The sequence below is a fragment of the Ascaphus truei genome, chromosome 15 (genome assembly GCF_040206685.1).
Source record: "Ascaphus truei isolate aAscTru1 chromosome 15, aAscTru1.hap1, whole genome shotgun sequence".
Taxonomy (NCBI): domain Eukaryota; kingdom Metazoa; phylum Chordata; class Amphibia; order Anura; family Ascaphidae; genus Ascaphus; species Ascaphus truei.
In genome coordinates, this window is record NC_134497.1 from 17808005 (window position 1) to 17880093 (window position 72089).

General features: G+C 46.9%; 1 protein-coding gene across 1 annotated transcript; it reads left to right on the forward strand.

The window, feature by feature from the left end:
* Positions 1-21970: 21970 nt before the first annotated feature.
* On the forward strand, positions 21971-42103 carry LOC142466627 (uncharacterized). Its single transcript, XM_075571846.1, has 16 exons — positions 21971-22065; positions 22252-22366; positions 22808-22889; positions 23821-23925; positions 25097-25222; positions 25630-25693; positions 26356-26416; positions 29823-29908; positions 31133-31282; positions 32836-32877; positions 34039-34188; positions 34576-34643; positions 35205-35259; positions 36549-36618; positions 40881-40957; positions 41825-42103. Exons 2-16 carry the CDS (start codon positions 22267-22269, stop codon positions 41852-41854), a joined length of 1266 nt encoding a protein of 421 aa, XP_075427961.1. The 5' UTR covers positions 21971-22065; positions 22252-22266; the 3' UTR covers positions 41855-42103.
* Positions 42104-72089: the final 29986 nt, after the last annotated feature.

Sequence of the window (72089 nt, forward strand, 5' to 3'; positions counted from 1 at the left end):
CTACGTGGCGACAAGAATTATGCAACCAGATCAAAGTTAGCTAAGGCGATTTAAGAAAAATCCAGTAGATATTTACTGCAAAAAAGCCTTTCTGATGTATTAGGAATCACTTTGTAGTATCCCTTCTGCAAATCCCCGGGATATCCCAGCGCTGCTATCTTCCCCGGGATATCCCAGCGCTGCTATCTTCCCCGGGATATCCCAGCGCTGCTATCTTCCCCGGGATATCCCAGCGCTGTTATCTTCCCCGGATATTTCAGCGCTGCTATCTTCCCCGGGATATCCCAGCGCTGCTCTCTTCCCCGGGATATCTCAGCGCTGCTATCTTCCCCGGGATATCTCAGAGCTGCTATCTTCCCCGGGATATCCCAGCGCTGCTATCTTCCCCGGGATATCCCAGCGCTGCTCTCTTCCCCGGGATATCCCAGCGCTGCTATCTTCCCCGGGATATCCCAGCGCTGTTATCTTCCCCGCATATTTCAGCGCTGCTATCTTCCCCAGGAAATGCCAGCTCTGCTATCTTCCCCGGGATATCCCAGCGCTGCTCTCTTCCCCGGGATACCTCTTCCCCGGGATATCCCAGCGCTGTTATCTTCCCCGGGATATCCCAGCGCTGCTATCTTCCCCAGGATATCCCAGCGCTCCTCTCTTCCCCGGGAAATCCCAGCGCTGCTATCTTCCCCGGGATATCTCAGCGCTGCTATCTTCCCCGGGATACCTCTTCCCCGGGATATCCCAGCGCTGTTATCTTCCCCGGGATATCCCAGCTCTGCTATCTTCCCCGGGATATCCCAGTGCTGCTCTCTTCCCCGGGATATCCCAGCGCTCCTCTCTTCCCCGGGATATCCCAGCGCTGCTATCTTCCCCGGGATATACCAGCGCTGCTATCTTCCCCGGGATATCTCAGCGCTGCTATCTTCCCCGGGATATCTCAGCGCTGCTATCTTCCCCGGGATATCTCAGCGCTGCTATCTTCCCCGGTATATCTCAGAGCTGCTATCTTCCCCGGGATATCCCAGCGCTGCTACCTTCCCCGGGATATCCCAGCGCTGCTCTCTTCCCCGGGATATACCAGCGCTGATATCTTCCCCGGGATATCTCAGCGCTGCTATCTTCCCCGGGATATCTCAGCGCTGCTATCTTCCCCGGGATATCTCAGAGCTGCTATCTTCCCCGGGATATCCCAGCGCTGCTATCTTCCCCGGGATATCCCAGCGCTGCTCTCTTCCCCGAGATATCCCAGCGCTGCTATCTTCCCCGGGATATCCCAGCGCTGTTATCTTCCCCGCATATTTCAGCGCTGCTATCTTCCCCGGGATATGCCAGCTCTGCTATCTTCCCCGGGATATCCCAGCGCTGCTCTCTTCCCCGGGATATTCCAGAGCTGCTATCTTCCCCGGGATATCCCAGCGCTGCTCTCTTCCCCGGGATATCTCAGCGCTGCTATCTTCCCCGGGATATCCCAGCGCTGCTCTCTTCCCCGGGATATCCCAGTGCTGCTCTCTTCCCCGGGATATCCCAGCGCTGCGATCTTCCCCGGGATATACCAGCGCTGCTATCTTCCCCGGGATATCTCAGCGCTGCTATCTTCCCTGGGATATCCCAGCGCTGCTCTCTTCCCCGGGATATACCAGCGCTGCTATCTTCCCCGGGATATCTCAGCGCTGCTATCTTCCCCGGGATATCTCAGCGCTGCTATCTTCCCCGGGATATCTCAGAGCTGCTATCTTCCCCGGGATATCCCAGCGCTGCTATCTTCCCCGGGATATCCCAGCGCTGCTCTCTTCCCCGGGATATCCCAGCGCTGCTATCTTCCCCGGGATATCTCAGCTCTGCTCTCTTCCCCGGGATATCCCAGCGCTGCTCTCTTCCCCGGGATATTCCAGAGCTGCTATCTTCCCCGGGATATCCCAGCGCTGCTATCTTCCCCGGGATATCTCAGCGCTGCTATCTTCCCCGGGATACCTCTTCCCCAGGATATCCCAGCACTGTTATCTTCCCCGGGATATCCCAGCGCTGCTATCTTCCCCGGGATATCCCAGCGCTGCTATCTTCCCCGGGATATCCCAGTGCTGCTCTCTTCCCCGGGATATCCCAGCGCTCCTCTCTTCCCCGGGATATCCCAGCGCTGCGATCTTCCCCGGGATATACCAGCGCTGCTATCTTCCCCGGGATATCTCAGCGCTGCTATCTTCCCCTGGATATCTCAGCGCTGCTATCTTCCCCGGGATATTCCAGAGCTGCTATCTTCCCCGGGATATCCCAGCGCTGCTCTCTTCCCCGGGATATCTTAGCGCTGCTATCTTCCCCGGGATATCCCAGCGCTGCTCTCTTCCCCGGGATATCTTAGCGCTGCTATCTTCCCCGGGATATCCCAGCGCTGCTATCTTCCCCGGGATATCCCAGCGCTGCTCTCTTCCCCGGGATATTCCAGAGCTGCTATCTTCCCCGGGATATCCCAGCGCTGCTCTCTTCCCCGGGATATCTTAGCGCTGCAATCTTCCCCGGGATATCCCAGCGCTGCTATCTTCCCCGGGATATCCCAGCGCTGCTCTCTTCCCCGGGATATCCCAGCGCTGCTATCTTCCCCGGGATATCCCAGCGCTGCTATCTTCCCCGGGATATCCCAGCGCTGCTGTCTTCCCCGGGATATCCCAGCGCTGCTATCTTCCCCGGGATATCCCAGCGCTGCTATCTTCCCCGGGATATCTCAGCGCTGCTATCTTCCCCGGTATATCTCAGAGCTGCTATCTTCCCCGGGATATCCCAGCGCTGCTACCTTCCCCGGGATATCCCAGCGCTGCTCTCTTCCCCGGGATATACCAGCGCTGATATCTTCCCCGGGATATCTCAGCGCTGCTATCTTCCCCGGGATATCTCAGCGCTGCTATCTTCCCCGGGATATCTCAGAGCTGCTATCTTCCCCGGGATATCCCAGCGCTGCTATCTTCCCCGGGATATCCCAGCGCTGCTCTCTTCCCCGAGATATCCCAGCGCTGCTATCTTCCCCGGGATATCCCAGCGCTGTTATCTTCCCCGCATATTTCAGCGCTGCTATCTTCCCCGGGATATCCCAGCGCTGCTCTCTTCCCCGGGATATTCCAGAGCTGCTATCTTCCCCGGGATATCCCAGCGCTGCTCTCTTCCCCGGGATATCTCAGCGCTGCTATCTTCCCCGGGATACCTCTTCCCCGGGATATCCCAGCGCTGTTATCTTCCCCGGGATATCCCAGCGCTGCTATCTTCCCCAGGATATCCCAGCGCTGCTCTCTTCCCCGGGATTTCCCAGTGCTGCTCTCTTCCCCGGGATATCCCAGCGCTGCGATCTTCCCCGGGATATACCAGCGCTGCTATCTTCCCCGGGATATCTCAGCGCTGCTATCTTCCCCTGGATATCTCAGCGCTGCTATCTTCCCTGGGATATCCCAGCGCTGCTCTCTTCCCCGGGATATACCAGCGCTGCTATCTTCCCCGGGATATCTCAGCGCTGCTATCTTCCCCGGGATATCTCAGCGCTGCTATCTTCCCCGGGATATCTCAGCGCTGCTATCTTCCCCGGGATATCTCAGAGCTGCTATCTTCCCCGGGATATCCCAGCGCTGCTATCTTCCCCGGGATATCCCAGCGCTGCTCTCTTCCCCGGGATATCCCAGCGCTGCTATCTTCCCCGGGATATCTCAGCTCTGCTCTCTTCCCCGGGATATCCCAGCGCTGCTCTCTTCCCCGGGATATTCCAGAGCTGCAATCTTCCCCGGGATATCCCAGCGCTGCTATCTTCCCCGGGATATCTCAGCGCTGCTATCTTCCCCGGGATATCCCAGCACTGTTATCTTCCCCAGGATATCCCAGCGCTGCTATCTTCCCCGGGATATCCCAGCGCTGCTATCTTCCCCGGGATATCCCAGTGCTGCTCTCTTCCCCGGGATATCCCAGCGCTCCTCTCTTCCCCGGGATATCCCAGCGCTGCGATCTTCCCCGGGATATACCAGCGCTGCTATCTTCCCCGGGATATCTCAGCGCTGCTATCTTCCCCTGGATATCTCAGCGCTGCTATCTTCCCCGGGATATCCCAGCGCTGCTCTCTTCCCCGGGATATTCCAGAGCTGCTATCTTCCCCGGGATATCCCAGCGCTGCTCACTTCCCCGGGATATCTTAGCGCTGCTATCTTCCCCGGGATATCCCAGCGCTGCTCTCTTCCCCGGGATATCCCAGCGCTGCTATCTTCCCCGGGATATCCCAGCGCTGCTATCTTCCCCGGGATATCCCAGCGCTGCTGTCTTCCCCGGGATATCCCAGCGCTGCTATCTTCCCCGGGATATCCCAGCACTGCTGTTTTCCCCGGGATATCCCAGCGCTGCTATCTTCCCCGGGATATCCCAGCGCTGCTCTCTTCCCCGGGATATCCCAGCGCTGCTATCTTGCCCGGGATATCCCAGCGCTGCTCTCTTCCCCGGGATATCCCAGCGCTGCTATCTTCCCCGGGATATCCCAGCGCTGCTATCTTCCCCGGGATATCCCAGCGCTGCTTTCTTCCCCGGGATATCCCAGCGCTGCTTTCTTCCCCAGGATATCCCAGCGCTGCTATCTTCCCCGGGATATCCCAGCGCTGCTATCTTCCCCGGGATATCCCAGTGCTGCTCTCTTCCCCGGGATATCCCAGCGCTCCTCTCTTCCCCGGGATATCCCAGCGCTGCGATCTTCCCCGGGATATACCAGCGCTGCTATCTTCCCCGGGATATCTCAGCGCTGCTATCTTCCCCTGGATATCTCAGCGCTGCTATCTTCCCCGGGATATCCCAGCGCTGCTATCTTCCCCGGGATATCCCAGCGCTGCTCTCTTCCCCGGGATATCCCAGCGCTGCTATCTTCCCCGGGATATCCCAGCGCTGCTCTCTTCCCCGGGATATCCCAGCGCTGCTATCTTGCCCGGGATATCCCAGCGCTGCTCTCTTCCCCGGGATATCCCAGCGCTGCTATCTTCCCCGGGATATCCCAGCGCTGCTATCTTCCCCGGGATATCCCAGCGCTGCTTTCTTCCCCGGGATATCCCAGCGCTGCTATCTTCCCCGGGATATCCCAGCGCTGCTATCTTCCCCGGGATATCCCAGCGCTGCTATCTTCCCCGGGATATCCCAGCGCTGCTATCTTCCCCGGGATATCCCAGCGCTGCTCTCTTCCCCGGGATATCCCAGCGCTGCTATCTTCCCCGGGATATCCCAGCGCTGCTATTTCCCCGGGATATCCCAGCGCTGCTGTCTTCCCCGGGATATCCCAGCGCTGCTATCTTCCCCGGGATATCCCAGCACTGCGTTTTTACCCGGGATATCCCAGCGCTGCTCTCTTCCCCGGGATATCCCAGCGCTGCTCTCTTCCCCGGGATATCCCAGCGCTGCTATCTTCCCCGGGATATCCCAGCGCTGCTCTCTTCCCCGGGATATCCCAGCGCTGCTATCTTCCCCGGGATATCCCAGCGCTGCTCTCTTCCCCGGGATATCCCAGCGCTGCTATCTTGCCCGGGATATCCTAGCGCTGCTCTCTTCCCCGGGATATCCCAGCGCTGCTATCTTCCCCGGGATATCCCAGCGCTGCTATCTTGCCCGGGATATCCCAGCGCTGCTCTCTTCCCCGGGATATCCCAGCGCTGCTATCTTCCCCGGGATATCCCAGCGCTGCTATCTTCCCCGGGATATCCCAGCGCTGCTTTCTTCCCCGGGATATCCCAGCGCTGCTATCTTCCCCGGGATATCCCAGCGCTGCTATCTTCCCCGGGATATCCCAGCGCTGCTATCTTCCCCGGGATATCCCAGCGCTGCTATCTTCCCCGGGATATTCCAGCGCGGCTATCTTCCCCGGGATATCCCAGCGCTGCTACCTTCCCCGGGATATCCCAGCGCTGCTACCTTCCCCGGGATATCCCAGCGCTGCTATCTTCCCCGGGATATCCCTGCGCTGCTATCTTCCCCGGGATATCCCAGCGCTGCTCTCTTCCCCGGGATATCCCAGCGCTGCTATCTTCCCCGGGATATCCCAGCGCTGCTATCTTCCCCGGGATATCCCAGCGCTGCTATCTTCCCCGGGATATTCCAGCGCTGCTATCTTCCCCGGGATATCCCAGCGCTGCTACCTTCCCCGGGATATCCCAGCGCTGCTACCTTCCCCGGGATATCCCAGCGCTGCTACCTTCCCCGGGATATCCCAGCGCTGCTACCTTCCCCGGGATATCCCAGCGCTGCTATCTTCCCCGGGATATCCCAGCGCTGCTACCTTCCCCGGGATATCTCAGCGCTGCTATCTTCCCCGGGATATCCTAGCGCTGCTATCTTCCCCGGGATATCCCAGCGCTGCTCTCTTCCCCGGGATATCCCAGCGCTGCTATCTTCCCCGGGATATCCCAGCGCTGCTCTCTTCCCCGAGATATCCCAGCGCTGCTATCTTCCCCGGGATATCCCAGCGCTGCTACCTTCCCCGGGATATCCCAGCGCTGCTACCTTCCCCGGGATATCCCAGCGCTGCTCTCTTCCCCGGGATATCCCAGCGCTGCTACCTTCCCCGGGATATCTCAGCTCTGCTCTCTTCCCCGGGATATCCCAGCGCTGCTCTCTTCCCCGGGATATTCCAGAGCTGCTATCTTCCCCGGGATATCCCAGCGCTGCTATCTTCCCCGGGATATCTCAGCGCTGCTATCTTCCCCGGGATACCTCTTCCCCGGGATATCCCAGCACTGTTATCTTCCCCGGGATATCCCAGCGCTGCTATCTTCCCCGGGATATCCCAGCGCTGCTATCTTCCCCGGGATATCCCAGTGCTGCTCTCTTCCCCGGGATATCCCAGCGCTCCTCTCTTCCCCGGGATATCCCAGCGCTGCGATCTTCCCCGGGATATACCAGCGCTGCTATCTTCCCCTGGATATCTCAGCGCTGCTATCTTCCCCTGGATATCTCAGCGCTGCTATCTTCCCCGGGATATCCCAGCGCTGCTCTCTTCCCCGGGATATTCCAGAGCTGCTATCTTCCCCGGGATATCCCAGCGCTGCTCTCTTCCCCGGGATATTTTAGCGCTGCTATCTTCCCCGGGATATCCCAGCGCTGCTCTCTTCCCCGGGATATCCCAGCGCTGCTATCTTCCCCGGGATATCCCAGTGCTGCTATCTTCCCCGGGATATCTCAGCGCTGCTGTCTTCCCCGGGATATCCCAGCGCTGCTATCTTCCCCGGGATATCCCAGCGCTGCTATCTTCCCCGGGATATCTCAGCGCTGCTATCTTCCCCGGTATATCTCAGAGCTGCTATCTTCCCCGGGATATCCCAGCGCTGCTACCTTCCCCGGGATATCCCAGCGCTGCTCTCTTCCCCGGGATATACCAGCGCTGATATCTTCCCCGGGATATCTCAACGCTGCTATCTTCCCCGGGATATCTCAGCGCTGCTATCTTCCCCGGGATATCTCAGAGCTGCTATCTTCCCCGGGATATCCCAGCGCTGCTATCTTCCCCGGGATATCCCAGCGCTGCTCTCTTCCCCGAGATATCCCAGCGCTGCTATCTTCCCCGGGATATCCCAGCGCTGCTATCTTCCCCGGGATATCCCAGCGCTGCTATCTTCCCCGGGATATGCCAGCTCTGCTATCTTCCCCGGGATATCCCAGCGCTGCTCTCTTCCCCGGGATATTCCAGAGCTGCTATCTTCCCCGGGATATCCCAGCGCTGCTCTCTTCCCCGGGATATCTCAGCGCTGCTATCTTCCCCGGGATACCTCTTCCCCGGGATATCCCAGCGCTGTTATCTTCCCCGGGATATCCCAGCGCTGCTCTCTTCCCCGGGATATTCCAGAGCTGCTATCTTCCCCAGGATATCCCAGCGCTGCTCTCTTCCCCGGGATATCCCAGTGCTGCTCTCTTCCCCGGGATATCCCAGCGCTGCGATCTTCCCCGGGATATACCAGCGCTGCTATCTACCCCGGGATATCTCAGCGCTGCTATCTTCCCCTGGATATCTCAGCGCTGCTATCTTCCCTGGGATATCCCAGCGCTGCTCTCTTCCCCGGGATATACCAGCGCTGCTATCTTCCCCGGGATATCTCAGCGCTGCTATCTTCCCCGGGATATCTCAGCGCTGCTATCTTCCCCGGGATATCTCAGAGCTGCTATCTTCCCCGGGATATCCCAGCGCTGCTATCTTCCCCGGGATATCCCAGCGCTGCTCTCTTCCCCGGGATATCCCAGCGCTGCTATCTTCCCCGGGATATCTCAGCTCTGCTCTCTTCCCCGGGATATCCCAGCGCTGCTCTCTTCCCGGGGATATTCCAGAGCTGCTATCTTCCCCGGGATATCCCAGCGCTGCTATCTTCCCCGGGATATCTCAGCGCTGCTATCTTCCCCGGGATACCTCTTCCCCGGGTTATCCCAGCACTGTTATCTTCCCCGGGATATCCCAGCGCTGCTATCTTCCCCGGGATATCCCAGCGCTGCTATCTTCCCCGGGATATCCCAGTGCTGCTCTCTTCCCCGGGATATCCCAGCACTCCTCTCTTCCCCGGGATATCCCAGCGCTGCGATCTTCCCCGGGATATACCAGCGCTGCTATCTTCCCCGGGATATCTCAGCGCTGCTATCTTCCCCTGGATATCTCAGCGCTGCTATCTTCCCCGGGATATCCCAGCGCTGCTCTCTTCCCCGGGATATTCCAGAGCTGCTATCTTCCCCGGGATATCTCAGCGCTGCTCTCTTCCCCGGGATATCTAAGCGCTGCTATCTTCCCCGGGATATCCCAGCGCTGCTATCTTCCCCGGGATATCCCAGCGCTGCTCTCTTCCCCGGGATATCCCAGCGCTGCTATCTTCCCCGGGATATCCCAGCGCTGCTCTCTTCCCCGGGATATCCCAGCGCTGCTATCTTGCCCGGGATATCCCAGCGCTGCTCTCTTCCCCGGGATATCCCAGCGCTGCTATCTTCCCCGGGATATCCCAGCGCTGCTATCTTCCCCGGGATATCCCAGCGCTGCTTTCTTCCCCGGGATATCCCAGCGCTGCTATCTTCCCCGGGATATCCCAGCGCTGCTATCTTCCCCGGGATATCCCAGCGCTGCTATCTTCCCCGGGATATCCCAGCGCTGCTATCTTCCCCGGGATATCCCAGCGCTGCTCTCTTCCCCGGGATATCCCAGCGCTGCTATCTTCCCCGGGATATCCCAGCGCTGCTAACTTCCCCGGGATATCCCAGCGCTGCTCTCTTCCCCGGGATATCCCAGCGCTGCTATCTTGCCCGGGATATCCCAGCGCTGCTCTCTTCCCCGGGATATCCCAGCGCTGCTATCTTCCCCGGGATATCCCAGCGCTGCTATCTTCCCCGGGATATCCCAGCGCTGCTTTCTTCCCCGGGATATCCCAGCGCTGCTATCTTCCCCGGGATATCCCACCGCTGCTATCTTCCCCGGGATATCCCAGCGCTGCTATCTTCCCCGGGATATCCCAGCGCTGCTATCTTCCCCGGGATATCCCAGCGCTGCTCTCTTCCCCGGGATATCCCAGCGCTGCTATCTTCCCCGGGATATCCCAGCGCTGCTATCTTCCCCGGGATATCTCAGCGCTGCTATCTTCCCCGGGATACCTCTTCCCCGGGTTATCCCAGCACTGTTATCTTCCCCGGGATATCCCAGCGCTGCTATCTTCCCCGGGATATCCCAGCGCTGCTATCTTCCCCGGGATATCCCAGTGCTGCTCTCTTCCCCGGGATATCCCAGCACTCCTCTCTTCCCCGGGATATCCCAGCGCTGCGATCTTCCCCGGGATATACCAGCGCTGCTATCTTCCCCGGGATATCTCAGCGCTGCTATCTTCCCCTGGATATCTCAGCGCTGCTATCTTCCCCGGGATATCCCAGCGCTGCTCTCTTCCCCGGGATATTCCAGAGCTGCTATCTTCCCCGGGATATCTCAGCGCTGCTCTCTTCCCCGGGATATCTAAGCGCTGCTATCTTCCCCGGGATATCCCAGCGCTGCTATCTTCCCCGGGATATCCCAGCGCTGCTCTCTTCCCCGGGATATCCCAGCGCTGCTATCTTCCCCGGGATATCCCAGCGCTGCTCTCTTCCCCGGGATATCCCAGCGCTGCTATCTTGCCCGGGATATCCCAGCGCTGCTCTCTTCCCCGGGATATCCCAGCGCTGCTATCTTCCCCGGGATATCCCAGCGCTGCTATCTTCCCCGGGATATCCCAGCGCTGCTTTCTTCCCCGGGATATCCCAGCGCTGCTATCTTCCCCGGGATATCCCAGCGCTGCTATCTTCCCCGGGATATCCCAGCGCTGCTATCTTCCCCGGGATATCCCAGCGCTGCTATCTTCCCCGGGATATCCCAGCGCTGCTCTCTTCCCCGGGATATCCCAGCGCTGCTATCTTCCCCGGGATATCCCAGCGCTGCTATCTTCCCCGGGATATCCCAGCGCTGCTCTCTTCCCCGGGATATCCCAGCGCTGCTATCTTGCCCGGGATATCCCAGCGCTGCTCTCTTCCCCGGGATATCCCAGCGCTGCTATCTTCCCCGGGATATCCCAGCGCTGCTATCTTCCCCGGGATATCCCAGCGCTGCTTTCTTCCCCGGGATATCCCAGCGCTGCTATCTTCCCCGGGATATCCCAGCGCTGCTATCTTCCCCGGGATATCCCAGCGCTGCTATCTTCCCCGGGATATCCCAGCGCTGCTATCTTCCCCGGGATATCCCAGCGCTGCTCTCTTCCCCGGGATATCCCAGCGCTGCTATCTTCCCCGGGATATCCCAGCGCTGCTATCTTCCCCGGGATATCCCAGCGCTGCTGTCTTCCCCGGGATATCCCAGCGCTGCTATCTTCCCCGGGATATCCCAGCGCTGCTGTTTTCCCCGGGATATCCCAGCGCTGCTCTCTTCCCCGGGATATCCCAGCGCTGCTCTCTTCCCCGGGATATCCCAGCGCTGCTATCTTCCCCGGGATATCCCAGCGCTGCTCTCTTCCCCGGGATATCCCAGCGCTGCTATCTTCCCCGGGATATCCCAGCGCTGCTCTCTTCCCCGGGATATCCCAGCGCTGCTCTCTTCCCCGGGATATCCCAGCGCTGCTATCTTCCCCGGGATATCCCAGCGCTGCTATCTTCCCCGGGATATCCCAGCGCTGCTTTCTTCCCCGGGATATCCCAGCGCTGCTATCTTCCCCGGGATATCCCAGCGCTGCTATCTTCCCCGGGATATCCCAGCGCTGCTATCTTCCCTGGGATATCCCAGCGCTGCTATCTTCCCCGGGATATTCCAGCGCTGCTATCTTCCCCGGGATATCCCAGCGCTGCTACCTTCCCCGGGATATCCCAGCGCTGCTACCTTCCCCGGGATATCCCAGCGCTGCTATCTTCCCCGGGATATCCCTGCGCTGCTATCTTCCCCGGGATATCCCAGCGCTGCTCTCTTCCCCGGGATATCCCAGCGCTGCTCTCTTCCCCGGGATATCCCAGCGCTGCTATCTTGCCCGGGATATCCCAGCGCTGCTCTCTTCCCCGGGATATCCCAGCGCTGCTATCTTCCCCGGGATATCCCAGCGCTGCTATCTTCCCCGGGATATCCCAGCGCTGCTTTCTTCCCCGGGATATTCCAGCGCTGCTATCTTCCCCGGGATATCCCAGCGCTGCTATCTTCCCCGGGATATCCCAGCGCTGCTATCTTCCCCGGGATATCCCAGCGCTGCTATCTTCCCCGGGATATTCCAGCGCTGCTCTCTTCCCCGGGATATCCCAGCGCTGCTATCTTGCCCGGGATATCCCAGCGCTGCTCTCTTCCCCGGGATATCCCAGCGCTGCTATCTTCCCCGGGATATCCCAGCGCTGCTATCTTCCCCGGGATATCCCAGCGCTGCTATCTTCCCCGGGATATCCCAGCGCTGCTATCTTCCCCGGGATATCCCAGCGCTGCTATCTTCCCCGGGATATCCCAGCGCTGCTATCTTCCCCGGGATATCCCAGCGCTGCTATCTTCCCCGGGATATCCCAGCGCTGCTATCTTCCCCGGGATATCCCAGCGCTGCTACCTTCCCCGGGATATCCCAGCGCTGCTACCTTCCCCGGGATATCCCAGCGCTGCTACCTTCCCCGGGATATCCCAGCGCTGCTATCTTCCCCGGGATATCCCAGCGCTGCTCTCTTCCCCGGGATATCCCAGCGCTGCTATCTTCCCCGGGATATCCCAGCGCTGCTCTCTTCCCCGGGATATCCCAGCGCTGCTATCTTCCCCGGGATATCCCAGCGCTGCTACCTTCCCCGGGATATCCCAGCGCTGCTACCTTCCCCGGGATATCCCAGCTCTGCTATCTTCCCTGGGATATCCCAGCGCTGCTATCTTCCCGAAAGCCTCCCACCCGCTAAAAAATCTCCTGCGTGAGCAGGAGAGCATGAGCGTCAGCGCTGCCCAGCACCGCTCCGTGCACCATGTCCCAGGCCTTAGTATTAGATATCCAAATTGTGAAGGGAGCGATATTCAGGAACACCCCAAAAAAGAAACACAAATATAGTGTAATAAAATCACACAATGATTGGCTTATTAAAATCTTGGCTCGTATGAATCTTCTACTTACAAGAAGTAAGTGAAGAGTCAGCATTTAGCAGGATAGTGGAGAATCAGCATTGATCAGGAAAGCAGGATTGGATATGTTCTTATTCGGAGTTGTGGTCATGTTAAAAATATCAAAGGAAGACCATAGTGTGGACCAATTGGCACAGGTTTATCAAGTAATAAACGTAAGAAATGTACTCACAATATGTACATCAAATGTAGGCGCATAAAGGGATCTTTTGAGGTAGGGTGAGAGTCTGCTCTTTCAGTGTGAAACCTCCTCGATCTGTCCATGGTAACCGGCGTCTGACGTCACATCCTTCTGAGACGGACTGCTTCCGGTGCAGCGGAGGACAGGAGCGGATGGTAAGCGGATGGTAAGTCAGGAAGCTGACTGTGAGATCAGCGAAACGCGTAGAGCTACGCCTGTACACCGTATGCGACCGTTCCTGTTCCAAGATTGTGGTGAAGAGTTTTTTCGTGCCGCCTTACCATCCGCTTACCATCCGCTCCTGTCCTCCGCTGCACCGGAAGCAGTCCGTCTCAGAAGGATGTGACGTCAGACGCCGGTTACCACGGACAGATCGAGGAGGTTTCACACTGAAAGAGCAGACTCTCACCCTACCTCAAAAGATCCCTTTATGCGCCTACATTTGATGTACATATTGTGAGTACATTTCTTACGTTTATTACTTGATAAACCTGTGCCAATTGGTCCACACTATGGTCTTCCTTTGATATTTTTTACATGACCACAACTCCGAATAAGAACATATCCAATCCTGCTTTCCTGATCAATGCTGATTCTCCACTATCCTGCTAAATGCTGACTCTTCACTTACTTCTTGTAAGTAGAAGATTCATACGAGCCAAGATTTTAATAAGCCAATCATTGTGTGATTTTATTACACTATATTTGTGTTTCTTTTTTGGGGTTTTCCTGAATATCGCTCCCTTCACAATTTGGATATCTACTACTGCTTATTAGGGAATTCGTACAAATTTCCCTGTGAAGGTTGAGAATTTCTCTGAACACCTTACATATTATTCCTGGTATTCACTATAATGTGTCAAAGCGCCTTCTAAATCACTTGGGTTAACCAGGCCTTAGTATGTCAGCGCTGCCCAGTGCCGCTCCCTGCACGACGTCCCAGGCCTTAGTATCTCAGCGCTGCCCAGCGCCGCTCCCTGCACCATGTCCCAGGCCTTAGTATGTCAGCGTTGCCCAGCGCCGCTCCCTGCACGACGTCCCAGGCCTTAGTATGTCAGCGCTGCCCAGCGCCGCTCACCTGCACCATGTCCCAGGCCTTAGTATGTCAGCGCTGCCCAGCGCCGCTCCCTGCACCATGTCCCAGGCCCTAGTATGTCAGCGCTGCCCAGCGCCGCTCCCTGCACCATGTCCCAGGCCCTAGTATGTCAGCGCTGCCCAGCGCCGCTCCCTGCACCATGTCCCAGGCCTTAGTATGTCAGCGCTGCCCAGCGCCGCTCCCTGCACCACGTCCCAGGCCTTAGTATGTCAGCGCTGCCCAGTGCCGCTCCCTGCACCATGTCCCAGGCCTTAGTATGTCAGCGCTGCCCAGCGCCGCTCCCTGCACAGTGTCCCAGGCCTTAGTATTAGATATCCAAATTGTGAAGGACTACAATACGTGGGAAAAACTAAAAGAGCCATCAGAACACGTATTGTAGAACACCTCAGCAATATTAGGAGAAGCATACTAACGCATAGTGTGTCCAAACATTTGCTAAGTACCACAATTCCAATACTAAAGGACTAAAATTCACTGCCATTGAGCATGTGCGACAACACTGGAGGGGTCGCAGCAGAGATGTAGATCTGAGCAGACGTGAGATGTATTGGATACACAAATTAAAAACATTAATGCCAAATGGGCTTAATGCAGAATTTGAGATTATCCCATTTCTTATCTAATGCACGGTCTGCTCGGGCCCCTTATCTCTGTATATCCTTTCTGCGACCTCTCCCACTGACATTAGCTATATGTCAGGTGCCTTTTATTATCAATATTGGGTCACTTACTAAATGAACAAAGGTTTTTTTATATATATTTTTTTATATATATTTTATGTATATTTATATTTTTAATACTTTTGATACATATAAGTGTATATTTTAATCAATCTTAATATGTTACTAATATGTTACTAATTCACTCTTATATTCTTCTCCCCTCTCTCTCCCTCGTTTTTGCTCTGCGAGTACATAAGAACCAATTAGTTATGGCTCCCTATAAATACCTAGAATATTATCATGATTAGATCCTGAATTTTATTTACTTAGATATTTTATTTACTTAGCTGTTGTTTTAAATGCCTATTTGTATTAACACTGCGCCGTTTTTTGAACACTGAGTTATGTACCTATTTATTGGAGAACCAGTGTATCTTTTAAATTTTCAATTATATAATTGTTATATTAAATTGGTTAATTGCTTATTTGTTCAATTGTTTAGTATATATAAACCCACAACTCATTAGAGAATTATTCATTGCTCCTGAGGAAGTTGTCTAGTACGACGAAACGCGTAGAGCCACTTTCATTGCTGCACCTGCTCTTTCTACTGAAGGCTTCAGAGTTGCTGAGTTCCCCCACCGTTTGCCTCCAAGACCGGATGCCGTCACCCCAACAACGGATGTGACGTCAGACGCCATCTCCCACCCGGTCTGTTGTGAGTCTAAGGAGAAGATCCCCGGTGAGCTGCTCCACACTGAACCAGCACTCCATTTGCCTCAAGTAAAGCCTTATGTGAACTATGATTATGTACACAATGTGAGTACAATTCCTAAAATTTGTTGTTTGTTTATATAAATTTTATGCACGATCGACACTATGGTCTGCCTTTCTTTTGCATGTCTCTGATCCACTCACATCTACTGACGTCTGAGCTGAGGTGCTGATTTCTTATGCTGTAAACCTGGGCTGTTCCTGAAGATCTTGACACCTTTCTACCTGCTGTGTAGATCAATGCTTTTTACCTTTTGACCTGCTGTAAGTAGGCATTGCTATAGAGCCAAGACATACATGTTTTATCCAGATTGAAAAGAACTTATTACACTATTGTATGCATTTATTTTTTATTTTTCATGGTGTATCCCTGCTATCTTCGCTCCCTTCCCATCCCGGACAAGCTACCAGGCCTTAGTATGTCAGTGCTGCCCAGCGCCGCTCCCTGCACCATGTCCCAGGCCTTAGCATGTCAGCGCTGCCCAGCGCCGCTCCCTGCACCATGTCCCAGGCCTTAGTATGTCAGCGCTGCCCAGCGCCGCTCCCTGCACCGTGTCCCAGACCTTAGTATGTCAGCGCTGCCCAGCGCCGCTCCCTGCACCATGTCCCAGGCCTTAGTATGTCAGCACAGCCCAGCGCCGCTCCCTGCACCATGTCCCAGGCCTTAGTATGTCAGCGCTGCCCAGCGCCGCTCCCTGCACCGTGTCCCAGGCCTTAGTATGTCAGCGCTGCCCAGCGCCGCTCCCTGCACCATGTCCCAGGCCTTAGTATGTCAGCGCTGCCCAGCGCCGCTCCCTGCACCATGTCCCAGGCCTTAGTATGTCAGCACAGCCCAGCGCCGCTCCCTGCACCATGTCCCAGGCCTTAGTATGTCAGCGCTGCCCAGCGCCGCTCCCTGCACCATGTCCCAGGCCTTAGTATGTCAGCGCTGCCCAGCGCCGCTCCCTGCACCATGTCCCAGGCCTTAGTATGTCAGCACAGCCCAGCGCCGCTCCCTGCACCATGTCCCAGGCCTTAGTATGTCAGCGCTGCCCAGCGCCGCTCCCTGCACCACGTCCCAGGCCTTAGTATGTCAGCGCTGCCCAGCGCCGCTCCCTGCACCACGTCCCAGGCCTTAGTATGTCAGCGCTGCCCAGCGCCGCTCCCTGCACCACGTCCCAGGCCTTAGTATGTCAGCGCTGCCCAGCGCCGCTCCCTGCACCGTGTCCCAGGCCTTAGTATGTCAGCGCTGCCCAGCGCCGCTCCCTGCACCGTGTCCCAGGCCTTAGTATGTCAGCGCTGCCCAGCGCCGCTCCCTGCACCGTGTCCCAGGCCTTAGTATGTCAGCGCTGCCCAGCGCCGCTCCCTGCACCATGTCCCAGGCCTTAGTATGTCAGCACAGCCCAGCGCCGCTCCCTGCACCACGTCCCAGGCCTTAGTATGTCAGCACAGCCCAGCGCCGCTCCCTGCACCACGTCCCAGGCCTAAATGGGGACGCTGCTAGATAAATAACCTTATCATATTTGTCGATTGTTTTATAAATACTTTTTTCATGTGTCCCAGTTATTACTTGTGACAATCTGGTCCCCCTGTCCCTACAGAATTACTAATCAGGGTGAAACGTTTCCTTACAGTCAATGAAAATATACTTAACGAGCTCAAATAAGGCGATAGGCATTCAACCATCTTCAATCTAAATCAAGACATAACAAGTATCAGATGCAGTTATTAAAAATGATCTACCACAATATTTAACTTCCTTATAATGAAGCAATCCAAGTTAATCAGCTGCTGTTTGGCTTATTGGAATTAATTGTGTAGACATTGGCTCCATTTAGTCATTGAAGTAACTGAAATGTAAATACAACTGTTGCGTGTACGCATCACAGCGCTATTACCAGCCATTACTTGCCAAGAATGGAACAACCTCTGCACTGCGCTGTTTGCTAAAAGTTCAGGATCAATTATCTACTTTTTAAATTGAGTAACAGAATACAGATAATTTTTATGGGTTTGGTAAATATCTTAATTCACAAATACCTACATGTGTTTTTTTTTTATTCTACTCTTCATGCCATGTTTTATGAGTTTTAGTACTGTACTCTGAGCCTCCTTTGCAGGTTCAGCCCATCTCCCCAGCAGTGCAAGATCTTTCTAACACATTCCTGTTTGTGACAATTTGTTAAATAATACACTACGGAGGGAGACCCCCGCTCAGCAAGACCATGTATATGAAGGGATGAGGTGCACCTCTGGGTAGAAGGGTTAGATACAACTGAACAAAGAAAAGTCAGCCCAGTTGTGGGCACTCAGCCTCCCTACTGGATGCCAAATTGCATATTTCAAATTGCAGAGCCAGTACCACAAGCCTCGCACAGATGAGACCCGAATGGTCAAAACAACTGTCTGTGAAAAACCCACGCGGTGCTGAGCAGCTGTGTAAGGCTGGTTCTGAAGTGGCGGTGCGTGCTACGCCGTGCGCGCACACGGCAGTTATAGATGGCTGAGGTTAGCCAGCCCTTCTATACAAGAGCCGCGCGCGCGAATGGCAGGGAGCGGGAAGCCGACATACAGCGGCGAAGACGGGGAAAATAATCTTTTCACGCCGTTACCGGCGCTGAGTGTGTGTGTGTGTGTGTGTGTGTGTGTGTGTGTGTGTGTGTCTGCACAAATGTAATAAATATTTTATTTTTACCAATGTTTTTTTTTAATAAATAATAAATTACACACATAAACACACACACAAACACACAGTATCTTCACAGCTCACAGTATACTTACAAAAAGCATGCGGCACGTGCACGCGCCTTCGAACAGGCACGCGTGCGCGCACGGCCACACACACTATATAACAGCCTTAATGCAGCAAGCATAAGCTCGTAAGGGTTCCATGTAAAAATGGAGTTCAAGCAAAAGGTGACGCTGTGTGCTGATTCGCATGTCATTTCCCAGAATCCCTTGCTGCAGTGGGAGCACTGTATGCTGGGTGATAATGGTGAAAGGCAGGGTTGCAGACCTGTCTAAGACAATTTTCTTGCTATATGCTATACAGTGGCGGTTTCTTGTTGCCTTTTTCACCCACAATAACTTATTTATATCTATATATATATCTATATATATATATATATATTTGAAAATATTGTATATCCCTGTGTCTAGGGGCAATCACATTGGACCTTTGGCCCATCACTCCGCCTCAGGCCAATGAGATGGCTCCCTTGGCCCACCCGCCGCCGCACACCTCTCATTGGCCGGTGTGGTCTAACAGTGACACACACACACCAGCCGCCGCCACAACCCGCCCAGGTAAGTAACTAAACCGCCGCCTCACACCCGTGCGCCTACAGCCTCCCCTCCCAGCTCACACCCCTGTGCCTACAGCCTCCCCTCCCAGCTCACACCCCTGTGCCTACAGCCCCAGCTCTGTTTTCGACCACCCCAGCTCCGTTTTTGATAACCCCCAGCTCCGTTTTTGACCCCCCCACAGCTCCTTTTTTGACCCCCCCAAACTCCGTTTTTAACCCACCCCAGCTCCGTTTCTAACCCACCCCAGCTCCGTTTTTGACCCCCCAGCTCCGTTTTTTGACCCCCGCCCAGCCCCGTTTTTGACCTCCCCCCTCCGTTTTTGACATCCCCGACACACACAGTGAAAGACACACTGACACACACAGTGACAGACACACAGACACACTGACACACACAGGGACAGACATAATGACACACACAGGGACAGACATAATGACACACACAGGGACAGACACACTGACACACACAGTGACACCCCCCCTCGCCCCCCAACCCTGCCTTCCCTCCCCACCCCTGCCTTCCCCCACTGCCCCGGCCTTCACCCCCTGCCCCTGCTTTCCCCCCCCCCCCCCGCCCCTGCCTTTCCTCCCCTCCCGTTCCTGCCTTTCCCCCCCTGCCTTCCCACCCTCCCCCCTGCCTTTCCACCCCTCCCGTCCCTGCCTTTCCCTCTCTGCCTTTCCCCCCTCCCGCCCCTGCCTTTCACTCACCCGCCGCCCGTACTCCCGCCAGCCGCCCATACTCCCGCCACCTCCCGCCTCTGCCCCCCTCCCGCCTCTGCCTTTCACCCACCCGCCGCACTCCCGCCTCGGCCTTTCACCCACCCGCACTCCCGCCACCTCCCGCCTCTGCCTTTCAGCCACCCACCGCCTCACACCCCTGCGCCCCAAGGCCGCCGCCCTCACTCAACAGACACCTGCCGCCTCTCACCCACCTGCAACACTCGACACACACCCGTCGCCTCCCGCCTCACACCCACCCACCGCAATCACGCCCCTACGCACTGACATCACTGACCAGCCGCCGCCCTCACTCAACAGACAGCTGCCGCCTCTCACCCACCTGCCACACTCGACACACACCCGTCGCCTCCCGCTTCACACCCACCCACCGCACTCACGCCCCTACACACTGACATCACTGACCAGCCGCCGCCCGCACTCGCCAGACACCCGCCGCTTCACACTTTAGCGGCACCCCCACCCACAGCCAGCACTCACTACCCGTTCTGAACACCCAGCCGACGCCTCACACCCGCTCACACCATAGCGGGACACACACCTCACATTTTTACATCATTTATGTCACCAAAATATACATTGTACTGTAAACTGTATTGTACTGTGGTGTGTTTACAATAAACCATTTTTAAACAACATCGTATTACATTTTCTTCCATGTTTCTTTTCAACATTAATATACAACCTTTCCACCAAATAGTCATCCTATTGTTACCCTATTTATAAATAATACTACCTATTATGGATTTACATCCCGGGCAACGCCGGGTATATCAGCTAATATATATATATATATATATATATATATATATATATATATATATATATATATGTATATGTATATGTATATGTATATATGGTTGTAGACCTAAATAGGTGAATCAACACTTAAACTGTAAAGTGCAGGTGGTTAGTGGAATCATAGGAGCAGTCTCTCTGCTCACAATGACACCAAGTCGTCTGGAAATTGTCCCTCCAGTGGTGTTTATGTGGAATGAGCAGTAGAGGGTTGTAGCAATAAGCCAACTAGTTACCAAGCTAAGAGTTCTGGTTAAGTACAGTTATAAGAAGTAAGATGATCATCTCTATGACCACTATTGGTAGTAATTGATGGATTAGTGTGGCCTCTCACTGCTAATGCTATACAGTAGGGCCCCGCTTCTCTGCGTTTCGCTTCTCGGTGATCTGCCAATACGGCGTTACCGAGAAGGGGGCCGCCATGTTTGCGCATGCGGGGACGGCCGAGGTCGCGCATGCGCAGAAGGGGGAGCGGCCGTGGTCGCTCATGTGCAGAAGGTGGGGAGCGGCCGAGGTCGCGCATGCGCATAAGGGGGAGCGGCCGTGGTCGCTCATGTGCAGAAGGTGGGGGAGCGGCCGAGGTCGCGCATGCGCAGAAGGGGTAGGAAAAATGGAAAATCGCCGGTGGACAAGCAAATGCTATGTTCTGCTTTTCGGCAAATTTTGCTTTCCGGCAGCAGCCTAGAATGAAACCCACCGTATGAGTGGGGCCCTCCTGTATATATCTCATAATATCAGAGATAAAGTCCATAGGTATCAGTACCCTTTCTTGGTATATTAATAGCTGATGATAATAGTGAGTTTGCCTCTCACTGTTACTGCTACAAAAATCTCAAAGTGCCAGAGATAAAGTCAATAGGGATCAGTACCCTCTACCAGTTTAGCTCATATCCTATGAAATCAACAAAGAACCAGAAGATGAAACAACCACTCATGTGCTAGCAACCTTGTATCAGTTTTAGTAGTCACTTTGTTGCACTGTGCATAGGGTTGTTCCCTGCTAACAGCACAAACAAGCAGTAGCTAAATCCCCCTTTCACAGACTTGCACTCTGCAGGGAACCGCTGGCGGATCAGGAACACCTCCGTTGGAAAGCTATTCCACGGATCAACCACCCTTTGCGTGAAGAAGTACGTCCTCGTGTATATATCACGGCTACGGAGATGGAGTTCTGTAGGTTACATCCAAAATTCCTTATCAATTCAATAAGAGGTCAATAAAACTCTTCCAAATGTCAAATAGTTTGTACTATTCCTAATACTCATGAGTACATCCCGGCGATAACATTACAGAATTCCTCGGGGGGGAACACATGCTCCAAGCAGCATTTCTTCCACTAGCTTGGCACATTGTGACCTGACCTGTTGGGGTCCTAATGATGTTAAAGAAGGGATCGCCCACATTTACCCACCCGTGAGTGGCGTGCAATGAGGTCTTTTTGCAGCATAGAGAACAAATGTTCATTAAGTTATCCATTTAGGGGGATACAAAATCCTTACGGTATTTTGAGTTTCATTTCTAAACAGATATTTCCCAGGCTGGTATACATGGTCGTCACCATCATTTACATTTAACCCAACCACAGAAATTGAAAACCACCCAGAGTATCTGCACCAAAGGTGGTTACATAATGGTTTACTCCAGCCCCCACCCACTCTCGTTACCGTTTCTGTGCCCGGAATGAGAGTACCCCAAGATATGGTAAACACGAGAGTTGGCTCAGAAACCGTTCCCTAATTAAGTGTTCCAACCACTATTTGTATTGGACTATGCACAGATTGGTTGACAGCCCAGGAAATGTGGGACTCACTTGACATTTGAGGACATTTCCTTGATTGAGTCTATGTGTTAAGTATATAAGGACTGATCGGTTTGTATCAGTCTATCCAAAGCCAGCCAGAAGAATCCTACAGTACAGTCAGAGTTCTCTGTCAGCTGAGGTAAGAACTTGGTGTGTTGTTGACGTCAGCTCTATACAACGAAGACCAATTTTCAATGTACCAACTATTCCTTTCCCTCGATCCCCAGACTTTACTCGGGCATGAGTTATACGTATGTTGTTGTGTTTGTGGGTTTCTGCACATTGTTGTTCCTCATCTCTCAGTCTTTAATGGTGTTGTATGCAGGTATCAGAAGCCAAGATGTTGAAGCTGTGGATCCTGGTGAATCTTGGGTTCCTGGCATGTATGGCCCAACCATCACAAGTACCGTACTGTTCATCACCAGACCTATTGGTTCCACGTAAGTACAAAGTTCTCTTTCCAGGATAGATTTTCAGTGTCCTTCTTGTGGCTTCTCTTTCTTCATCGTGTTACTTTAAAGCTAACAAAGGCTTTCAAGTGTTAAACAATGATCCGATCCTTCCAGTGTGGCCGTTACCTGTATAACAAAGACACTCACTTCTACACAGGTCCAAAAGTGAAGGAAACACAGTATCTGGTATATTTAGGAAAGCTAGCCACATTGCATTATCCAGTCTTATGTACTTCTCTGAGCACAACTTACGCAGACGGTTTCTAGAGATATTTGTACCAACGCTAGTTTTTTTCCAAGACTGTGTGTACCTGTAGTCAGGCTAAAAGCAGAACTGGGAGTACGTAACTCCTGAGGTAGCAGTGAGGCCCATAGATATGCCTTCCTGGTAGCTGCAGCACTCATCTCAATAACTTTCCTCATTTTCAGTTATAACAGATGGAATTAACACAATCAAAAGTTTAATCGGACCCCAGAAGGGAGACGCTCTTAGTGTCGGTGCGATTACCAAGTAAGTTGACCAGTCCCTTCTCGGTTAATGTAATAATGTTAACACGTTGATCGGTGGATGTTATCTGAGTGTTACAGTACATTTTACTGTGCAAAAAAAAAAAACACAGCAGAAAAGTAGAGCCCTCGGGTGACAGACATGCTGCGCATGCAACAGCCACATGGCTTTTCTTGTATAGGGCTGACACTGTACACAGTGCTGTACATAGAATTCTGCAGGCACAAGGCATCACTCTATGTTTGGCGCCTGAGGCACAGGGAGATACAGTGACTCGCCCAAGGAGACCTTACTCACTGAGCCGTGTCATTTAATGTGCCAGCTCCATAAGACACCGCTCACCTTATTGCAAATTGATCCGTTCCCCTCCTATTAACTCTTTGGCAGCAAGAGGAGCTTGCAATGCTGTAGCAGTGAACAGGTTAATGTATCGTGGGTTATTTCAACATTTGGCAACTTGAAAGACGCTTTATCTACCTAGGACTGGCCAGGTGATCCCTCCCCCGCCACCCTCCTCAACCAAGCCCTAATCGCCCCAATAAACGTTACTTCCTTGACTATTAAAATGTTATTAGCTCAGCGGGCCATAAGCATAAATAAATGCATTTAGAAATAAGGGGATAATACCCGTGTTTCTAGTGCTACTTCCTACGTTTTATGATGAAACGTTATATTAAAATACCCTGTTAGTGTCTATTTAATGAGATCCTCCCACAGAGCGCAAGAACCTCGGAAGGGAGACGGGTTCCGTGTCTCCTGTTCCCATGTTGTAAATAAACAGACAATTCATGTTTAGGGCGTACACTTTCAGACCCTACAGGATAAGAAAACCATTTAACTGATTATACAAATAACATTACACTCAATTCTAATTTGACAAACGACTTTGCGTTTCCCAGAATGATACCGTGTAATAATCTCTTTCATTTATCAGCATTGTTACCAAAACGGTCAACATAAAAACATTGACTATAACCCCCAAGCCCGGAGTCGCCCTCGACCTTGAAATTGAACTGGAAGTCAATCTGGGATGTGATCAGTAAGTACATGTTCCAAACTGGGATGGGATCAGTATGTACATGTTCCAAACTGGGATGGGATCAGTAAGTACATGTTCCAAACTGGGATGGGATCAGTATGTACATGTTCCAAACTGGGATGGGATCAGTAAGTACATGTTCCAAACTGGGATGGGATCAGTAAGGGCATGCTCCAAACTGGGATGGGATCAGTAAGGGCATGTTCCAAACTGGGATGGGATCAGTAAATACATGTTCCAAACTGGGATGGGATCAGTAAGTACATGTTCCAAACTGGGATGGGATCAGTAAGTACATGTTCCAAACTGGGATGGGATCAGTAAGGGCATGCTCCAAACTTGGTTGTTTTTTGATCTTTTTCTACATGTTTCTGGATTATAAATCATTGTTCTGTAGCGAAACAGCTTTTCAGAAACACAGCGTAACAAGCTCACCATGTCACTCATAAATATATATATTTGTGTCAATACATTCCAAGGTGTTCAAACACACACAAATTGGTCATACATCCCTTCTCAGAAGTACATCTTTTATCTGATGTTATATACATAAAAAATGGGATTTATAGATGCACTACGCATGTTCTTGTCATAGCTGCCCACTGTGTGCTAGGAATCCACCGCAGACTATAGAAAAGACCCATTATATGAATGCTGACCCCACTACAAAACCTCTGTGAACTTTACCCTTTATCTGGGAAGAATTGACTGGACTATACTTCCTTCTTCATTGTGTAAGAAATGTATATTTACAAATCTCCACCGGCCATGGTTGGATGATAAGAGGTTAACAGATTTACCCTTTAGTCCATCGTCAATTCTCCCCAGATCATTCAGCCTGATAAAGCTGAAATAGGTTATTCTATAGGTCTCAAAAGGAATACCCCACAAATGACTGTACCCTATTGCTCCTACATGGGACCATGTTCAGGGAGATGCAGTGCCCAATTTCATTTGGTTTAGGTAGTTGGATTTGGATATCACTGTATGGCAGGATTTGAAAGAAAATACAATATATTAGGTAATCCCCGGTCAGAGCTGCTAAACCTTTGCAGCATTTCAGTGCTATTGTGACCACGTGTGAAGTCTCAAAAGGGCAGCAAGGCAATTAGGGGTAATGATGTCATGTATTTATTATCATTATACATCCGCCATTTGTATTTTCACCTAGAGTTGCAGATATTAAGGTAATAGTGAAAGTCCATGCAGCGATCAAAGTGGGAATAAAAACTGGCTGCCTTATTCTGATCATGGAGAACCCGGACGACATTGCAGTTACAATTACGATATCGGGTCTGTAAGTACTTTTCTCACCAAACACTCACCTACCAAACCATTCATGTCCAAGTTTTAGGCAGAGATGAACTGAATAGTCGGACACTAAACAGGAAAGACAGGGACAATGAAACCAACGGGAACGATGCTGCCGACTGACACAAATTAAGGCACACATGGTGAACAAATAAAAATACACAAGATTATATCCCTAAAGGGAGACTGTATTTTGAACAGATCCCACAGAAGAAGATTTGCTTTTGTAACATATTTATCTGTAAAAACTATTAATAAGTAACACGTTCTTCCCATGACACTTAGCTCCTCTTATAGATTAAACATTTCAATTTTGGAAGGGCTTGTAGTACTCCGTGGAACAAGCATTCCTTGGTATGTATAATACTGTATATGTATATTTCCCTCTGTTAGTGGACTTCTTGACCCGTTAGCTGGCGAGCTGACGAAACTACTCAACGGCGTCTTCCAAAAAACGGTAAGTTTTAATTCCGAGAACTTGCAAGCACCTAGTAATTACACCTTCCCACACACGTGTATATGTGCAGGGGCTGCCGCACCACAGGAGTGCCTGCTCAGTGGGTCATTTCCTGTTTCAATCAGACTTCAGATTTCTTGTCACGCGCTAAAATCAATTCCGTGTAATGATTGTAACATGGTTTTTTTATAATTGCAAGCGTCTGTGCGTGTGTATTGTTGTAACATGATTGCACAAAGACACCACACACACAGGAATATAACAACACCTTCTCCTATGTGGTGACATATCTGGAGTACAGAAGGGCGATTTTTATTTTTTGCGAATCAGACATTTCCTTTGCGTTTTTGTATTATTTTTTTTTACACCGGTGATCCATCCGCGGATCCTGCAATCCTGCGGATTGGATTCCTAAAATCCGCCAGCGGATTGCGGAATCCCGCAGATGGATCGTGGCAATCCGCCAGCGTGTTGTATCCGAATGGCGGTTTTGGGTTCGGATTGTGAATGGCAAACTCGGGGGGGAAACAGATTCACCTAAATCTAGTCTGGACATACAATTCTCCGCTGTGAATGGTGTTTTATTAAACGTTCCTGTTACCAGCCCGGGCGCGCGTCATTATAATGGAACATGTGCCATGGCGTTTGTTTTTCTGTTGCAGCTTTACGGCGTCCTGCAGCAGGTGGTCACCGTCGTCAACGTGAATTTGTCAGCAATTCTAGGTACAAATCATTGCCTATATACGAATGCTTAATGTACTAGGGGGTCAGCCTGCCCAAGGACTAACGTGACGTGTTTAAGTGGTTACATCAGTGTGACTGCCACGTCATAACCGGACACCAAGACGTATTTTTTACATGTTAAAGTTAGTTTGTAAAAACGGAGGGGCTTGGGGTCGGTGCGGTGTCTTTTGTTCTTATGATATTCCTGTGTCCGGCAAACTCTGCAGAGGCGCCAGGATAATGACAGAGTGGTGGCTTCAAAGAGATTCAAACACTTGGTTGACAAACAATTCCTAATTATGCTTAATTTCCACAGAAATAAAAGCAGCAGCATCTTTGCTATAAGCACCGCTACATTTGTTGAAGGAAAACAATTAGAATGTTCTGTATGAAATGTTGTTTCTGGGTCAGAACCAGGGATTCAAAGTGCATTTCAGGGATAACACCTAAATCACACAACCTCAATCTCTCATGCGGGAGTTGGGCTGGAGTTGTAATATTTTGAGAACTAGCTGTACCCGGTGTAACATACGCCGATCTAGCAGATCTTAAAGCTTATTAATGAAACATTAATCTTTGTTTTCATCCCTCCCTGTAATGCCTTGCTGTCTCTTGTCCTCTCTTCCCCACCTTACTCTCTTCTCCATCATACCCTTCTCCTCTCTGTACTTCCTCCTCCCCTCTTTCCACTCTCTGTCTTACTGTGTCTGCTCCTGTCTGTGCACACTACACTCCCTCCTCGCCTACTTATCCCATCCTCTCCTTGCTGTCTTTCTGTCTCCTCCTCTCCCTGCTGTCTCCCATTTTCCTCCTCCTACTCACCTCACTGTCTCTCCTCTCCTCTCTGTGCACTCCCTCTTGTCCCATGTGCCCACTACGCTCCATTCCCTCTCCTCTTCATCCATCAGTCTCCACCTCTCCTTGCTGTCTCTCTATGTCTACTCTCCTTGATGTCTCTCCTCTCTCTTTACACTCCCTCCTGCCGTATGTGCACAATGCTCTTAATTCCCTATATGTCATCCCTCCATTTCCTCCCCTCCATGCAGTCTAATCTCCTCTCCACACCTTGCTATCTCTCTCCATCTCCTGCTGTCTCTCTGTCTCCTCTCCTTGCTGTCTCTCCTTCTCCCTCTCCTCTGCCCCTACTTGCTGTCTGTCTTCATCCTCTCCTTGCTGTCTCTCCTCGTCCCCTTCTTGCTGTCTGTCTTCTCATCTCCTTGCTGTCTCTCCTCCCCTCCTTGCTGTCTGTCTCCTCCTCTCCTTGCTGTCTCTCCTGCTCCTCTCCTTGCTGTCTCTCCTCCTCTCCTTTCTGTCTCTCCTCCTCTCCTTGCTGTCTTTCTTCCCCTCCTTGCTGTCTCTCCTCCTCCTCTCCTTGCTGCCTCTCCTCTCCTTGCTGTCTGTCTTCTCCTCTCCTTGCTGTCTCTCCTCCTCCCCTCCTTGCTGTCTGTCTCCTCCTCTCCTTGCTGTCTCTCCTGCTCCTCTCCTTGCTGTCTCTCCTCCTCTCCTTGCTGTCTCTCCTCCTCTCCTTGCTGTCTTTCCTCCCCTCCTTGCTGTCTCTCCTCCTCCTCTCCTTGCTGCCTCTCCTCTCCTTGCTGTCTGCCTTCTCCTCTCATTGCTGTCTCTCCTCCTCCCCTCCTTGCTGTCTGTCTCCTCCTCTCCTTGCTGTCTCTCCTGCTCCTCTCCTTGCTGTCTCTCCTCCTCTCCTTGCTGTCTCTCCTCCTCTCCTTGCTGTCTTCCTCCCCTCCTTGCTGTCTCTCCTCCTCCTCTCCTTGCTGCCTCTCCTCTCCTTGCTGCCTGTCTTCTCCTCTCCTTGCTGTCTCTCCTCCTCCCCTCCTTGCTGTCTGTCTCCTCCTCTCCTTGCTGTCTCTCCTGCTCCTCTGCTTGCTGTCTCTCCTCCTCTCCTTGCTGTCTCTCCTCCTCTCCTTGCTGTCTTTCCTCCTCTCCTTGCTGTCTCTCCTCCTCCTCTCCTTGCTACCTCTCCTCTCCTTGCTGTCTGTCTTCTCCTCTCCTTGCTGTCTCTCCTCCTCCCCTCCTTGCTGTCTGTCTCCTCCTCTCCTTGCTGTCTCTCCTGCTCCTCTCTTTGCTGTCTCTCCTCCTCTCCTTGCTGTCTCTCCTCCTCTCCTTGCTGTCTCTCCTCCTCTCCTTGCTGTCTTTCCTCCCCTCCTTGCTGTATTTCCCCCCCGTATCATATGGGAGAAAAAAGAACCCAGTCTTCCAGCACTCAATCACAAACAAATGTATAATTGTAAATTTTAAAATACTTTATTAATGCCAAGAATAAAAAAATGGGTGTTAAAACGTAATTAAACGATGTATTGCAACAGCACGTGACTGTGTCCAATTGTTACCCACCTAGAGCTGGATGGGTGGATGTTGTAATAAAATCCCTTATAGATATTCGGGATTTGGACTGCTATATGTTATAGCTTCCTAAAAGGTATAGGAAAGGAGCCTATAGAAACTCACCCAGAGGTGTTGTCAATATAAGTGTATCCGGGTATGTAATACACACTCACAAGATACACTTATGGCGCACTTGTATTCGTACAGTATAATGTGCAAGGTCAGACCGTGTATTTCCCCCCCTCCTTGCTGTCTATCCTCCTCTCCTTGCTGTCTTTCCTCCCCTCCTTGCTGTCTCTTCTCCTCTCCTTGCTGTCTCTCCTCCTCTCCTTGCTGTCTTTCCTCCCCTCCTTGCTGTCTCTTCTCCTCTCCTTGCTGTCTCTCCTCTCCTCTCCTTGCTGTCTCTCCTCTCCTTGCTGTCTCTCCTCCCCTCCTTGCTGTCTTTCCTCCCCTCCTTCCTCCCCTCCTCGAGGAGGCATTCTGGTTGCTGCAGACATCCTTAGCTTATTGTTACATTGTTGCTTAGCAACCCTGTAACAGCTGAACCTTTGTATGGAAACACACCTAAGGCCAAGTCCCCGCTAGCGCTGAGCGGGCGGCGCTTGCGTCGGGGACTTGCATATATAAATATATGTAAGTCCCCGCTCACGCGGCGCGCGCAGCACTCGTGCGCGGGCACACATGCTCACATGCGCTTAGGTAAACAAAAACCTATACTTACCCGCGCGCTCAACTACCCGCAATGCCCCCCCCCCAACCCCCGCGTACAAGCAGGACACCCGGCACTCATGCTTGGAGCACTCTCCAAACATGAGCGCGCTCAGCGCTAGCGGGACTCAGCCTAAGCTATATATATAACACACACACATAGATACTCCTCAAAGTCTGAACCTACTGTAAACTGAACCAGGGCACAAGCCCCAAAAAAGCTGGAGAACACACGCATGGCTGCACCGCACACGTCACCCCTCGCCCACACGGACATCTTCATGCTCTCACACCCGTCGCTCAATCTGTTCAGGTGCACCTCTTCTTAACTTGCCGACTCTCTCTTACTTTGCAGTGAATCTCCCTATCGGTGAAAATGGCCTGATCAGTTACTCTGTCCTGTCGGTGGACCTGACGACGACCATTAATTTAGTACTAGAGGTAAGTTTGTTACGTGTCCTTGCTTCAACCAGAAATGGGTTATTTTCCGGTCCCTAATTGGGAAGCAGTGCCACGTTACCATTGTTTATCTTTCTTTCTCCGTTACACCCGTTTCAGGGTATGAGTTAGTGGCTTGCCCCGAGAGACATCACGGCTCTCCATGTTTGGTGTGAGGGAAGAATTGGCACCCTTGCCTAGCAGGCAGCAGTACCAGTTTCTAATTTTACTACACATGGGTCTCTTTATTACAGACAGTGGAGAAAATGTGCGGAAATGTAGCGTTGTCACACTGCGCCATTTTGTGCTCCCGCATGGTAACAAAGTTTAACCAAGTAGACTAATAGCCAGAGGTTTACTCCACATCAGACCTAGCGGGAGACGTGGCACACAGAGATGGAGATTGATGTCCACCCTTCTTTATATGACTTAGTGCCGGGGTTCTCAAGACTGCCCGCCCCTAATGGTTGGGTTTTCAGGATATCCCTGCTTCAGCACAGGGGGCTCAATCAGTGGCTCAGTCGAAGACTGTGTTGAAGCACAGATATCCCTAACACCTGGCCTGTTGGTGGCCCTTGAGAACGAGAGTGGGGCACCCCTGCCTTAGATCGGTCCCCTCACCGACTCCCCAAATGGCAAAGTTGAGTAGAGCAGCTTGACCGGTTGGCACAGAGAGGTGACCACGCCTCTCCCTGCATCCGTGGAAGCGAGAGCCCGTTTGGTGGTCTGCGTCCTGCCGCCAGCATGCGAGATGACGCAACCCCAACGGTGCCAGCCTTTCTTCCCAGGGAGCACCTCTACATCTGGCAAGAATGGGAGGAAACACTGGGGGGGGGGGTGCAAGATGGGTGGGGGTGCAGGACTTATAACAGCTTGAAGGGGCGAGGGTGCTGGTCATGGCAGTAGAGCTGCACCTCAAATTCTGATGTATGCAAGGGGATAACGGGGAAGGGCAGGGTGGCAGACCTGGCTGAGGCGTGTGAAGGTCTGCTTGAGTCTGCGTATGTCTGTGTGTGTGTGTGTGTGTGTGTGTGTCTGAATCTGAGTGTGTCTGCGTGTCTGTTTCTGTGTGTGTGTGTTTGTGTGTGTGTGTGTGTGTGTGTGTGTGTGTGTCTGTGTGTCTGTGTGTCTGTGTGTCTGCAGCTGCTGAGTAATGGTTTCATTTGTAAAAGACAGATTTCACAATGTTCAAAAAGATCATTTTTTGTGCTTTTATATATTTTCTAGCTTGTTCTCACAGTAGCAGGAACCGTTCTGGACACAAGTTGCCCCAAAATACCATCTCTACCACTGAATGTCGGACAGCTGTTGAATTATAGAGTTCCTGATTGCCTTTTAAATTCTGTTCTTAGAATAGTAAAGATTCCAACATCAATAGTAAGTAATAAAGTCTGTGTTATACGTGCGCCCACTGACAATTACTCGTTACCAGCAATCTAAGGCCCATATTCACTAAACAGTGCTAAGTTTCAGCATCCATTCATACCCTATGTTGGGTCTGTGCCAACGTGAATAACCTTCAATGTTATGAATAACTTTCCTTTTGCGTGTGCTGCTTTTATATAAAACTAAAAGGTTAAACTCCCCAACAATTTAACTGCAAAATGTGTTTGTTATCTGGGATGTGTATGCGCGCTTTGTACTGATGGCTACTGCATGGTGAAACGCGTGTGCACACTTTGTACTGACAGCTGCTGCATGGTGAAATGCGTGTGCACGTTTTGTACTAAAGGCTACTGCATGGTGAAACGCATGTAGACACTTCGTACTGTGACCGCTCTCCTTCATTGTGAAACGCGTTTGCACGCTTTGTACTGTGACCACTCCATTGTGAAATGCGTGTGTAAGCTTTGTACTGTGACGGCTCTCCTTCATGGTGAAAAGCGTGTGCGCGCTTTGTACTGTGACCACTCTCCTTCATGGTGAAACGCGTGTGCACTTGTTAAAAAATGTACGAGAACCCGCACAACCTGCACTCGTACACTTCTCTGCTGTGCAATCGTTTGAGTGTAAAATGTGTTTATTCAAAAGCAGCAAAAAAAATCAGAAAAACTGGAATTTACCACATTTCAGACATCTGTCGATTCTCTTCTCTGCTTATCTTGCTGCATACAGTTCTAGATTCGGGGTTGTCTTACATTCTCTTCTCTGCTTATCTTGTTGCATTCAGTTCTAGATTTGGGGTTCTCTTAGATTCTCCTCCCTGCTTATCTTGTTGCATTCAGTTCTAGATTAGGGGTTCTCTAACATTCTCCTCTCTGCTTATATTGCTGCATTCAGTTCTAGATTTGGGGTCCTCTTATATTCCCTTCTCTGCTTATCTTGCTGCATTACGTTCTAGATTGGGGGTTCTCTTACATTCTCCTCTCTTCTTATCTTGCCTTCAGTTCTAGATTTGGGGTTCTCTTAGATTCTCCTCTCTGCTTATCTTGCTGCATTCAGTTCTAGATTAGGGGTTATTTTACTTTCTCCTCTCTGCTTATCTTGCTACGTTCAGTTCTAGATTCAGAGTTCTCTTAGATTCCCTTCTCTGCTTATCTTGCTGCATTAAGTTCTTGATGGGAGGTTCTCTTAGATTCTCTTCTCTGCTTATCTTGCTGCATTCAGTTCTAGATTTGGGTTCTCTTACATTCTCCTCTCTGATTATATTGCTGTATTCAGTTCTAGATTCGGGGTTCTCTTAGATTCTCTTCTCTGCTTATCTTGCTGCATTCAGTTCTAGATTTGGGATTCTTTTGCACATTGGCAGAGCGAGTTTCTTGTTCCTCATGCTTTGAAAAATGTTCCAAAATGGCATCAATTTGACGGCCGCACAAACCGGGAGAGTTCCCCATGAGTGGGACGGGATATCACGTGCCAGTTGGAGAATATCACGGTGCCCGTTAATGTTGTTACTACCGGGTAATGATTTCTTGTTGCTTTCCCCACAGCTCGACCTATCCACACTCAAACTCATAGAAATTTTCCCTGGGGTAAGTGAATTTTATTAAACATTCTATGACTCGGGATGTGCTAAGCAGCAATGGCGTGTATCACACACTAACGCAGCGTTAACAGCCACAATGCCGAGTATAACGCAGCGTTAACAGCCACAATGCAGAGTATCACACACCAATGCAGCGTTAACAGTCACAATGCAGAGTATCACACACTAGCACAGTGTTGACTGTCATTATGCAGAGTATCACACACCAATGCATCGTCAACAGTCACAATGCAGAGTATCACACACCAACGCAGTCACGCAGTCACAATGCCGAGTATCACACACCAACACAGCGGTGACAGTCATTATGCAGAGTATCACACACCAACGCAGCGTTAACAGTCACAATGCAGAGTATCACACACCAACGCAGCGTTAACAGTCACAATGCAGAGTATCACACACCAACGCAGTGTTAACAGTCACAATGCCGAGTATCACACACCAACGCAGCGCTAACAGTCACAATGCAGAGTATCACACACCAACGCGACAATATTCCAAAATATTTAATTGGCCCATTTCAATGGAAAAGAATCTTCCCAAGTATGTTTTGTCGGTCTAAGGCAGTTGTGGTGGCTAACTTCCTTTTTTAAGGGCCACCAACAGGTCAGGTTATCAGGATATCCCTGCATCAGCACAGGTGGGTCAATCAGCGGCTCAGTCTTCGATATATATCAGGAATATCCTGAAAACCTGACCTGTTGGTGGCCCTAGAAGCCTGGAGTTGCCCCCTTTGTCTATGGGCGAAGCTTCTGACTTTGTAAAGCGCATCACAAGATCTGAGAATTTTGACAAAGTCCGTCATTAAATCAATGTCATTTTTAACCGACTGAGCCACCTGTGCTGACTCTGGGATAGCCTGAAAACCTGACCTGTTGGGGGCGGGTGGGGGGGGGGCAAAAGAAATACCAGTTTAACATCCTTCGATTGTTTTTCCGCTCAGGGAGCATTTGTGTTAGTGTCAGGATATCCAAATGGCCGCCCCTTTTCTTTAGCGACAGTTGAATGAAAGGTCACAATATTGTGCCCAATCTGTATATTTTAGGTGATTTAATAATATTATTATTATTATATTATACAGAGCATATATGAAATGCCGGCATGACCTCAGGACGATTCACGTTTCTGTGTTTGTTTTCCGTAGTTACTCGATGTTGCTGTAGGAGACGTCCTGAAGGTGGAAATTAACGCCAAAAATCCTGTGATAAAAACAATAGCTGGATCAGCGTCAGTGACCATTACCTTGAACGTGGTCATAAGCAGCGAATCCGACACGTTGATTGAATTAGATGTTGTAAGTATAAAAACGGGCTGCGGGGTACCGGGGACCCGGACAATATGGTTACGCGAGGAAGGGGAGGGGGGCTGAAGTTGGAATTTCTGCGGCTGGGATCGACCCCAGAGGTTTGGATGAGGGCCAAACGTGTCCGTTCCACCACGGGGCACAGGACACCAGGTGTGACTCTGCCCGGCCTGAAAAACATTGATTCCATCACATCCACGGCTGCGCCGATCCACGTCTTCTGGTTGTATCATTAGAGGGCCCCTAAGACACGACGATTCAGTTGGGGGTCTCTTGCCACAGACGGCATGATGGGTTTTCATCTCAGGAAAACGTTAACAAACCCCCCCCCCCCCCCAAAAAAAAGAAATACTATTAACTTTATTTGGTTTATTGTAGACCGTGGATTTAGTTGCGACCCATAACATCATTGGAAGGAACTTGGAACTTGAGCTGTGTCTAAACAGGTAATATAATTTATAGGAATATTGGGAATATGTAGATAAGAGAACCTGGGTATACTTTATTAATAGGAGAAACAAAAATGTTACCCATAAAACAGCGCAGGTCACAGATGGATACTTACAGCTGCTAGGAAGCAGAAAGTAGCAATGCCTCCTACTCTGTTATACTACTCATTGGCTTTTTCGAAGACCAAGCTACATTCAGTTCCGGGGGTTTCCCCTCCTCCCTCCTCCTCCTCCCCCCCTCCATTAATCCCCCACTCCCCCCTAATCCCCCCTACCAACCCCTCTCAGTTCCCGAGATAATTACCTGTGAAGTTCCCGGCCAAATATGGGGCACACAGGAAGTGGCCACATCCTCAGTTACAGCTTCCTATTGGTCAGTCATTTCAATCCCTTTAAAAAAGATGTCTTTCCAGCCAATGGGCTCTAAAGTGGTCTTATAGAATAGCATAGCTTAGTCACTATGGGCAACAATGTGCTCAGTGCTAGAGGTGAGTGTTATGCCTTCACAAAAATGTATTTATTCTAGTAACTATTTACATGTTAAATTATTATTTGTAGTGAAATTGAAGTTGAAATAACTGTGGTCACCACACACCAACAGTGCGGCTGCGCAGTAAGTATTCACACTGTAAATACACACGACTGTAACTCTGTGACATTATATGCCACTGAACTCCGTGACAGTGTAAATACATGCCAGTGTAACTCTGTGACATTATACGGCCACTGAACTCCGTGACAGTGTAAATACACGCCAGTATAACTCTGTGACAGTGTAAATACACGCCAGTATAACTCTGTGACAGTGTAAATACACGCCAGTGTAACTCTGTTTCAGCTTAAATACACGCCAGTATAACTCTGTGACAGTGTAAATACACGCCAGTATAACTCTGTGACAGTGTAAATACACGCCAGTATAACTCCGTGACAGTGTAAATACACGCCAGTATAACTCTGTGACAGTGTAAATACACGCCAGTATAACTCTGTGACAGTGTAAATACACGCCAGTATAACTCTGTGACAGTGTAAATACACGCCAGTGTAACTCTGTTTCAGCTTAAATACACGCCAGTATAACTCTGTGACAGTGTAAATACATGCCAGTGTAACTCTGTGACAGTGTAAATACACGCCAGTGTAACTCTGTGACAGTGTAAATACACGCCACTGAACTCCGTGACAGTGTAAATACACGCCAGTGTAACTCTGTGACAGTGTAAATACACGCCAGTGTAACTCTGTGACAGTGTAAATACATGCAACTGTAATGCCAAGTAATTACAAGTCTCGATTTCTCTCACACTGCCGGGACAGAAGGAGTGAGTGTTTTCCAGAACTATTCTAGTTCTTTAGGGTAATTATATTGGGATAAAATGTATCGGAGTCTCTGAAGCAGCTTGTGTAAATCTCAGCGAGACCCTTTTAAGAACATCAATCAAATATACCCTCAAATGATCTACACAAAATGAAACCTTTTTGCCTTCAGGAGCAAGACATCTTTCTATGTCACTGAAAATAATGAGAAGGCCAAGAGACTTTGAGAGTCATTATTAGCCATTAAACGCCCCCGCTGCCCCGACTCACACTTAGGCCGAGAAGGGAATTGTGAAGTTTAAGAACCAGATCTCATAGGGAGAAGTAAAGTATCTCAACATATTTCTTATAAGCCCAGTATCATCAATGACAGCATACATCCAAGATGGCCGCCTCACAACACGCTAAGGTTATTCCCATGGTTTTATTGAATTGGATTACATATTATGTAGCTCCAAGAACGTACAGTACGTGTGTTTCATTTCCTTAAATGAGTGGGATACACGGTGTAAACAAGCATCTGGATTACACAACGCTTTGATTAAACTAAAAAATGCTTTGTTTTCGTTCTGAAACATTTAGAACGCAGCCACCGAAGTCAAGCAGACGGTGATCGATCTACTCAACTTGTACCTGAACGTATGCCTAAAAGGTGAGTACAGATATTTACTAACCCACTGTGTCATATCGCTGAAGTGTTTCTTGGGTGGGCACGGATAATGAGAAACCTTCGATCTTTCCCCGAGCACTTCTGTGGGTATTTCCATTCGATCGCCACCTCCGGCATGCATATGCATTAGCACCAACGCGCTGTAGAACTGGGGCGATATATATATATATATCTACTATATATTTCTCAAAGTGTCCTATGTGTCGTTGTCTGTCTGTCTGTATGTGTCTCCCTGTGTCCCTCCCTGTGTCCCTAGCGGCAATCAGATTGGACCTTGGGCCAGGTCAATGAGATTGCTCCCTTGGGCCGCCCGCCCCGCACACACACACACTTCCTCTCCCCGGGTCTCCCTCTTTCCCGTGCTTTTTCCTCCCCTCCCCCCCCCCCGCCGCTACAGTCAGTGGGGGAGCGGAGCGAGCGCCCGGGATACAGCGAGGGACTCTCACCTCACCACCCATAGGCCACTCCCTTACCCGGCACTCTCCCTCACCCCCCCACCCGCTCACCCCCCCCCACACACACACACACACACAGAGAGAGCACGTGGCTCTCCCCTCACAGAGGTTGCTCCCTCACCTGGCGCTCTCCTTCACCCCCCACCCGCTCACCCCCCCTCCCCACCCGACCTGCTCACCCCCCCATCCCCCCCACACACACACAGAGTGCGCTCTCTGCGGCATCTCCCCGTCCCAGAGGCCTCTCCTCCGGCTGTCTCCGCCTCTCCTCCGGCTGTCTCCGCCTCTCCCCGTGAGAGGCACAGCACCTCCTCACCGGAGCGTCTCAGCCTCTCCGCGGAGGACCCGAAGGGGGAGTAGGAGGGCGTCCCTGACTCCCCCCGCACTTTGCCCTCCCTGCCCTCCCTCCCCCTGCCCTTTGACCCCCCTTGCCCTCCCTCCCCCTGCCCTTTGCCCCCCCTGCCCCCTGCCGTTAGACCCCCTGCCCTCCCTCCCCCTGTCCTTTGCCCGCCCTGCCCTCCCTCCCCCTGCCCTTTGACCCCCCTTGCCCTCCCTCCCCCTGCCCTTTGCCCCCCCTGCCCTCTGCCCCTCCTGCCCTCCCTCCCCTCTGCCCCCCTGTCCTCCCTTCCCTCTGCCCTCCCTCTCCTCCGCCCCCTGCCCTTAGCCCCCCCTGCCCTCCCTCCCCGTCCTTTGCCCGCCCTCCCCCTGCCCTTTGACCCCCCTTGCCCTCCCTCCCCCTGCCCTTTGCCCCCCCTGCCCTCTCTCCCCTCTGCCCCTCCTGCCCTACCTCCCCTCTGCCCCCCTGTCCTCCCTCCCCTCTGCCCCCCCTGCCCTCCCTCTCCCTGCCCTTTGGCCCCCCCACCCCTCCCTGCCCTTTGGCCCTCCCGACCCTCCCTGCCCTTTGGCCCCCCCGGCCGTCCCTGCCCTTTGGCCCCTCTGCCTCTCCCTGCCCTTTGCCCCCCCCCGCCCCTCCCTTTGGCACCCCCGCCCCTCCCTGCCTTTTGGCACCCCTGCCCCTCCCTGTCCTTTGGCACCCCCGCCCCTCCCTGCCCTTTGGCCCCCCCACCCCTCCCTGCCCTTTGGCCCCCCCACCCCTCCCTGCCCTTTGGCCCCCCACCCCTCCCTGCCCTTTGCCCCCCCTGCCCTCTTGCCCCCCTCCCTCCCCTTAGCCCCCCCTGCCCTCTTGCCCCTCCCTGCCCTTAGCCCCCCACCCCTCCCTGCCCTTAGCCCCCCGAACCTCCCTGCCCTTAGCCCCCCCGCCGCTCCTGCCCTTAGCCACCCAGCCCCTCCCTGCCCTTTGGCCCCCCTGCCCCTCCCTGCCCTTTGGCCCCCTGCCCCTCCCTGCCCTTTGCCCCCCCCCCCCCCGCCCCTCCCTGCCCTTTCCCCCCCCCCACCCCTCCCTGCCCTTTTCCCCCCCAGATACAAATACAAAATACTAAATGGCGCTCAAAACACTCTATCTAAGTGCAAAAGTGCAGTAACAGTGCTAATATACAGTGAAATAACACAAAATACTCGTGCACAAAAATATGAAAAAAAAAGGACACTCAAACCCTTCACGGACTAGTTCCCACGTCCACACTCAAAGCAAAAACGAAATATCAGGGGAGCGTCAGTATCTGAAATAAAATAAATAAACTACCATAGTGCATAACGTTACAGTAAAACATTGAGCAGGTAGAACTCCATAGGAATATGCTAGATCAGTCATAAACCAGGAGGTTGGGAGAAAAAAGACCCAGTAGAGAGACACACAGCCAAGATGTTAAAATGCCAAAAAACACTTTATCCGACAATGATAAAAAATCAAGGCTTACAGGATACCAGATGGTATAAGGCGTTGGTTTTAGAGTGATCTTGATGCCGAGTCGCGACCTCGGGAAACCCCCTCACACAACCGCCTCATTCACTGGCTCCGTCCTTGCTGCTAGTCCACGCCGACACGTCACTTCCGGTTTGCACGCTGGTAGCTGGCGTCACCGGAGCTGCTGCTGCAGACTGTAGCTTGTCTCCCTCTAGGATCCCCCTGCCCTCTTGCCCCTCCCTGCCCTTAGCCCCCCACCCCTCCCTGCCCTTAGCCCCCCGAACCTCCCTGCCCTTAGCCCCCCCGCCGCTCCTGCCCTTAGCCACCCAGCCCCTCCCTGCCCTTAGCCACCCTGCCCCTCCCTGCCCTTTGGCCCCCTGCCCCTCCCTGCCCTTTGCCCCCCCCCCCGCCCCTCCTTGCCCTTTCCCCCCCCCCACCCCTCCCTGCCCTTTTCCCCCCCAGCCCTTTGCCCCCTCCCTCCCAGCCCTCTTGCCCCCCTCCCTCCCTCCCTGCCCTCTTGCCCCTCCCTGCCCTTAGCCCCCCCGACCCTCCCTGCCCTTAGCCCCCCCGACCCTCCCTGCCCTTAGCCACCCCACCCCTCCCTGCCCTTTGGCCCCCCTGCCCCTCCATGCCCTTTGGCCCCCCTGCCCCTCCCTGCCCTTTGGCCCACACGCCCCTCCCTGCCCTTTGCCCCCCCCCCCACCCCCCCTGCCCTTTGCCCCCCCGCCCTTTGCCCCCCGCCACCCCTCCCTGCCATTTTCCCCCCTCCGCCCCTCCCTGCCCTTTACCCCCCCCACCCCTCTCTGCCCTTTGCCCCCCCCGCCCCTCTCTGCCCTTTGCCCCCCATGCCCTTTGCCCCCCTGCCCTTTGCCCTCCCCGCCCCTTGACCCCCCCGCCCTTCCACGCCCCTCCCCCCTGCCCCTCCACGCCCCTCCCCCCCCGCCCTTCCACTCCATGCCCCCTGTCCTTCCACGCCCGGGCAACGCCCAACGCCGGGTATATCAGCTAGTATATATATTTTCCACCGCGATCAATTCCTATGGTAGAGTATGTACGGAAGTGCAGCACAAAACCAGATGATAATATATGCAGATAAATTTGAGAAGCACGCGCACGATATTAGGAGGAGGCGTGTGTATGAGGAACTCCTGTATAATGTGGATTTATTCAGACACTACTTGCAAATAATCAGTTTGCATCTGTGACCACAAGTCCAGGGACACATGAGTGTCTCTTTAATAACATACTAGGGTCAGAGTTATTTATAGGTAGGAATTCCTCCTTCCCATTTCCTTCCTCGCCCCGAGAAAACCTGGGGTCTCTACACCCGAACATTGGATTATTTAATCACCGGGGAGCCCCTGGTTTCGGAGATACTTACTGCCAAGGTTCCCACCGATTGCATCTCATCCAGGGGGAAACAAAATGGAGGGAAAATCTCCCGCGTTACGATCGGCAGCGGCTTCCGATTGGCCGGCGTGACGCAGGGATTTTAATACCAGGGACTAACCAGTGGCACCTTTCTCAGTATATATCTCGGGATCCAGGGGGTCCCCGTAGCTGAAAATAACGGTTTTAGACCCCCACTCCGGAGACCCCCCTGCTTCCCACCCATGTAAGCAGGTGGTGGATTAGAGGAACAGCCTAGTCTGGCGCAGACCTTCACGGTCTCGCCATGCGCCTGCCACCATATTCTCCATGTCACGTGCGACAAATAAACCCCCATGTGTGAGCGGCACAACCTGTCCTCGTAGTAACAGAGCGCTGTCCAACGGTTCATGCCGTATCGAAAGGTAAATCGCCGTGTTGTACCGCGTGTAGTCCGGCCGCTACCTTGCAAAGCTCAACACTGGCCAAGGAAACCCTACGGGGTAACTCCACCCTACCTCTAATACCCTCGCTGCCTCCCACCATTAACAAAGTAATTTTCACCAAGTTACTGCCTTCTAAGCACTCACTGATGTGATTAATGCCTTGTCTTGCAGTCCCCACTATATCTTTACCAGTACCAATTCCGGTACCAATTCCAACGACACCAATACCACCATGCCAACAAGTCGAGGTGAGCACGTCCAAATTGATCCCATCCCTAAGAACGTTTATAAAACCTTTACAATGCACCGATACTCATCAACGAACCTCAAGGAAGTTATTTTACAGCCTCGATGTGTTACCCAAGTAATGTGTCATTGGTATCAACAGTGCAGAAGTGGGAGGCTATACCAAATATATGTGAGGGTTACAGTGGGCATTGGGTCACTATGTTGGGTATACAGAATATATATATATATATATATATATATATATATATATATATATATATATATATAATATATATATATATATATATATATATATATATATATGCACAGGATTAAGCCCCATGGGCGGGCTTCACTAAGCGCTGAGGTCTGAAATGGCAGTTAATACAAAATCAGGGGGCGATCCCCCTATCCAGTGAGAATAAAGGTTTGGATGTTTATTAGATCATGGGGGAAAAAAATATGTTAGGCAAGCACATGTTATACATATGTTAGGCACATGTTATACATATGTTAGGCACATGTTATACATATGTTAGGCACATGTTATACATATGTTAGGCACATGTTATTAAATCACTTTTCTAGCAGAAATCCGTAGTGCCTAGGTCTTTCCTTACATACATGCTATTGGGGGTACATGCTATTGGGGGTACCACGCAGAGATTCCTGGACCAGGAGCACTGGTATTTGTATTGTTTTGATTTCTTTTGGGGAGTGCAGCATTATCCTTCACATTTGTAGGCAAACGTCAGGCCATTTTCTTTCTTCGAGCTTCAATCTCATGCCCGCTTTGGTAAATAGCCTTGTGAATATTGTGTTCTGCCGCAGTGACGCGTCACCCTCACAAACCGCCAGAAAGTAACCGTTTCTCCGTCTCTCGTCAGGCATCTTGCTCTTGTGCCATTCCAAAGTGAAGCCTGGCCTCCCAGCCCCGCGAGGTAAATGCCTTCCACGCAGAAGAGCGTTGAGTTCTTCACATCCTTTCCTTATCTTTTGAATCAAACTCTGCTTCTTCCGCTCGCACACAACCTGGTTTGTGGTTAAAGAATTGAAACATCGCTGTGCGCCTTCAAAACAAGACGCCCTATGTAACGCCTGGCGCTTTGTGTCGCTGTGTACGCACAGTGTAACCTGCACAATAAATGATTGAATTTTCTCTGCAATTTTGTTTGTTATCTTTTATAGAAAATGGTTTTGACACATTCTCCACTTTCCCCAGTTCATAGCTGCGTGTAAAACCTCGGCAAACTGCCGGTGAAGTGAATGTAGTGTTAGGGCAGAAATCCCAGCCAAATGACATACTCCATATGCATTATTTGTGGGCCAATCATGTCATGTTACTGTGTACACGACAGCTTGAGATGCATACAGCATATGCCCTGGGATATCTCTAGCCTGCCCATGCCCTGGGACATCGCTAGCCTGCCTATGCCCTGGGATATCTCTAGCCAAACCATTGTGACAGGAGGGGGTAACCAGGCTCTATAATAAAGGTCAAGCCCATTTGGTTACCCCTGCTCCGTGTATAAGGGTCCCAGAGAGTTAGCTCTTGGACCCAGTAACATAGTATGATCACATTGTACGCAGGGTAATAACAATGTGTGTGTGTGTGTTTCCCTTTCCGGGCATGCCATCAATCAGGGATTGCTAGTGTATGAGTTTCAAGGGGTGGGGAGGGGGTTTGCGGAGGAACCGTTGACAGAATGTGCCTGGGAGGTTGGAGTCCTGAGTTACCGGGTCCCCAATAAATGTACCAGGGAATCATGCCTGATTCTCGGATACATGTAGGCATATTGTCCCGGCAATACCTCCCCATGAAAACATAAGCGCAACTCACCACTAGGGTACCCTGCTTCAGCACAGCCCAGAAAGTTGAATGAGGCACAGGGATAAATATGTATCCCTGTAGCTGAGGGAATCACTAGATTAAGGGGGACACTCCGGCTAGTGTCAAGGTGAGCCAGAACCAGTATAGGGTTTGTGGGTTGCCCATCCGTATATTAGATTGGGGGGGGGGGGGGAGTCAGAGTCCAAGGGAAAGTGTGTGGGGAATAAGGCAGACAGAAATAAAACGACAAGACTCGGTGTGTATTAAAATATAGTTTTAATATGTTTAAACATTTGTAACTGATGTCCAAACAGGCAGCCCGTGCAAACCCATAGGCGCCGGTAGGTCTGCTGGACATCGGAGTTCAAAGCAGCCAGAGGATGGCCAGAACGTGATGTGTGAACGGCATTTGGTCAGCGGGGAAAGGCGGAGTACTAAGTCCGGAGATCTATGGTTGTCCTCCGGGATGCAACTTGTTCTGCCAGACCTAGGGTCGTGCCTGCCCAGCGGGTGGCATTGGGATAGCTGGGGGGAGATGTGGCAGGCTTGCACATGACCCGTGGCCATTTCAAATTTCATGCAGGTCCGGATTTTCTACCCGGCTTGGCTCTGATTGGCTGCTTGATAAAGTTCCCACACGCTGATTGGCTGTCCGCTCTGCTTCTATTTAATGAATGAAGCAGAGAATACTATAAGAAGCCTTGAGCCAATCAGATTGTGTGTTCCCCTTGAGTCAGAGCCGGAAGAGCGCGGGCAGACTATTCATAGATGCTTTGTTTGTAATAGCAAAGCTAAGGTACTAGCTTCGATTTCGAGTCTGAAAAGCCTGCCCTCCAGAGACTAAGTCCAGCATTTTGCGCCCAAGTTCTCGGAATCGAACGTAGTGGTCGCGGCTGGGATCTTATGCCGATTTGAGTTCCTGGAGATTTGGAGTAGCTCGCGGTCAGGAGGGACCAAGTTATCAGAAGCGAACATAGCGGTGGCGTATGGCATTTTATGCCGATTTGGGTCCAGGAGATCCCGGGCTAAGTCTCGGTCAGGGTAAAACTCTCACAAAGAGATCCCTGCACCTAGGAAAGTCTAGTTTCCTACCCCAGCCCAAAAGTAAGTGTGTCTTTCGTCTGTATTTTGTGTATCATTGTGTGTAAGCGAATTTATGCCGAATAAATTACAATTTATTTCAATAACCTTGTTTTGCTCAATGATCCCGATAAAAAGTGTAAATAACCCGGTTACCCGTGACACCCATATCCTGGGCTATCTCTAGCCTGCCTATGCCCTGGGATATAATCTAGCCTGCTTTTGCAATGGGATATCTCTAGCCCGCCCATGCCCTGGGCCACCTCTAGCCTGCCCATGCCCTAGGCTATCTCTAGCCTGCCCATGCCCTGGGCCATCTCTAACCTGCCTATGCCCTGGACTATCCCTAACCTGCCTATGCCCTGGACTATCTCTAGCCTGCCTATGCCCTGGGATATCTCTAGCCTGCCTATGCCCTGGGCAATCTCTAGCCTGCATATGCCCTGGACTATCCCTAACCTGCCTATGCCCTGGACTGTCCCTAGCCTGCCTATGCCCTGGGATCACTCTGGCCTGCCCATGCCCTGTATGCCATCACTTTGCATCCCAGGTGTGGTGGCAAACTTGGTTCTAATGACACAAAGCTGTTTTAAGGCGAAGCTTCTGCGGGTGAGAAAGTGAAGGAAAGGTAAACAGACGTCAGTTTAAAAAAAGGGGGGAATAATATTGCAGATTGCGTTCTGACGTTTGGGACGACAACAGCACTTCCGAGAGTTGTAAAACACACGTGTATTTCCAGGTCCAGCCGTGTGACACCGAATAACATGCGGTGTGAGAATTACATGCCAGGACGAGGGATAATGTCGGTAAAACGAGCTTGACACAATAATAAATAAATAAACATGTCCTGTAACTCATAGCAATCCCAGAATAAGCTCCCACCTTTATCTGGGCTCGGTGCATCAGGGATACGCTGGGATGACACATACTCTTCGCCCTCAGTCTGCTGTCTCTTTACAATCGGCCACAGGCGGGGACTTCTGCAGTGTCGTGTGACCAAGCAGGGTCCCTCTCAGGCTCTGCGAGCTGGTGGAGGTGATCTTGGAAAGGAAAATCCCAACGTTATACTCAGCAAGGTATCACGTCACAGATTACACCCAATGCAATACATCCCTGTATAGAGTATTACACCCAATGCAATACCTTCCAGTATAGAGTATTACACCCAATGCAATACCTTCCATCAATAGAGTATTACATCCAATGCAATACCTTCCAGTATAGAGTATTACACCCAATGCAATACCTTCCATCAATAGAGTATTACACCCAATGCAATACTTTCCAGTATAGAGTATTACACCCAATGCAATACCTTCCAGTATAGAGTATTACACCCAATGCAATACCTTCGAAGTATCGAGTATTACACCCAATGCAATACCTTCCATCAATAGAGTATTACACCCAATGCAATACCTTCCAGTATAGAGTATTACACCCAATGCAATACTTCGAAGTATCGAGTATTACACCCAATGCAATACCTTCCAGTTTAGAGTATTACACCCAATGCCATACCTTCCAGTATAGAGTATTACATCCAATGCAATACCTTCCAGTATAGAGTATTACATCCAATGCAATACCTTCAAAGTATCGAGTATTACACCTAATGCAATACCGTCCAGTATAGAGTATTACATCCAATGCAATACCTTCCAGTATAGAGTATTAAACCCAAATGCAATATGTTCCAGTATAGAGTATTAAACCCAAATGCAATACCTTCCAGTATAGAGTACAGGCATACCCCGGTTTAAGGACACTAACTTTAAGTACACTCGCGAGTAAGTACATATCGCTCAATAGGCAAACGGCACCTCACGCATGCGCCTGTCAGCACGTCCTTAACAGCAATACCAGCTCCCTACCTGTACCAAAGCTGTATGCAAGCGGGGAGACTATAGAGCCTATTACAAATGCATTATTTACATCTGTTATGCATGTATATGACGATTGCAGTACAGTACATGCATCAATAAGTGGGAAAAAGGTAGTGCTTCACTTTAAGTACATTTTCGCTTTACATACATGCTCCGGTCCCATTGCGTACGTTAATGTGGGGTATGCCTGTATGCAATACCTTCCAGTATAGAGTATTACATCCAAAGCAATACCTTCAAATATAGAGTAATACACCCAATGCAATACCTTCCAGTATTGAGTATTACACCCAATGCAATACCTTCCAGTATAGAGTATTACACCAATGCAATACCTTCCAGTATAGAGTATTATATCCAATGCAATACCTTCCAGTATAGAGTATACCACCCAATGCAATACATTCCAGTATAGAGTATTACATCCAATGCAATGCCTTCCAGTACAGAGTATTAAACCCAATGCAATACCTTCCAGTATAGAGTATTACACCCAATGCAATACCTTCCAGTACAGAGTAGTACACAAAATGCAATACCTTCCAGTATAGAGTATTACACCAATGCAACACCTTCCAGTATAGAGTATTACACCCAATGCAATACATTCCAGTATAGAGTATTACACCCAATGCATTAACTACCAGTATAGAGTATTACATCCAATGCAATACCTTCCAGTATAGAGTATTACATCCAATGCAATACCTTTCAGTATAGAGTATTACACCCAATGCAATACATTCCAGTATAGAGTATTACACCCAATGCAATACCTTCCAGTATAGAGTATTACATCCAATGCAATACCTTCCAGTATAGAGAATTACATCCATTACAGTACCTTCCACTATAGAGTATTACACCCAATGCAATACCTTCCAGTATAGAGTATTATACCAATGCAATACCTTCCAGTATAGATTATTACATCCAATGCAATACCTGCCAGTATAGAGTATTACACCCAATGCAAATCCTTCCAGTATACAGTATTACATCCAATGCAATACCTTCCAGTATAGAGTATTATATCCAATGCAATACCTTCCAGTATAGAGTATTACACCCAATGCAATAAATTCCAGTATAGAGTATTACACCCAATGCAATACCTTCCAGTATAGAGAATTACACCCAACGTTATACTCAGCAAGGTATCACATCACAAATTACACCCAATGCAATACATTCCAGTATAGAGTATTACACCCAATGCAATACCTTCCGGTATAGAGAATTACACCCAATGCAATACCTTCCAGTATAGAGTATTAGACCCAATGCAATACATTCCAGTATAGAGTATTACACCAATGCAACACCTTCCAGTATAGAGTATTACATCCAATGCAATACCTTCCAGTATAGAGTAGTACACCCAATGCAATACCTTCCAGTATAGAGTATTACATCCAATGCAATACCTTCCACTATAGAGTATTATATCCAATGTAATACCTTTAGAGAATTACAACAAACGTTATACTCAGCAAGGTATCACATCACAAATTACACCCAATGCAATATTCCAATATAGAGTATAAAACCCAAATGCAATACCTTCCAGTATAGAGTATTACACCCAATGCAATACCTTCCAGTAGAGTATTACACCCAATGCAATACCTTCCAGTATAGAGTATTACACCTAATGCAAAACCTTCCAGTATAGAGTATTACACCCAATGCAATACCTTCCAGTATACAGTATAAAATCCAATGCAAGCCTGCCAGTATAGAGTATTACACCCAATGCAATACCTTCCAGTATAGAGTATTACATCCAATGCAATACCTTCTAGTATAGAGCATTATATCCAATGCAATACCTTCCAGTATAGAGTATTACACCAAATGCAATACATTCCAGTGTGATGGATTGGATAAAATGCCTATTTTTTCATCTGTAATACTTTGCTATGATTCCTTACTCAAAATGGCTACCGTAGCTACCCCTCCCTTCAAGTAAGGAAGATGGCACCGAGGAATTCTACTCCAATGCTGATATGTTCAAAAACTACAAAAACAAGACCATAAATCATAACAACAAGACCATACAAGGACTGAGACCTAACAAAGAATCACTGAGCTGTCTAGCTCTTTTGCATACAAACCCCCTCCCCTACAGCCCCTGTATATGAACGCAGGCTCTGTAGGAATAAAGTCAGACATTATCATACTGAACGTGTGTCAGCGTGATCTTTTCTCAGTGCACGCATTACCTACATAGGAAAATAATCTGGATGGGGACAGATACTCTGCAGATGATTGTTCTGATCCAAATCAGTTGGCGCCCAACGTGGGGCTCTGGGTTTTGAACCAACGGACAGCCGTGCGCAGAGGGACCGGGGTGGACCAAGTGCGGACGCGGCAGGAGACTGATCACCTCTGGAGTACGGTAAGATAACATTTATTATCTACCGATACGCACTGTCTCCGCTGTTGGTCTATTTCTGTGTCTCATACGGCTCTCCGAAGGTCACCTAAAGACAGGTAGATATCTTGCCCAGAGCCCGTTTTAAACTCAAACCTGTTACCTAGACTATCTGTCACTCGGTATATGTTTACATGTTGTATATGTTAGTCAGTGCCGCAAGTGGGAGCCCGGAGTGGAGTGGGATTTTTGTCGGCTGACTAGGGTTTTTTTCAATGTACGTTGTAAACTTGGTGGAAGGAGGGGTAAAGGGGGAGTAAGGTATAGTCGGTTCAGAGAGGAAACACGGGAATCCCGGTAGTGACTGTGCGGTTTGGCGCGTTGCAAGGGAAGGAGTGTTGCGCGTTACGGTTGGTAACTGCGCGGAATCCTGTCGATTGATCCCTGAACAACCTTTCCCTCTCTCGTAATCAAGTTGTATGTTATGTCCAAAATGTGTTTGTGTATTAGTGTTGAGAATTCATGAGGACGGGTGGGGATTGTTGAGAGTAGAAGAGATAGCCCATAGGTGCTTGGGCGATAACCCCTAGACGTTAAACTGCCCGAACTCCTGTTTTTTCCGCGTTAAGGTACGCTTTGCAGTAGGAAAAAGAAAGTGAATAGGAAAGAAAAAGCAAGTGGATTTTGGGATACAATTAGATACTGTGTATATTATTTGGAAGGGAAAGGAAGTGTTATAAGTGAAGGGAAAAAAAAAAAAAGCAGGGCATTTTTGCTAGTAATTGCAGTATAGAGGAAAAAAAAAAAAAAAAAAAAAAGTGCAGTTTTAACATTTGAGCACAGGCAAGTAAGACAGGGAAAGGAGTCTTAGCCTGCCACCTAGTGGCCGAGAGAGAGAACAGAACGGAAAAGAATGGGACAGCCCTGGTAACATTTATTTGAAAGCTTTGTTCGTACTGGCCACACGAATGGGTCTTTTAAAACCGGAAAATATTCTTTTTCCTTCTGTTCTAATGGCAACTAGAAAGAGGGGTCTTTTTCTGTGGGAGGGAGAAGTTCAGGGAGCGCAGTCTTGTGTGTTTTTTGAATCCCACAGGGAAACATACCTTACGTTAGTATGAGTCAAAATAATTCTGTTGAGGGACAGAAGGGTCCCGCTGCATTTATTTTATCATTGCCAGGACAGAAATTAATATAATAACAAGTGAAAAATAAAGCAAGTAAGCTGTTTAAAGTATGTAGTATTACTGCAGCAGAAGGCAGGTTACAGCCAGAAGAGTGGCGAAAGATATTGAAAGAAAAGAGAGGAATTTTGAATGATAACAACCTGCTGAAGATAGCAGAAGCCTGGTTTAATGTTACCAAGGCTGTCCAGAGAAAAATGGACCGAGCAGGAGATAGAAAAGGGAGGGAAGATTGTTTTAATTGTGATGTGACTGATTTATCTATACTCACTCCTTTGTTACCTTCGCTCCCAGCTCCAGCAGCACCCCCACCTATACAACCCACTACCCCGCCCACGAATGACAAACCAATTTTGACTGTTCATGCAGCAGAACTATATCCTGTGATGCAGGCAGACGGTTCCTATTACACCCCGACTGCGCCCCTAATGCCCCTGATGCCAGTCCTTTCACCCCAAACAATCATTGCCCCAGCGTTAGGGATTCAAGTCTACCCTGACACAACAATAGCACACAGACCCAGCAGCAGTGTCCACTATAGTACGCCTGGTAGTTTTGACTCAGATAGTGAGTCACAGGCCGTTGCACAGGAGGCAAACATGACCTGGAATACTAACCCCAGACACCCCCCAGTACCCGACCCCTGCCCATGGTTATATGGGCAGACGCCCAAGCAGGTAGAAAGCGCCCCAATAATGTATGTCACCTCACCCCCTTCCTGGTAGACACAGCCAGGAGCGTAATTAGAGCTGCAGACATACCCGACCCTTCCTATTTGTCTGATATTGATGTTTCATGTGTGGGGGTAGATGGCACACCACGCTCTAGCCCATTAACATGACCCCTGCAGATAGGTCCCTACCCTGAACTATTTGCACGATTTGTAGTTTCCTCCACTTGCCCGCTTAATCTGCTTGGCGCTGATGTTTTATCCAGGTTACAGGCCTCCATAATATTCTCCGAGGACGACACCGTTGATGTAACCTCCCCGCTCTGGGAATCAGATGTCTCTGCCCTTTGTTCCCTTCCGATACTTTTGGCATTAGCGGACAAACCCTCAGCTGCCAGTATACCGCCCGCTGTCATGGATAGGATACCGTCCAAATTATGATCCACCGGCCCTGAGGATAACGGGCACCTAAGGGTACCGCCCATTGTTGTACAGCTCAAATAAGGGGCCCGCTTCCCCGTAAACTGCAATACTCCTCTTTTCCCTGTGAAGAAACGCACCGCGAAGGGTGAACCTGATAAGTATAGAATGGTTCAAGATCCTCAAGCAGTAAAAGATGCAACCATTGTACGATGTTTTAACAACAAATCTTTTCCAGATGACCCCAGAGGCTTCCAAGAATTTCACTGTTCTCAAACAGGTAATATCCTCTGCCCCTGCCTTGGGCTTCCCAGACTATGATTTACCCTTTAAGCTTTTCGTATCAGAACGAAATGGACATGCAACTGGAGTGTTAACACAGCCACACGCTGGCCGATGTCGACCTATTGGTTATTACTCCAGCCGTCTCGATGCTGTGGCTCGTGGTGGACCGTCCTGTCTTCGTGCTGTCTTTGCTGCTCAAGCACTGCTGGATAAAACTTCGGACATTGTTCTAGGGCATGACCTCATTCTCCTGGCACCACATGACATTGCTGCTATTCTCAATCAGACACAGCCAAAACATCTGTCCGCTGCCAGACACCTCAGGTTGCAATGCTCACTTCTCATTCCAGACAATGTCACCCTTCTCTGGTGCCAAGTGCTTAACCCCTCCACTCTTCTTCCACTTCCCGAGGGGGGAGATGTGCAGGGACACGAACAAGAACAAAGCACAGCTGGAGTCGACCTACCCTATGATTGCTTCGAACTCATGAAGCTAGAAACTGCTCATCTGCCCACGGTGAGTGAAACGCCGATACAGAACCCAGATCTAATCCTGTTTGTGGATGGTTCTCGATATGCTGATCAACAAGGCACCTACCATACGGGTTATGCGGTCACCACAAACTCTGTGGTCCTACTGGCAAGCACACTACCGTCAACAGCATCCGCACAAGAGGCTGAACTACAAGCTCTCACTGCAGCGTGTAAACTGGCAGAAGGACAAACGGCGAATATCTACACTGACTCTAGATGTGCCTTTGGAGTAGCACATGATTTTGGCGTCATTTGGCAAACCAGGGGATTTCTGACAGCAGCAGGAACACCAGTGAAACACAGCTCAGCCATACAAGCTCTGATGGACGCCCTACTCCTTCCAAGCCATGTGGCCATCCTGAAGGTAAAGCCCATGGGAAACTGAACACAGAAGAAGCCAGAGGAAACCATCTGGCGGATGCTGCGGCAAAACAAGCTGCCAGCGGGATACGAGAAGTGGAAGATCAAGTGGACACGACAAGGATGGTTCCGTTAATGCAGAACCTCCCAGTGAATCGAGAATATCTGAAGAAGTTGCAAGAATCTGCAACAAAGGAAGAAAAGGAAAGCTGGAAGAAAAGAGGTGCATCGCCCCAAGAAGGAATTTATGAGTACAAAAAGAAACTTTGTCTGCCATGGGCACTGTATCCTGTTGTGGTACAATGGGCACATGGAGCAGCATATCTCTCGAAGACTCTTATGAATGCACTGATCGACAAATACTATGTGGCGCCTGGAATTACCCCAATGACTAGTAATTTCTGCAAATTATGTACAATTTGTGCAAAGTGTAACCCAGGATGTGTGGAAAAACCACCGCAGAAACACCTTGCAAGGCCCCGCTTTCACTGCTACGTTAGCTAAAGAAATTTGGTCCGCGCTAGGGACCACCCTTGCTTTCCACACCCCATAGCATCCCCAGAGTAGCGGAAAGGTAGAAAGAATGAATGGCACACTGAAAACTAGAATGTTGAAAATGGCCCAGGAAACAAATATGCCCTGGCCAGATAGTCTACCCATTGTTTTGTTCAGTGTTCGATACACCCCATGAGGGGAATATGCTCTATCCCCATTTGAGATACTGTTTGGTACTGCCCCCAAACTTGGTTGTTACTACCCACAGCAGTTACAGATGCAGTCTGATGTTTTGACCAAATATGTAACTGCCCTAGCGCAAGAACTAACCAATATACATGGTCGAGTGTTTTCTTCTATTCCAGATCCAGATCTAGATACCGGGACTCAAACTCGTGCCCGGAGACTGGGTGCTTGTGAAGAAATTTGTAAGGAAACTTCCCTAGAGCCCAGATATGATGGTCCTTTCCAAGTTCTGTTGACCACAGCGACATCAGTCAAACTAACTGGCAAGAACACCTGGATACACGCCTCTCATTGCAAGAAGGTTCCAGCTCCCAACGAGGACACCTCAGAAGGAAAATGATGCTATATATCCTTTGCTTGTTGGGTCTAGGGGGGGCACAAGAGATTGCTATCACCCAACATGAAGGGGTAGTCACGTTTTGGTATAATTCATCCAATACTCATGTAGCTACCTTCTCCTTTGATTATTGTAATATAGTCCGCTGCCCCTCAACACATTGGCAATATAATCGATACAGCAATGTCGGTTTCAGGTCTACTTATATATGCGTAACGGATTCCTACTGGGGAAAGGAATGTGATTACTGGGGAGCAGTAGGATGGAACACGGGAACAGATTGGGGATACCGACCACAAAATGGTCTAACAAGGAAAGACGGGATGGCAAAAGATTCTTGCCCAAATAGGCATCGCAATAGTTATTATTTTTGTTTTGTTTGTGATTATTGTTTGCTGTGTTCTCCCATGTTTTAAAAAGTTTATGACCAAAGCTGTTGACAATAGCACTCCTACCCTTTTTTCTGCAGTCAGATAATAATACTCCACTCTTGGAAGATGGTCCATTTACTCCGTTACAGTTCCTCCCAGTTAAGTACAATAGTATAAATCCATAGGGACAGCATCTGACTTCCTTATGTGCAAAGTCTGTGGCAAGGGGGGTCATGGACAAGCCATGACTCGTCTAACGTACAGCACAAAAGAGTTCCCAGGCACATCTGGACAGATGAGTTAGTATATATCTAGGGACAGACTCAGAAATAGACATTTCAAGGGGGGACTGTGATGGATTGGATAAAATGCCTATTTTTTCATCTGTAATACTTTGCTATGATTCCTTACTCAAAATGGCTACCGTAGCTACCCCTCCCTTCAAGTAAGGAAGATGGCACCGAGGAATTCTACTCCAATGCTGATATGTTCAAAAACTACAAAAACAAGACCATAAATCATAACAACAAGACCATACAAGGACTGAGACCTAACAAAGAATCACTGAGCTGTCTAGCTCTTTTGCATACAAACCCCCTCCCCTACAGTCCCTGTATATGAACGCAGGCTCTGTAGGAATAAAGTCAGACATTATCATACTGAACGTGTGTCAGCGTGATCTTTTCTCAGTGCACGCATTACCTACGTAGGAAAATAATCTGGACGGGGACAGATACTCTGCAGACGATTGTTCTGATCCAAATCACCAGTATTGAGTATTACATCCAATGCAATACCTTCCATCAATAGAGTATTACATCCAATGCAATACCTTCCATCAAAAGAGTATTACACCCAATGCAATACCTTCCAGTATAGAGTATTACACCCAATGCAATACCTTCCATCAATAGAGTATTACACCCAATGCAATACTTTCCAGTATAGGGTATTACACCCAATGCAATACCTTCCAGTATAGAGTATTACACCCAATGCAAAACCTTCAAAGTATCGAGTATTACACCCACTGCAATACCTTCCATCAATAGAGTATTACACCCAATGCAATAACTTCCAGTATAGAGTATTACACCCAATGCAATACCTTCGAAGTATCGAGTAATACACCCAATGCAATACCTTCCAGTTTAGAGTATTACACCCAATGCAATACCTTCCAGTATAGAGTATTACATCCAATGCAATACCTTCCAGTATAGAGTATTACATCCAATGCAATACCTTCCAGTATAGAGTATTACATCCAATGCAATACCTTCCAGTATAGAGTATTACACCTAATGCAATACCGTCCAGTATAGAGTATTAAATCCAATGCAATACCTTCCAGTATAGAGTATTACACCTAATGCAATAACTTCCAGTATAGAGTATTACACCCAATGCAATACCTTCCAGTATACAGTATAAAATCCAATGCAAGCCTGCCAGTATAGAGTATTACACCCAATGCAATACCTTCCAGTATAGAGTATTACATCCAATGCAATACCTTCTAGTATAGAGCATTATATCCAATGCAATACCTACCAGTATAGAGTATTACACCAAATGCAATACATTCCAGTATAGAGTATTACACCCAATGCAATACCTTCGAAGTATCGAGTAATACACCCAATGCAATACCTTCCAGTTTAGAGTATTACACCCAATGCAATACCTTCCAGTATAGAGTATTACATCCAATGCAATACCTTCCAGTATAGAGTATTACATCCAATGCAATACCTTCCAGTATAGAGTATTACATCCAATGCAATACCTTCCAGTATAGAGTATTACACCTAATGCAATACCGTCCAGTATAGAGTATTAAATCCAATGCAATACCTTCCAGTATAGAGTATTAAACCCAAATGCATTATGTTCCAGTATAGAGTATTAAACCCAAATGCAATACCTTCCAGTATAGAGTATTACACCTAATGCAATAACTTCCAGTATAGAGTATTACACCCAATGCAATACCTTCCAGTATACAGTATAAAATCCAATGCAAGCCTGCCAGTATAGAGTATTACACCCAATGCAATACCTTCCAGTATAGAGTATTACATCCAATGCAATACCTTCTAGTATAGAGCATTATATCCAATGCAATACCTACCAGTATAGAGTATTACACCAAATGCAATACATTCCAGTATAGAGTATTACACCCAATGCAATACCTTCCAGTATAGAGTATTACATCCAATGCAATACCTTCCATCAATAGAGTATTACACCCAATGCAATATCTTCCAGTATAGAGTATTACACCCAATGCAATACCTTCCATCAATAGAGTAATACACCCAATGCAATACCTTCCAGTATAGAGTATTACACCCAATGCAATACCTTGGAAGTATCGAGTATTACACCCAATGCAATACCTTCCATCAATAGAGTATTACACCCAATGCAATACCTTCCAGTATAGAGTAATACACCCAATGCAATACCTTCCAGTATCGAGTATTACACCCAATGCAATACCTTCCAGTATAGAGTATTACACCAATGCAATACCTTCTAGTATAGAGTATTATATCCAATGCAATACCTTCCAGTATAGAGTATTAAACCCAATGCAATACATTCCAGTATAGAATATTACATCCAATGCAATGCCTTCCAGTATAGAGTATTACACCCAATGCAATACCTTCCAGTATAGAGTATTACACCCAATGCAATACCTTCCAGTATAGAGTATTACACCTAATGCAATACCTTCCAGTATAGAGTATTACACCCAATGCAATACCTTCCAGTATACAGTATAAAATCCAATGCAAGCCTGCCAGTATAGAGTATTACACCCAATGCAATACCTTCCAGTATAGAGTATTACATCCAATGCAATACCTTCTAGTATAGAGCATTATATCCAATGCAATACCTTCCAGTATAGAGTATTACATCAAATTCAATACCTTCCAGTATAGAGTATTACACCCAATGCAATACCTTCCAGTATAGAGTATTACATCCAATGCAATACCTTCCATCAATAGAGTATTACACCCAATGCAATACCTTCCAGTATAGAGTATTACACCCAATGCAATACCTTCCATCAATAGAGTATTACACCCAATGCAATACTTTCCAGTATAGAGTATTACACCCAATGCAATACCTTCCAGTATAGAGTATTACACCCAATGCAATACCTTCGAAGTATCGAGTATTACACCCACTGCAATACCTTCCTTCAATAGAGTATTACACCCAATGCATTACCTTCCAGTATAGAGTATTACACCCAATGCAATACCTTCCAGTATAGAGTATTACACCCAATGCAATACCTTCGAAGTATCGAGTAATACACCCAATGCAATACCTTCCAGTTTAGAGTATTACACCCAATGCAATACCTTCCAGTATAGAGTATTACATCCAATGCAATACCTTCCAGTATAGAGTATTACATCCAATGCAATACCTTCCAGTATAGAGTATTACATCCAATGCAATACCTTCCAGTATAGAGTATTAAACCTAATCCAATACCATCCAGTATAGAGTATTACATCCAATGCAATACCTTCCAGTATAGAGTATTAAACCCAAATGCAATATGTTCCAGTATAGAGTATTAAACCCAAATGCAATACCTTCCAGTATAGAGTATTAAACCTAATGCAATACCTTCCAGTATAGAGTATTACACCCAATGCAATACCTTCCAGTATACAGTATAAAATACAATGCAAGCCTGCCAGTATAGAGTATTACACCCAATGCAATACCTTCCAGTATAGAGTATTACATCCAATGCAATACCTTCCAGTATAGAGCATTATATCCAATGCAATACCTTCCAGTATAGAGTATTACACCAAATGCAATACCTTCCAGTATAGAGTATTACACCCAATGTAATACCTTCCATCAATAGAGTATTACACCCAATGCAATACTTTCCAGTATAGAGTATTACATCCAATGCAATACCTTCTAGTATAGAGCATTATATCCAATGCAATACCTTCCATCAATAGAGTATTACACCCAATGCAATACCTTCCAGTATAGAGTATTACACCCAATGCAATACCTTCCATCAATAGAGTATTACACCCAATGCAATACTTTCCAGTATAGAGTATTACACCCAATGCAATACCTTCCAGTATAGAGTATTACACCCAATGCAATACCTTCGAAGTATCGAGTATTACACCTACTGCAATACCTTCCATCAATAGAGTATTACACCCAATGCAATACCTTCCAGTATAGAGTATTACACCCAATGCAATACCTTCCATCAATAGAGTATTACACCCAATGCAATACTTTCCAGTATAGAGTATTACACCCAATGCAATACCTTCCAGTATAGAGTATTACACCCAATGCAATACCTTTGAAGTATCGAGTAATACACCCAATGCAATACCTTCCAGTTTAGAGTATTACACCCAATGCAATACCTTCCAGTATAGAGTATTACATCCAATGCAATACCTTCCAGTATAGAGTATTACATCCAATGCAATACCTTCCAGTATAGAGTATGACATCCAATGCAATACCTTCCAGTATAGAGTATTAAACCTAATGCAATACCGTCCAGTATAGAGTATTACATCCAATGCAATACCTTCCAGTATAGAGTATTAAACCCAAATGCAATATGTTCCTGTATAGAGTATTAAACCCAAATGCAATACCTTCCAGTATAGAGTATTAAACCTAATGCAATACCTTCCAGTATAGAGTATTACACCCAATGCAATACCTTCCAGTATACAGTATAAAATACAATGCAAGCCTGCCAGTATAGAGTATTACACCCAATGCAATACCTTCCAGTATAGAGTATTACATCCAATGCAATACCTTCTAGTATAGAGCATTATATCCAATGCAATACCTTCCAGTATAGAGTATTACACCAAATGCAATACCTTCCAGTATAGAGTATTACACCCAATGCAATACCTTCCATCAATAGAGTATTACACCCAATGCAATACTTTCCAGTATAGAGTATTACACCCAATGCAATACCTTCCAGTATAGAGTATTACACCCAATGCAATACCTTGGAAGTATCGAGTATTACACCCAATGCAATACCTTCCATCAATAGAGTATTACACCCAATGCAATACCTTCCAGTATAGAGTAATACACCCAATGCAATACCTTCCAGTATCGAGTATTACACCCAATGCAATACCTTCCAGTATAGAGTATTACACCAATGCAATACCTTCCAGTATAGAATATTACATCCAATGCAATGCCTTCCAGTATAGAGTATTACACCCAATGCAATACCTTCCAGTATAGAGTATTACACCCAATGCAATACCTTCCAGTATAGAGTATTACATCCAATGCAATACCTTCCAGTATAGAGTATTACACCCAATGCAATACCTTCCAGTATAGAGTATTACACCCAATGCAATACCTTCCAGTATAGAGTATTACACCTAATGCAATACCTTCCAGTATAGAGTATTACACCCAATGCAATACCTTCCAGTATACAGTATAAAATCCAATGCAAGCCTGCCAGTATAGAGTATTACACCCAATGCAATACCTTCCAGTATAGAGTATTACATCCAATGCAATACCTTCTAGTATAGAGCATTATATCCAATGCAATACCTTCCAGTATAGAGTATTACATCAAATTCAATACCTTCCAGTATAGAGTATTACACCCAATGCAATACCTTCCAGTATAGAGTATTACATCCAATGCAATACCTTCCATCAATAGAGTATTACACCCAATGCAATACCTTCCAGTATAGAGTATTACACCCAATGCAATACCTTCCATCAATAGAGTATTACACCCAATGCAATACTTTCCAGTATAGAGTATTACACCCAATGCAATACCTTCCAGTATAGAGTATTACACCCAATGCAATACCTTCGAAGTATCGAGTATTACACCCACTGCAATACCTTCCATCAATAGAGTATTACACCCAATGCATTACCTTCCAGTATAGAGTATTACACCCAATGCAATACCTTCCAGTATAGAGTATTACACCCAATGCAATACCTTCGAAGTATCGAGTAATACACCCAATGCAATACCTTCCAGTTTAGAGTATTACACCCAATGCAATACCTTCCAGTATAGAGTATTACATCCAATGCAATACCTTCCAGTATAGAGTATTACATCCAATGCAATACCTTCCAGTATAGAGTATTACATCCAATGCAATACCTTCCAGTATAGAGTATTAAACCTAATCCAATACCATCCAGTATAGAGTATTACATCCAATGCAATACCTTCCAGTATAGAGTATTAAACCCAAATGCAATATGTTCCAGTATAGAGTATTAAACCCAAATGCAATACCTTCCAGTATAGAGTATTAAACCTAATGCAATACCTTCCAGTATAGAGTATTACACCCAATGCAATACCTTCCAGTATACAGTATAAAATACAATGCAAGCCTGCCAGTATAGAGTATTACACCCAATGCAATACCTTCCAGTATAGAGTATTACATCCAATGCAATACCTTCCAGTATAGAGCATTATATCCAATGCAATACCTTCCAGTATAGAGTATTACACCAAATGCAATACCTTCCAGTATAGAGTATTACACCCAATGTAATACCTTCCATCAATAGAGTATTACACCCAATGCAATACTTTCCAGTATAGAGTATTACATCCAATGCAATACCTTCTAGTATAGAGCATTATATCCAATGCAATACCTTCCATCAATAGAGTATTACACCCAATGCAATACCTTCCAGTATAGAGTATTACACCCAATGCAATACCTTCCATCAATAGAGTATTACACCCAATGCAATACTTTCCAGTATAGAGTATTACACCCAATGCAATACCTTCCAGTATAGAGTATTACACCCAATGCAATACCTTCGAAGTATCGAGTATTACACCTACTGCAATACCTTCCATCAATAGAGTATTACACCCAATGCAATACCTTCCAGTATAGAGTATTACACCCAATGCAATACCTTCGAAGTATCGAGTATTACACCTACTGCAATACCTTCCATCAATAGAGTATTACACCCAATGCAATACCTTCCAGTATAGAGTATTACACCCAATGCAATACCTTCCATCAATAGAGTATTACACCCAATGCAATACTTTCCAGTATAGAGTATTACACCCAATGCAATACCTTCCAGTATAGAGTATTACACCCAATGCAATACCTTTGAAGTATCGAGTAATACACCCAATGCAATACCTTCCAGTTTAGAGTATTACACCCAATGCAATACCTTCCAGTATACAGTATAAAATACAATGCAAGCCTGCCAGTATAGAGTATTACACCCAATGCAATACCTTCCAGTATAGAGTATTACATCCAATGCAATACCTTCCAGTATAGAGCATTATATCCAATGCAATACCTTCCAGTATAGAGTATTACACCAAATGCAATACCTTCCAGTATAGAGTATTACACCCAATGTAATACCTTCCATCAATAGAGTATTACACCCAATGCAATACTTTCCAGTATAGAGTATTACATCCAATGCAATACCTTCTAGTATAGAGCATTATATCCAATGCAATACCTTCCATCAATAGAGTATTACACCCAATGCAATACCTTCCAGTATAGAGTATTACACCCAATGCAATACCTTCCATCAATAGAGTATTACACCCAATGCAATACTTTCCAGTATAGAGTATTACACCCAATGCAATACCTTCCAGTATAGAGTATTACACCCAATGCAATACCTTCGAAGTATCGAGTATTACACCTACTGCAATACCTTCCATCAATAGAGTATTACACCCAATGCAATACCTTCCAGTATAGAGTATTACACCCAATGCAATACCTTCCATCAATAGAGTATTACACCCAATGCAATACTTTCCAGTATAGAGTATTACACCCAATGCAATACCTTCCAGTATAGAGTATTACACCCAATGCAATACCTTTGAAGTATCGAGTAATACACCCAATGCAATACCTTCCAGTTTAGAGTATTACACCCAATGCAATACCTTCCAGTATAGAGTATTACATCCAATGCAATACCTTCCAGTATAGAGTATTACATCCAATGCAATACCTTCCAGTATAGAGTATGACATCCAATGCAATACCTTCCAGTATAGAGTATTAAACCTAATGCAATACCGTCCAGTATAGAGTATTACATCCAATGCAATACCTTCCAGTATAGAGTATTAAACCCAAATGCAATATGTTCCTGTATAGAGTATTAAACCCAAATGCAATACCTTCCAGTATAGAGTATTAAACCTAATGCAATACCTTCCAGTATAGAGTATTACACCCAATGCAATACCTTCCAGTATACAGTATAAAATACAATGCAAGCCTGCCAGTATAGAGTATTACACCCAATGCAATACCTTCCAGTATAGAGTATTACATCCAATGCAATACCTTCTAGTATAGAGCATTATATCCAATGCAATACCTTCCAGTATAGAGTATTACACCAAATGCAATACCTTCCAGTATAGAGTATTACACCCAATGCAATACCTTCCATCAATAGAGTATTACACCCAATGCAATACTTTCCAGTATAGAGTATTACACCCAATGCAATACCTTCCAGTATAGAGTATTACACCCAATGCAATACCTTGGAAGTATCGAGTATTACACCCAATGCAATACCTTCCATCAATAGAGTATTACACCCAATGCAATACCTTCCAGTATAGAGTAATACACCCAATGCAATACCTTCCAGTATCGAGTATTACACCCAATGCAATACCTTCCAGTATAGAGTATTACACCAATGCAATACCTTCCAGTATAGAATATTACATCCAATGCAATGCCTTCCAGTATAGAGTATTACACCCAATGCAATACCTTCCAGTATAGAGTATTACACCCAATGCAATACCTTCCAGTATAGAGTATTACATCCAATGCAATACCTTCCAGTATAGAGTATTACACCCAATGCAATACCTTCCAGTATAGAGTATTACACCCAATGCAATACCTTCCAGTATAGAGTATTACACCTAATGCAATACCTTCCAGTATAGAGTATTACACCCAATGCAATACCTTCCAGTATACAGTATAAAATCCAATGCAAGCCTGCCAGTATAGAGTATTACACCCAATGCAATACCTTCCAGTATAGAGTATTACATCCAATGCAATACCTTCTAGTATAGAGCATTATATCCAATGCAATACCTTCCAGTATAGAGTATTACATCAAATTCAATACCTTCCAGTATAGAGTATTACACCCAATGCAATACCTTCCAGTATAGAGTATTACATCCAATGCAATACCTTCCATCAATAGAGTATTACACCCAATGCAATACCTTCCAGTATAGAGTATTACACCCAATGCAATACCTTCCATCAATAGAGTATTACACCCAATGCAATACTTTCCAGTATAGAGTATTACACCCAATGCAATACCTTCCAGTATAGAGTATTACACCCAATGCAATACCTTCGAAGTATCGAGTATTACACCCACTGCAATACCTTCCATCAATAGAGTATTACACTCAATGCATTACCTTCCAGTATAGAGTATTACACCCAATGCAATACCTTCCAGTATAGAGTATTACACCCAATGCAATACCTTCGAAGTATCGAGTAATACACCCAATGCAATACCTTCCAGTTTAGAGTATTACACCCAATGCAATACCTTCCAGTATAGAGTATTACATCCAATGCAATACCTTCCAGTATAGAGTATTACATCCAATGCAATACCTTCCAGTATAGAGTATTACATCCAATGCAATACCTTCCAGTATAGAGTATTAAACCTAATCCAATACCATCCAGTATAGAGTATTACATCCAATGCAATACCTTCCAGTATAGAGTATTAAACCCAAATGCAATATGTTCCAGTATAGAGTATTAAACCCAAATGCAATACCTTCCAGTATAGAGTATTAAACCTAATGCAATACCTTCCAGTATAGAGTATTACACCCAATGCAATACCTTCCAGTATACAGTATAAAATACAATGCAAGCCTGCCAGTATAGAGTATTACACCCAATGCAATACCTTCCAGTATAGAGTATTACATCCAATGCAATACCTTCCAGTATAGAGCATTATATCCAATGCAATACCTTCCAGTATAGAGTATTACACCAAATGCAATACCTTCCAGTATAGAGTATTACACCCAATGTAATACCTTCCATCAATAGAGTATTACACCCAATGCAATACTTTCCAGTATAGAGTATTACATCCAATGCAATACCTTCTAGTATAGAGCATTATATCCAATGCAATACCTTCCATCAATAGAGTATTACACCCAATGCAATACCTTCCAGTATAGAGTATTACACCCAATGCAATACCTTCCATCAATAGAGTATTACACCCAATGCAATACTTTCCAGTATAGAGTATTACACCCAATGCAATACCTTCCAGTATAGAGTATTACACCCAATGCAATACCTTCGAAGTATCGAGTATTACACCTACTGCAATACCTTCCATCAATAGAGTATTACACCCAATGCAATACCTTCCAGTATAGAGTATTACACCCAATGCAATACCTTCCATCAATAGAGTATTACACCCAATGCAATACTTTCCAGTATAGAGTATTACACCCAATGCAATACCTTCCAGTATAGAGTATTACACCCAATGCAATACCTTTGAAGTATCGAGTAATACACCCAATGCAATACCTTCCAGTTTAGAGTATTACACCCAATGCAATACCTTCCAGTATAGAGTATTACATCCAATGCAATACCTTCCAGTATAGAGTATTACATCCAATGCAATACCTTCCAGTATAGAGTATGACATCCAATGCAATACCTTCCAGTATAGAGTATTAAACCTAATGCAATACCGTCCAGTATAGAGTATTACATCCAATGCAATACCTTCCAGTATAGAGTATTAAACCCAAATGCAATATGTTCCTGTATAGAGTATTAAACCCAAATGCAATACCTTCCAGTATAGAGTATTAAACCTAATGCAATACCTTCCAGTATAGAGTATTACACCCAATGCAATACCTTCCAGTATACAGTATAAAATACAATGCAAGCCTGCCAGTATAGAGTATTACACCCAATGCAATACCTTCCAGTATAGAGTATTACATCCAATGCAATACCTTCTAGTATAGAGCATTATATCCAATGCAATACCTTCCAGTATAGAGTATTACACCAAATGCAATACCTTCCAGTATAGAGTATTACACCCAATGCAATACCTTCCATCAATAGAGTATTACACCCAATGCAATACTTTCCAGTATAGAGTATTACACCCAATGCAATACCTTCCAGTATAGAGTATTACACCCAATGCAATACCTTGGAAGTATCGAGTATTACACCCAATGCAATACCTTCCATCAATAGAGTATTACACCCAATGCAATACCTTCCAGTATAGAGTAATACACCCAATGCAATACCTTCCAGTATCGAGTATTACACCCAATGCAATACCTTCCAGTATAGAGTATTACACCAATGCAATACCTTCCAGTATAGAATATTACATCCAATGCAATGCCTTCCAGTATAGAGTATTACACCCAATGCAATACCTTCCAGTATAGAGTATTACACCCAATGCAATACCTTCCAGTATAGAGTATTACATCCAATGCAATACCTTCCAGTATAGAGTATTACACCCAATGCAATACCTTCCAGTATAGAGTATTACACCCAATGCAATACCTTCCAGTATAGAGTATTACACCTAATGCAATACCTTCCAGTATAGAGTATTACACCCAATGCAATACCTTCCAGTATACAGTATAAAATCCAATGCAAGCCTGCCAGTATAGAGTATTACACCCAATGCAATACCTTCCAGTATAGAGTATTACATCCAATGCAATACCTTCTAGTATAGAGCATTATATCCAATGCAATACCTTCCAGTATAGAGTATTACATCAAATTCAATACCTTCCAGTATAGAGTATTACACCCAATGCAATACCTTCCAGTATAGAGTATTACATCCAATGCAATACCTTTCATCAATAGAGTATTACACCCAATGCAATACCTTCCAGTATAGAGTATTACACCCAATGCAATACCTTCCATCAATAGAGTATTACACCCAATGCAATACTTTCCAGTATAGAGTATTACACCCAATGCAATACCTTCCAGTATAGAGTATTACACCCAATGCAATACCTTCGAAGTATCGAGTATTACACCCACTGCAATACCTTCCATCAATAGAGTATTACACCCAATGCATTACCTTCCAGTATAGAGTATTACACCCAATGCAATACCTTCCAGTATAGAGTATTACACCCAATGCAATACCTTCGAAGTATCGAGTAATACACCCAATGCAATACCTTCCAGTTTAGAGTATTACACCCAATGCAATACCTTCCAGTATAGAGTATTACATCCAATGCAATACCTTCCAGTATAGAGTATTACATCCAATGCAATACCTTCCAGTATAGAGTATTACATCCAATGCAATACCTTCCAGTATAGAGTATTAAACCTAATCCAATACCATCCAGTATAGAGTATTACATCCAATGCAATACCTTCCAGTATACAGTATAAAATACAATGCAAGCCTGCCAGTATAGAGTATTACACCCAATGCAATACCTTCCAGTATAGAGTATTACATCCAATGCAATACCTTCCAGTATAGAGCATTATATCCAATGCAATACCTTCCAGTATAGAGTATTACACCAAATGCAATACCTTCCAGTATAGAGTATTACACCCAATGTAATACCTTCCATCAATAGAGTATTACACCCAATGCAATACTTTCCAGTATAGAGTATTACATCCAATGCAATACCTTCTAGTATAGAGCATTATATCCAATGCAATACCTTCCATCAATAGAGTATTACACCCAATGCAATACCTTCCAGTATAGAGTATTACACCCAATGCAATACCTTCCATCAATAGAGTATTACACCCAATGCAATACTTTCCAGTATAGAGTATTACACCCAATGCAATACCTTCCAGTGTAGAGTATTACACCCAATGCAATACCTTCGAAGTATCGAGTATTACACCTACTGCAATACCTTCCATCAATAGAGTATTACACCCAATGCAATACCTTCCAGTATAGAGTATTACACCCAATGCAATACCTTCCATCAATAGAGTATTACACCCAATGCAATACTTTCCAGTATAGAGTATTACACCCAATGCAATACCTTCCAGTATAGAGTATTACACCCAATGCAATACCTTTGAAGTATCGAGTAATACACCCAATGCAATACCTTCCAGTTTAGAGTATTACACCCAATGCAATACCTTCCAGTATAGAGTATTACATCCAATGCAATACCTTCCAGTATAGAGTATTACATCCAATGCAATACCTTCCAGTATAGAGTATGACATCCAATGCAATACCTTCCAGTATAGAGTATTAAACCTAATGCAATACCGTCCAGTATAGAGTATTACATCCAATGCAATACCTTCCAGTATAGAGTATTAAACCCAAATGCAATATGTTCCTGTATAGAGTATTAAACCCAAATGCAATACCTTCCAGTATAGAGTATTAAACCTAATGCAATACCTTCCAGTATAGAGTATTACACCCAATGCAATACCTTCCAGTATACAGTATAAAATACAATGCAAGCCTGCCAGTATAGAGTATTACACCCAATGCAATACCTTCCAGTATAGAGTATTAAACCTAATGCAATACCTTCCAGTATAGAGTATTACACCCAATGCAATACCTTCCAGTATACAGTATAAAATACAATGCAAGCCTGCCAGTATAGAGTATTACACCCAATGCAATACCTTCCAGTATAGAGTATTATATCCAATGCAATACCTTCTAGTATAGAGCATTATATCCAATGCAATACCTTCCAGTATAGAGTATTACACCAAATGCAATACCTTCCAGTATAGAGTATTACACCCAATGCAATACCTTCCATCAATAGAGTATTACACCCAATGCAATACTTTCCAGTATAGAGTATTACACCCAATGCAATACCTTCCAGTATAGAGTATTACACCCAATGCAATACCTTGGAAGTATCGAGTATTACACCCAATGCAATACCTTCCATCAATAGAGTATTACACCCAATGCAATACCTTCCAGTATAGAGTAATACACCCAATGCAATACCTTCCAGTATCGAGTATTACACCCAATGCAATACCTTCCAGTATAGAGTATTACACCAATGCAATACCTTCCAGTATAGAATATTACATCCAATGCAATGCCTTCCAGTATAGAGTATTACACCCAATGCAATACCTTCCAGTATAGAGTATTACACCCAATGCAATACCTTCCAGTATAGAGTATTACATCCAATGCAATACCTTCCAGTATAGAGTATTACATCCAATGCAATACCTTCCAGTATAGAGTATTATATCCAATGCAATACCTTCCAGTATAGAGTATTACACCAAATGCAATACCTTCCAGTATAGAGTATTACACCCAATGCAATACCTTCCATCAATAGAGTATTACACCCAATGCAATACTTTCCAGTATAGAGTATTACACCCAATGCAATACCTTCCAGTATAGAGTATTACACCCAATGCAATACCTTGGAAGTATCGAGTATTACACCCAATGCAATACCTTCCATCAATAGAGTATTACACCCAATGCAATACCTTCCAGTATAGAGTAATACACCCAATGCAATACCTTCCAGTATCGAGTATTACACCCAATGCAATACCTTCCAGTATAGAGTATTACACCAATGCAATACCTTCCAGTATAGAATATTACATCCAATGCAATGCCTTCCAGTATAGAGTATTACACCCAATGCAATACCTTCCAGTATAGAGTATTACACCCAATGCAATACCTTCCAGTATAGAGTATTACATCCAATGCAATACCTTCCAGTATAGAGTATTACATCCAATGCAATACCTTCCAGTATAGAGTATTACATCCAATGCAATACCTTCCAGTATAGAGTATTAAACCTAATCCAATACCATCCAGTATAGAGTATTACATCCAATGCAATACCTTCCAGTATAGAGTATTAAACCCAAATGCAATATGTTCCAGTATAGAGTATTAAACCCAAATGCAATACCTTCCAGTATAGAGTATTAAACCTAATGCAATACCTTCCAGTATAGAGTATTACACCCAATGCAATACCTTCCAGTATACAGTATAAAATACAATGCAAGCCTGCCAGTATAGAGTATTACACCCAATGCAATACCTTCCAGTATAGAGTATTACATCCAATGCAATACCTTCCAGTATAGAGCATTATATCCAATGCAATACCTTCCAGTATAGAGTATTACACCAAATGCAATACCTTCCAGTATAGAGTATTACACCCAATGTAATACCTTCCATCAATAGAGTATTACACCCAATGCAATACTTTCCAGTATAGAGTATTACATCCAATGCAATACCTTCTAGTATAGAGCATTATATCCAATGCAATACCTTCCATCAATAGAGTATTACACCCAATGCAATACCTTCCAGTATAGAGTATTACACCCAATGCAATACCTTCCATCAATAGAGTATTACACCCAATGCAATACTTTCCAGTATAGAGTATTACACCCAATGCAATACCTTCCAGTATAGAGTATTACACCCAATGCAATACCTTCGAAGTATCGAGTATTACACCTACTGCAATACCTTCCATCAATAGAGTATTACACCCAATGCAATACCTTCCAGTATAGAGTATTACACCCAATGCAATACCTTCCATCAATAGAGTATTACACCCAATGCAATACTTTCCAGTATAGAGTATTACACCCAATGCAATACCTTCCAGTATAGAGTATTACACCCAATGCAATACCTTTGAAGTATCGAGTAATACACCCAATGCAATACCTTCCAGTTTAGAGTATTACACCCAATGCAATACCTTCCAGTATAGAGTATTACATCCAATGCAATACCTTCCAGTATAGAGTATTACATCCAATGCAATACCTTCCAGTATAGAGTATGACATCCAATGCAATACCTTCCAGTATAGAGTATTAAACCTAATGCAATACCGTCCAGTATAGAGTATTACATCCAATGCAATACCTTCCAGTATAGAGTATTAAACCCAAATGCAATATGTTCCTGTATAGAGTATTAAACCCAAATGCAATACCTTCCAGTATAGAGTATTAAACCTAATGCAATACCTTCCAGTATAGAGTATTACACCCAATGCAATACCTTCCAGTATACAGTATAAAATACAATGCAAGCCTGCCAGTATAGAGTATTACACCCAATGCAATACCTTCCAGTATAGAGTATTACATCCAATGCAATACCTTCTAGTATAGAGCATTATATCCAATGCAATACCTTCCAGTATAGAGTATTACACCAAATGCAATACCTTCCAGTATAGAGTATTACACCCAATGCAATACCTTCCATCAATAGAGTATTACACCCAATGCAATACTTTCCAGTATAGAGTATTACACCCAATGCAATACCTTCCAGTATAGAGTATTACACCCAATGCAATACCTTGGAAGTATCGAGTATTACACCCAATGCAATACCTTCCATCAATAGAGTATTACACCCAATGCAATACCTTCCAGTATAGAGTATTACACCCAATGCAATACCTTCCAGTATAGAGTATTACACCTAATGCAATACCTTCCAGTATAGAGTATTACACCCAATGCAATACCTTCCAGTATACAGTATAAAATCCAATGCAAGCCTGCCAGTATAGAGTATTACACCCATTGCAATACCTTCCAGTATAGAGTATTACATCCAATGCAATACCTTCTAGTATAGAGCATTATATCCAATGCAATACCTTCCAGTATAGAGTATTACATCAAATTCAATACATTCCAGTATAGAGTATTACACCCAATGCAATACCTTCCAGTATAGAGTATTACATCCAATGCAATACCTTCCATCAATAGAGTATTACACCCAATGCAATACCTTCCAGTATAGAGTATTACACCCAATGCAATACCTTCCATCAATAGAGTATTACACCCAATGCATTACCTTCCAGTATAGAGTATTACACCCAATGCAATACCTTCCATCAATAGAGTATTACACCCAATGCAATACTTTCCAGTATAGAGTATTACACCCAATGCAATACCTTTGAAGTATCGAGTAATACACCCAATGCAATACCTTCCAGTTTAGAGTATTACACCCAATGCAATACCTTCCAGTATAGAGTATTACATCCAATGCAATACCTTCCAGTATAGAGTATTACATCCAATGCAATACCTTCCAGTATAGAGTATGACATCCAATGCAATACCTTCCAGTATAGAGTATTAAACCTAATGCAATACCGTCCAGTATAGAGTATTACATCCAATGCAATACCTTCCAGTATAGAGTATTAAACCCAAATGCAATATGTTCCTGTATAGAGTATTAAACCCAAATGCAATACCTTCCAGTATAGAGTATTAAACCTAATGCAATACCTTCCAGTATAGAGTATTACACCCAATGCAATACCTTCCAGTATACAGTATAAAATACAATGCAAGCCTGCCAGTATAGAGTATTACACCCAATGCAATACCTTCCAGTATAGAGTATTACATCCAATGCAATACCTTCTAGTATAGAGCATTATATCCAATGCAATACCTTCCAGTATAGAGTATTACACCAAATGCAATACCTTCCAGTATAGAGTATTACACCCAATGCAATACCTTCCATCAATAGAGTATTACACCCAATGCAATACTTTCCAGTATAGAGTATTACACCCAATGCAATACCTTCCAGTATAGAGTATTACACCCAATGCAATACCTTGGAAGTATCGAGTATTACACCCAATGCAATACCTTCCATCAATAGAGTATTACACCCAATGCAATACCTTCCAGTATAGAGTATTACACCCAATGCAATACCTTCCAGTATAGAGTATTACACCTAATGCAATACCTTCCAGTATAGAGTATTACACCCAATGCAATACCTTCCAGTATACAGTATAAAATCCAATGCAAGCCTGCCAGTATAGAGTATTACACCCATTGCAATACCTTCCAGTATAGAGTATTACATCCAATGCAATACCTTCTAGTATAGAGCATTATATCCAATGCAATACCTTCCAGTATAGAGTATTACATCAAATTCAATACATTCCAGTATAGAGTATTACACCCAATGCAATACCTTCCAGTATAGAGTATTACATCCAATGCAATACCTTCCATCAATAGAGTATTACACCCAATGCAATACCTTCCAGTATAGAGTATTACACCCAATGCAATACCTTCCATCAATAGAGTATTACACCCAATGCATTACCTTCCAGTATAGAGTATTACACCCAATGCAATACCTTCCAGTATAGAGTATCACACCCAATGCAATACCTTCGATGTATCGAGTAATACACCCAATGCAATTCCTTCCAGTTTAGAGTATTACACCCAATGCAATACCTTCCAGTATAGAGTATTACATCCAATGCAATACCTTCCAGTATAGAGTATTACATCCAATGCAATACCTTCCAGAATAGAGTATTACATCCAATGCAATACCTTCCAGTATAGAGTATTAAACCTAATGCAATACCGTCCAGTATAGAGTATTACATCCAATGCAATACCTTCCAGTATAGAGTATTAAACCCAAATGCAATATGTTCCAGTATAGAGTATTAAACACAAATGCAATACCTTCCAGTATAGAGTATTAAACCTAATGCAATACCTTCCAGTATAGAGTATTACACCCAATGCAATACCTTCCAGTATACAGTATAAAATCCAATGCAAGCCTGCCAGTATAGAGTATTACACCCAATGCAATACCTTCCAGTATAGAGTATTACATCCAATGCAATACCTTCTAGTATAGAGCATTATATCCAATGCAATACCTTCCAGTATAGAGTATTACACCAAATGCAATACCTTCCAGTATAGAGTATTACACCC

What these genes read in the sequence shown, in the direction of transcription:
- LOC142466627 (XM_075571846.1), top strand. Translation starts at nt 22,267, where the DNA reads ATGTTGAAGCTGTGGATCCTGGTGAATCTTGGGTTCCTGGCATGTATG. An exon ending in GTCAATCTGGGATGTGATCA is followed by an intron (nt 23,926 to 25,096) that starts GTAAGTACATGT and finishes ATTTTCACCTAG; the next exon opens with AGTTGCAGATATTAAGGTAA. An exon ending in TAAAGATTCCAACATCAATA is followed by an intron (nt 31,283 to 32,835) that starts GTAAGTAATAAA and finishes CTTTCCCCACAG; the next exon opens with CTCGACCTATCCACACTCAA.